Source organism: Notamacropus eugenii, chromosome 1, assembly GCF_028372415.1.
Source record: "Notamacropus eugenii isolate mMacEug1 chromosome 1, mMacEug1.pri_v2, whole genome shotgun sequence".
Classification (NCBI taxonomy): domain Eukaryota; kingdom Metazoa; phylum Chordata; class Mammalia; order Diprotodontia; family Macropodidae; genus Notamacropus; species Notamacropus eugenii.
In genome coordinates this window covers 725168906-725227720 of record NC_092872.1, presented here as the reverse complement: position 1 = coordinate 725227720, position 58815 = coordinate 725168906, and the positions used below count along the sequence as shown (strand labels likewise).

The window sequence follows — 58815 nt, the reverse complement described above, 5'->3', positions numbered from 1 at the left end:
GATATAGTAGTTGCATCAAATTTATGTAATAAATAGGTAATCAGATGATCAAAAAACTTCAAATCATTAATCTATTGTTCATATAAAATTTTTCCCTCCAATATAACCTCCCTTTTCCTAAGGGTTACTCTTGTAACAAATAATAGAAGGGAGGGTGTGGGGAAAGCAGTTTGGCAAAACTAATCAACACATCAAATGTGTCTGACAGTATATGTGATATTCCACACCCATAATCCTTCACCTCTGTACAGAAGGAAGGGAGGTACGTTTTCTCATTTCTTCTTTGGGGTTAAATTTGGTCATTATAATTACAGTGTCCTACAAACTGAAAAGATTTCTATGACCAAACTCTAGCACTTTTATAATTGTAATTTTTAATGGTTCCCTTTGCTTTGAAACTCATGTGGCTGGCTTTCTAAATGACATCATGGAAGATACTCTTGCGTCTGTGGGTTACTGCCTTTAACTCATTAAGTAAATTCAGTCATCCCCATAGGTCCACATCCTCTTTCTAAAACTGCAAATAAAACACATTTTAAATGGGTTTTTCTTTTTTCCCTCTTTCACTAGTGGCAATTAGTTGATCCTTACTGTTTTCTCCTCTCCTTCCTCCTCTTTCTTCTCTAATCCTTCTCTCTGACTCCATCTCTCTGTCTGTGTCTCTGTCTCCTGTCTCTCTCTCTCTCTCTTCTCCTCCCTTTCTCTCTCTGTCTCTCTCTGTGTGTCTGTCTCTGTCTCTCCCCCTCTCCCTTTCTCACCCTCCTCCTTTATCCCTTCTTCCTTTCTCTCTGTCTGTCTCTCTCTGTTTCTCCTCTCTTCTCCCTCTCTCTCTTCCCCTGAAGATATTTACAGACAAAGGTAACTCCTTTGTCTGATTATGTAGAATCAGAACTGAACGCTGTGTACTTCTAACGGCCATGTTTGACTTCCAAGAGGAGTCTTAAGAATGAACCTCTCTCTCCCTTCTTTGAAAGAGGTGGCTGGCTATGAAATACTGAATATATATCATCAGACTGGATTGCTATATAGGTTAGACTTGCTGAATTGTATTTTTCCTCTTAATTTTTAATTTTTGTTTTTATTTCTTGACAATAAGGATGGCCCTTCAGGAAAGGACAGGGATATATTAAGAAACAAATGAAGTTAATGTAAGAACAAAGGATAACAATAATATTTTTTAAAATACTGAAATTCAACTCTTTTTTCCCCAAAACTGCCAGGATAGAAAGGGAAACTTTGTTTTCAGACCTGCTTTACCTTTATATGCTCTTTTATTTTTTTCCAATTAACAAAAAATCTATCTTTCCATCCCAACTACAAAGAAAAAAGAAAACCAAATACTTGTAGCAAATGTATCAAGTCAATCAAATTCCCACATTGACCCTAAGAAATAAACATGCCATTCTGCATCCTGAGCCCATCTCTCTCTGTCTGCAGGTGCACTGCATGCACCTTTCAGGCCAATATATGCCGCATTGTTATTTTACAGTAAAAGTTTGATCAGACAAAATTAAACTCACACAAATGTACTTGATGTTTTGGGGGGGAAATTATTTTTTTTCTGTCTTGTAAACAGTTTCCCTGAAATAGAAACTGAAAAAAAAAAAGATGTACGCATAGAAGTACCGTTGAAATGTACATGAGACAAAAGGTGTGGGAGACAGTTCCTTCTTTATTTTGGGTTTCCTTTAAGCAGAGCAAGCTCATTTCAACCAGAAAGATTTCCATTCTGACTTAGAAACTTCTGTGGGGCTCTCAGGGATCTGGGCTCACCAGTTACCTACACCTGCTGGGGCAAATAAAGGAATGAGTGATGGTGGAAACGCTAGCTAGAGGGAAGGCGGGTTGTTTCCATGACCCAAAGGGATCCACTTGTAAACCACCATCTGTTCAATGAAAATGACTGATTGGGGAAGGGGAAGACAAACAGAATGGAAAGGATTTTGCTTCTCCTCTCTTTTCTCTACCAGCCCTGGATGTGGGCCACCTCTACCCAGAATCACAACCCTTCTCTTCAAGTCTGGGTGAAAAGATAGAAGGTAAAGGAGGAAGGATTGGTGGAGAGGAAAGAAATCACAGAGACATCTCGCACAATGTGAAGCTCACCTAAAATAGGCAACTAGGTGGTATAGTGGAAAGAGTGCCGGGCAGGGAGTCAGGAAGACCTGAGTTCAAATGCTGGCTTAGGAACTTCCTTTGACAAGTGATATTGGGTGAATCATAAAATTTCTCTCAGCCTCAGTTTCTTCATCTGTTAAAATGGGAATAACAAAAGCATTTACTTCACAGGGTTGTTATAAGGATTGTATAATATATATAAGTTGCTTTGATAACCTCATAGTGCTATATAAATGCCAAATTAAATCCTTCTATAATATCCTTAATAAACAGTCATCAAGTTTGTAGAGCATAAATTTATGTACATCATATAGTCAAAGTTGGAAGGGACCATATGGTTCATATTACAGATGAGCAAACTGAGGCTGAGAGAGGTTGATTTGAGAGGCAGGATTTGAACTCTGGTCTTCCTAACTCATCTAGCGCTGCTAGATGACACAGTATATAGAGTGCCAGATCTTAAGTCAGGAAGACTAGAGTTCAAATATGGTCTCAGACACTTTCTAGCTGTGTGACTTTGGCCAAGTCAGTTACCCCAGTTTGCCTCAGTTTCCTCATCTGTAAAATGGGTTGGAGAGGGAAATGCCAAGAAAATCTTAAATGGGGTTATGAAGGGTTGGTCATGACTGAATGACAAAAAGTTTTAAAATTGCAGTGAGATTTGATAGCCCTGTATATAATACAAATTAGTTTACTAGGTAATGAGTCCCAGAGAGCAGGACTTTGATGGAATGTGCCATACTTTGTGGGGTTGAAATATTTCAAGGGAAGAGAGGTCAGGAGCATGAGGTCCAGTGGAGGGGGCTGTTGGGAGTTGGACAAGATGGTGTTTGAGATCTCTTACAACTCTAAGATTCTGGCATCTATTACTCTGCACCCTCACCCCTTCTACCCCTTCCACCCCTAACAGTCAAAGAAATGTTCAAAGGGGAGAGCACAGCCCTCAGGTGTCAAAAGACCTGAGTTTGAGTTCTGACTGCTACTTATTAGCTGTTCATCCATGGAAAAGTCTCTGGATCTTTTAATTCTTTGTATGAATTTCCTAATCTGTAATGTGGGACTCATATTCATCATCTCTGGTCCGAGCTAGAAGAGATGTGAGAGGTCATCACTTAACGGAAGAAAGCTGAGATCCAGAGACATGGTAATGTGCCTAGGGCCACACAGCTGGCATCTTGAAGACAGATATCTGTTTCTTAAACCAAGGCTCTTGGAGGGTGGATGAGGGGGCAGACTTTACAGGGGGAGGGCAGAATGAGAGAATTCTTTAACCTGACTCATAGTTTTGTGCTGGGCCAACCCTGACAATAAATGTTTAACTGGGCTAGACTATGCAAGAGAACATGACTAAATCAGTGCAGGAGGGGGCGCTGTCTCTTTATTTTTGGATGGAAATTATTTTTATCAGTTCAATTGAGCAGAAATGAGTGTAATGGACAAAGGATGTCCCTTGGACCACTTTGGCTTTGCTCTTCAGGCTACCTCCTGACTCTCTTGTCCTTACCTGCCCTCCATTTGATCCCCATCCTTTTCCTGTCCTCAACCCTCCACTCAAATTTAATCTGTCCTCCCCCCTCCAACCAGAAGATATCCCATAAACTAAAGGTCCCTTAAGTATTAGTAGGTGATTATAAATTACACCTCTTCCAAGGAATGACTCTTTAATCTAATTTCACTAACGGTATGGGGGACATTTTAAATTAAAGAATGAATAAAAAAGTCACTTAATAATCATTTGCTACGTGCAAAGCACTATGTTATTTTGGAGTGGCATTTTCTCTATTCTGTCACTTACCTCTCTGGGCTTTCCTTCTCCGTAAAATGAGGTGGTTGGATTAGATGACCTCTAAGCTCTGTGGTTTAGGGAACTTAGTAGAAACTTATTGACTGACTGGGTGGGAATTTCCCGTACCAGAGCAGATCACTGTTGATCCATGGGCTGTCATGCTTTTTTTTTCTTTTTGTTTTGCCTTTGGTTCATGTCTTTTCCTGAATCCTTCCTAGAATGCTGTGGATTCCCGAAGGGTTGACGGGCTGTTTTATCTGTTATCCCTGCCTCTCAGTATCTGGTTTATCTCCTTTCCCAATTATACATGCCCATTATGATAAGAGCAAGCCCTACTTGGTAATGGCGGCAGCCTGCTTATATCCATCTGCACTACGTTGATCTCTGAGACACCTGCCAGTGTGGCTTGCTGTTTCTAGGATTTATGGCCTTCTATCTAATTGTATCTCCTATCAGACAACAATCAGCTGGGCACCAAAGACCTTGGCACTCTCAAATGGTTCAACATCAGAAACTATCAGGTTTTATTAGCGACATTAAAGAAGAGTCATTCCCAGGGCCATGGGATCTTTTTATCTGACTTGTCCTTGAAATCTTCCAGATCTATTGTCTCCCCTAGGAGGATATGAACTCTTTGAGAGCAGAAAATTATACAAATAATTTTTTTGTTTGTATCCCTGGTGTTCAGTACATGCTTTGTGTATTTGTTCAGTTGTGTCCAACTTTTTGTGTGACCCAGTGGACCATAGCATGCCAGTATTTGTCCATGCGGTTTTCTTGGCCATGATACTTTTCTCCTTCATACAATTTTACAGATGAGGAAACTGAGGTAAACAGGGGTAAGTGGCTTGTCCAGGATCACACAGCTTGTAAGTGTCTGAGATCAAATTTGAACTCAGATCTTCCTGACTCCAGTTTTAACACTATCCACTGAGTTATCTAGTGACCTCTTCTCTGTATGTATTAAGCATTTAATAAATGCTTTTCCACTCATTCATTCATTCTTCTTCATAGCTTTCCCTAGTTACCTGCTACCTCTGAATAAATTACTCCCTTGGGACCTGGCTCTCTTAATTGGAGATTGCCTTCTCAGACCCCTATGTCAAGAAAAGCCCCAGTTGTGCCTTGCTTCACTCAGACTATTTCCTCCATAACCTTCTTGCCCTCAGGCTGGTACCTTTCCACCCTTACATCCCACTTCTACCCCCAAGTTCTGGAACTATGATCAAATAAGTCGTCTCCTGATAGTGTCTCAATCTACTTCCCTGAGGGCTCACTTACCATCTCCGTAATTGTCAGGACCAAAATGCCCTCCTCCGGACTCCCCTTTGTGGTCTTTCCCCTTAGAACATAAGCTCCTTCAGGGTAGGGATTGCCTTTTTTTTTTTTATCTGGAGTCCCAGTTTAGCACAGTTCTTGGCATACAATAAGTGCTTAATAAATGTATCTTCAATTGTTTTCCATTCATAGTGGAAGATTATTCACAAGATTAGATATTTAGAACCCAAGGGGACCTTGAAGTTCATTTATTTCAACTCCCCATTTTACAGATGAAGAAATGGAGATTAAGGGAGGATTAATAACACCCAAGTTCACTCAGGTAGTAAAAAGCAAAGCCAGAATTTGAACCCAGATCCTTGGACCTCTGATCCTACCATCAATCAAGTGCTCCTTCCATTTTACTACTGCCTCTCAATGGATAGTAAAGAAATGGGTTTTCTGCCACTGGGAACAGCTTTGGTATCCTTCCTAATGATGGGCAATTTCCCAACGACGATCTGTCTCGATCTCCTCTGACACATTTCTGGCCTAGTCATCCTCTATGCTTATCCAAGATATATGTGTGTGTAGGTATACATATACACAATATATTTACATGTCAGTATATACTATATTTACACACACATGCATGTATATACATACATGTACACATACATATGTGTGTATGTGTAGGCATGTATGTATATATGCTGATGGATTAACTCAGAGGGTTACCCAATCAGCTGCACTATCAGAATCTGGACAATGTGTTTTCTTAATCTCCTTCCTTTTCCCCATGTGAATGATGTTGCCATTGCCCTTGATGTGCCTAGGGATCTTGGTGAGGAGGCCCTGTAAGCATTCCCAGACTTGATGTAATAGTGACAACGTCATGCTCAAGGTGGTACTCCAGGGACTCTGCTCTGTCAGGAGGGAATCCCGCTTCTATCTGGACTGTGAATGCTAGACGCTGACAAACATCTCTATTGAGCGCGTTCCCTTCTTTGATGCCTTTTTTCTCCTTTGAAGTTGATACATGTCATGTCCTTGAACAGCACAAAGTTATCTCTTTTGAAAGCTTTTTATATGAGTACAGCATACTTCGCAGGCACCTGGTTCTGAGTTCTCATCTACCAGTCAATTAAAAAAAAATCAACAGACAGGTGATAGACACTCTACACTCCTCCGTAATTGTATGATTATGTCAAAGAGTACAATTGATGGTTGCTAATGAGAAAAGAGCACCATAGAAATGCTAGTGGAAACAATTTATACAATAACAGAAGACAACTTTGAAAGACTTAGAAACCCTGATCAACACATTGACCAACCATGATGCCAAAGAACTCATGATGAAACATACTACCTGTCTCTAGATAGAGACATGATGGACTCAGAATGAAGATCAAAGCATCTTTCTTTCTCCCTTTCTCTTTTTTTCTCAATGTGGGAATTTATTTTGTTTGACTATACATATTTATAATGGATTTTGTTTTTCTTGCTTTCTCAGTGGGAGTGGGGAAGAGGGGGAAGTGAAAGGGAGATAATTTGGACCTGAAAATAAAATAAAAGTGAATTTAAAAATTTTTTAAATACTAGGAGACCCCTTCAATTTCATGGTGATTTGCTATCATGAGATAATGTACAGTGGCACCTGGCCCCCCCTTAAAGTCAAATAGGTGCTAGGTATTATTATTATTATTAGCTGGAGATCTGGTCTCCTTTCCCTATGTTCATTAAGAATATCCTGGCTGTGTATGCAAAGAACTTTCTTGTGAAGATTGTATGGAGATGAAAAAGAATGCGTAAACATAGGGAGTTGCTGCTCTATTCTCTGTCACCTGGTTTTGTGCACGTGAGACTGTCTGAGTAGCATTGTTCAGAGGACAAAGTATTGGATCTGGTGCCCAGGACCTGGGTTCAAATGCTGACTGGGCCATTTCCTACCCTTTGTGACTTTGCACAAGTTACTCACTCTCACTGCGTCTCAGTTTCCTCATTTCTAAAATAAAAGAGTTAGGCACAATGATCTATAAAGTCCTTTTCAACTTTAATTCTTTTGAAAGCTGTCTTGCTTTGAGTTATCTCAAAGACTTAATCTGTGAGATCTCTTTAGAAATTGATGCCTTGGTATAGACTTCTTCCATATGGATTTGGTCAGATCCAATTGCCTGTCTTGACTTTGGAATCCTAGGTGCTTTTGTCACAGACACAGATGGCACAGAGACAAATGGATTAGTTCCACAATGGTTGTTGATGGGGGAATATCATTCTAGAAGGGCTGGCAGACCTATTTTATTTCATGGGGATGTTGTTCATACAAATACAGACTCGGGAGGTTCAGAGTGAAAAGAGGGGGCTGAACTCAGATTAAGGAGAACCTGGATTTTGAATTCTGAGATCCAGAAGCAGCATGATTCACTGGACAGAAAAGAGAATTTGGAGTCAGAGAAGATCTGAATTTGAATGACAGCTTTGCCTCATACTACTAAGTGACCTTGGCCACCTAACTTTTCTGAGCCTGTTTCCCCATCTTTTTCATGAAGGCCAGACTTGATGACTCCTGAGGTCCTTCCAGTCCTAAATCTATGCTCCTTTTCTATTGCCAGCTCTGTCACCTTGGGCAAGTCACTTCACCTGCCTAAGTTTCCTCATCTGTAAAATGGTAAAAATAAGACCTATAGATGTGGCAGAGCTGTGAAGTAAGTGCAGAAAGCACGTGTCAGGCATTATTATTAGCGGGGCTCCACGCTATTCTCTCTTCTGTTTTCTTTTCCCCTTGTTACTTGTAATTTATCTCTCCTCTATAAAGGAACTTCTATATTCTGAGCAAATATTGCCATGGGCTGCTACGTCTCTCAGCTAGGCATGAAGATCAAGAACTTTGCTGGCTGATGTGGGTTCCGGGTTCTTTTGAGTCTCTTCATTGCGGTCGCTATTTTGCATCAGTTAAACTTTGCTAACAAATGGTGATTATCATACTCACTATCTTTACTTTTGTCTATTGCCTGTCATCGTTGTTATTTTTTTTAGTAGAAAATGTCTTTGAACCGATCAAGTTGGTGCTCCTTTTCAATCCTCATTCCTCTCCAAAGCTGCACTCCCGACTCTCCTGGCTTTCTCTCTCATGCCATAGACATCTCTTCATCTGGCAACTAACTAGGCTCCTAGACTTCTCCTATTGGAAGTAGCTCCTGTTTGAGTGGTTCCTCCTAGCATCTCCATTTGAAAGAGGATGCCAGGGTCACCATGCCTTTATTTCTCTCTGAACTGTATTCCTGACTCTCTGTACTTTTTTCCCCTTACCATATGCCCTCTTTCCCCCTCCCTTACACTGGAAATCTTCATCTGTCCCTTCCCCCCAACCTTTGCTTTTCAACCCCCTTTTGGGTGTTGTCTTTCCCCAAGACAATGTAAGCTCCTTGAGAGCAGGTACTGTCCTCTCGGCTTGTATTCCTATTCCCAGAATTTAAGCACAATGCTTGGCACACAGTAAATGCTTGTTTGCTTGACTTGATTCAAATTGTTCTATCCTGCAGTTCTGTCTTCTCATTTTGATCTTCTGAAGGCATGAGTTGCTGGATTTATCAGTCAATCAGCGCTGAAAACAATGAGCTTCCAGCAAGAGGCAGGATGACCAAGTTAACATTTGTTAAATGTTTGCTATTGGCACTTAGTGAAGTGGGAAGGTTACTGGATTGGAGAGAGTGGACCAGGGTTCAAAACCCAGCTCTGCCACTGACTGTGTGACTTGGAGCAAACCTCCAGCCCCCTTCTGACAAATCCCAGTTCCCCAAGGGAAGATCTCACAGCTTATGGGGAGATACCTCAGGGTATCAAGAACACAGGGCAAAGGCTACAACCTCCATCTGGGGGGAGGGAGGGTACATATGCCTGTGGGCAAGGTTGAATCCAGAAGGAGGCCTTGAGTTCCAGGGCAGGAAGACAGGATCTGGGATGCTACTGGAAGAAGTTGCTCTTAGGATGGTCCATCATCAAGTTAAGCCCTAACCTTCTCTCCTCCCATCATCCCATCATCACTGCCCACACTGGAGCAGCTCAGGTATCCTGGAGAGCACCAGGTGTTTACAGAGAGGAATAGGGTATCTCTCTTAGCCACAGCTAATTGGCTTCTCCCTTCTGATGTCAATCAATCAACAAGTGTTTATGAAGTGTTTCCTCTGTGCCAGGTACTGGGAGAGTGTAATGCTGCATGTCAGTGAGTGCCTAGGAGATAGAAGCTTCTAGTGCCCTAGAGTCCACAGAAAGGAGAGGGTTCTAGGCAGGAGAAAGGAGTCTCATTAGTGCTGAGGCAGTGGAAAAAGACTAGATCTATACAGAACCCTGAGTATTTTCCAGACCCAAGGGTCCTTTCTTCAGATCTGGCATTGATTCTAACCAGTCAAGGACCAGTCAGGAACCCTGATTCTAACCAGTGAAATGCCATATATATAATGAATTTCAAAGCCAGCGGGATTGTCCAAGTGGAGAAAATCTCCCCTACTCTCTGAAAAAGACTTGATTCTCTGCCCTCTGTGCCAAAGAAGGGGACAGCCTTTTCTTTCTTCTGCCCCAAATGAAAAGGAACCTACAGCTGAGATGTTGTGACATCCTGTTTCACTCAAATCTTGGTTACTGAGGTTAGTCTTTTAAATGACAGGAGTTCCTTTTAGTACAGTTTGTGTACTTAGAAACATCCCCAAGAGAGACAGAGACAGAAAGAAAGACAGAGAGCCAGAGACAGAGGAGAGAGAAACAGAGATGCACAGAAAGACAGAGACAATGAGAGACACACAGAAAGAGAGACAGAGACAGTGAGAGACAGAAAGAGGAGAGAGAGAGAGAGAGAGACAGAGACAGAGACAGACAGAGAGAGACAGAGACAGAGAGAGAGAGAGCGAGAGAGAGAGAGAGAGAGAGAGAGAGAGAGAGAGAGAGAGAGAGAGAGAGAGAGAGAGAGAGCATGCAGATTTCAACTGCAGCATTGGATACATCTGGTCCAAAAGGGAATGACTGAATTTGCTTAAAGAAATGAAGAATTCAGAGAAACCCTGAAAGACTTACATGATGTGATGCAGAGTAAAGAAAGTGGAACCAACGGACAGAGATACAAGAACCCTTGAAAGGCAGCTAAACTTAGATATTCTAATCTCAAGGGATGATCTTGGCTCCAGAGAGCAGAGGATGGAGTACACATCTCTCCACTTGGTAGAGAATCTGGTAACTATGAAGAGGGTGGTCTGTGTTTTCAGATGTGTTTACTTGGTTGTTCGAAGTTTTTTCCCTTGATACAAGGAAGGTCCCAAAGTATATACAGGGGAATAATATATTTAGAAATGATTGGATATAAAAACAAACAAACACGTCTCCAAATAAAAGGCACCATCAATAACAATTAAGAACCTTCAACTATGCGTATAAAGGCTTGTAAAACCAGCTCTTGAAGTCTAACTTTCAAGATGATCTGGCTAAATGTGGGCTAAATGTATCCTGTGTCTCAGCTTCAGATTAAGTATAAAGGGATTTGTCACTGTAGTGGCCACTGGGTGATTTGTTTGGTTTTTAGCTTCAGTCACTTATGCAACAGATAAAAACATCAGACTTTCCTGAGGCCTCTACAAAGAGAAGCAGGTGTGGTTTGAGGCATCATTTTCAGTGCACTCCTCTGGTGGTAGTGAGATAAGTAGGCCTGGAGCTGTAACAGTTGTAGCACTCGAAAGGAGCATAGCCTTGCCCCACATTTTAATTTAATTTTTTAATATAATTTTTTTGGGGTATTTCTTTCATAAATTAATTTATTTTAGTTTTCAGCATTCACTTCCATAAGTTATAAATTTTCTCCATCTCCCCCACCTCTTCCCTCCCTAAGATGGAGTGCAGTCTCTACATATACATTCTTACTAAACATATTTTCACATTAGTCATGTTATATAGAAGAATCAGAACAAATGGAAGGAACCAGGAGAAAGAAAAAAATAAAACAAGAAACATGGTCTGCTTTAATCTGCTTTCAGGCTCCATATTTCTTTCCTGGTTGTGTATGGTGTTTTCCATCATGAGTCTTTTGGAGTTGTTTTAGGTTGCTTGCATTGCTGAGAAGAGCTAAGTCTATAAAAGTCAGTAATCACACAAGGTGTCTATTACTTTGTACAATGTTCTGATTCTGCTTACTTCACTCAGTATCAGTTCATATAAGTCTTTCCAGGTTTTTCTGAAGTCCACCTGCTCATCATTTCTTACAAAACAATAGGATTTCACTACTTGTATACCACCATAGTATACTACAACTTGTTCAGCCATTCCCCAATTGATGGGCATTCCTTCAATTTCCAGTTCTTGGCCACCATAAAAAGAGATGCTATAAATATTTTTGTACATATGGGTGCTTTTCCCATGTTTATGATCTCTTTGGGATATAGCCCTAGAAGTGGTATTGCTGGGTCAAAGAATATGGTGCATTTTTATAGCCCTTTGGGCGTAGTTCCAAATTGCTCTCCAGAATGGCTGGATCAATTCACAAGTCCACCAATGAGTTAGTGTTCCATTTTTGCCACCTCTTCTCCAGCATTTATCATTTTCCGGTTTTGTCATGTTAGCCAATCCTAACAGTTGTTTTGATTTGTGTTTCTCTAGTCAATCAGTATTTTTTTCATATGGCTATAGATAATTTTAATTTCTTCCTCTGAAAATTGCCTGTTCATATCTTTTGGCCATTTATCAATTGAGGAATGACTTATATTCTTATAAATTTGACTCAAATCTCTCTATATTTTAGAAATGAGACCTTTATCAGAGACACTGGTTGTAAAAATTCTTCCCCAATTTTCTGTTTCCCTCCTAATCTTGGTTGCATTGACTTTGTTTGTGCAAAAATTTTTCAGTTTAATGTAATCAAAATTACTCGTTTTGCATTTCAGAATGCTCTCTGTCTGTTGTTTGGTCATACATTTCTCCATTCCCTGTAAATCTGACAGGTAAACTATTCCTTGCTCTCCTAATTTGCTTATAGTATCAGCCTATATACCTTAATTGTATATCCATTTGGACTTTAGTTCGGTATAAGGTATAAGATATTGGTCTATGCCCAGTTTCTGCCATACTATTTACCAGTTTTCCCAGCAGTTTTTGTCAAGTAGTGAGATCTTATACCAGAAACTGGGGACTTTGGCTTTATCAAACAGGAGATGACTATAGTCATTGAGTACTGTGTCTTGCATACCTAACCTATTCCCCTGATCCACCACTCTATTTCTTAGCCAGTACCAAGTAGTTTTGATGATTGCTGCTTTATAATACAATTTAAGATCTGGTATGGCTATTCCCTAGCATTTCTTTTCATCAATTCCCTTGATGTTCTGGACCTTTTATTTTTCCAGATATTTTTGTTACTATTTTTTCTAGCTCTATAACATAATTTTTGGTAGTTTGATTGGTATGGCACTGAACGAGTAAGTTAATTTAGGTAGAATTGTCATTTTTATTATATTAGCTTGGCCTGCCCATGAGCAAGTAATGTTTTTCCAATTATTTATATCTGACTTTATTTCTGTGAAAAATGTTTTGTAATTGTGTTCATATAGTTCCTTTGTGTGTTTTGGCAGGTTGACTCCCAAATATTTTATAATGTCCACAGTATCTTTAAATGGATTTTCTCTTTCTATCTCTTTCTACTGGGTTTTGTCAGTAATATATGAAAATGCCAGTGATTTACGTGGGTTTATTTTAAATCTTGCAACTTTGCTAAAGTTGTTTATCTTTTCAAGTAGTTTTTTACTTGATTCTCTAGGATTTTCTAAGTATATCATCATATCATCTGCAAAGAGTGATAGCTTAGTTTCTTCTTTGCCTATTCTAATTCATTCAATTTCTCTTTCTCTTCTTATCGTTAAAGCTAATGTTTCTAGTAGAATAACAGTGGTGATAATAGACACCCTTGTTTCACCCCCATCCTTACTGAAAATGCTTCTAGCTTATCCCTGTTACATACAATGCTTGCTGATGGTTTTAGGTAGATGCTACTTATCATTTTAAGGAAGACTCCATTTATTCTAGTGCTCTGTAGTGTTTTTAATAGGAATGGGTGTTGCATTTTGTCAACAGCTTTTTCTGCATCTATTGAGATAGGTGATCATATGACTTCTGTTAGTTTTGTTGTTGATATGATCAATTTTTGCAGATAGTTTTCCTAATATTGAACCAGCCCTGCATTCCTGGTATAAATCCTACCTGATCATAGTGTATTATTCTCATGATGATTTGCTGTAATCTTTTTGTTAATATTTTATTTAAATTCTATTTATCTCTATTCATTAGGGAAATTGGTCTATAATTTTCTTTCTCTGTTTTGATGCCTCTTGGTTTAGGTATTAGTACCATAGTTATATCATAAAAATAATTTGGTAGGACTCCTTCTTTGCCTATTTTCTCAAATAGTCTATATAGTATAGGAATTAATTGTTCTTTAAATGTGTGATAGAATTCACTTGTAAATCCATCTGACTCTGGAGATTTTTTCCTAGACAGTTCATTGATGGCTTGTTCAATTTCTTTTTTGAGATGGGGTTATTTCAGTATTGGTGATACCTTTTGTTTTTATACCAGAGTAATTTCTAAATGTCTCCTACTTCCCCCACCAAATGAACCCTCCCTTGTTACAAAGAAAAACAACCAAAACCAACTTACACAGCGATAATGGATGTGAGATTTTGCAGCCTTTGTCTCCTACCTCTTTCCTGGAAGGAGGGAGGAACCTCCATGTCTCTTCTCTGAGGCTGATTTTGGCCAGAACAGTTACTGTGTTTGTCAGCTTTGGCCTTTTGAGTGGTATTTTAGAAGCATCTTTTCTCAAGCTACTTGAGGGGAGCAAGGAATACTTTTACCTTTTTTTTGCCTATCCCCACAGGGGACAAATGCTTCTTAAAAATCTGGCCCCCGTTATAATAATGGTTTATATTCATCTTGTGTTTTAAAGTTTACAGAATATATTCTTTGCAACAATCCTGTGAGATAGTACAGTTTTAAAGATGGTAAAATTGAGGCTTACAAACATTGAAGCTTTGGTTTGTGGCTCTCTCAATAATGATCTTGTCTTTTAAAAGTCTACAAGGGAGGATTTCCATTTATTCCAGTTGCTAAGTATTCCTGTGACCCTGGGGATATCAGGGGAACAAAGTTCCAGGGCCAGCAGAGAACCCTAAAATGTCAGATCCAGAAGGGACCTCTGAGGTCATGGAGGACCACCCATCCATGTATCCCTATATCCCTGCTATGAGTAGTCATCCAACCTTTGAAGACCTCCCGTGAAGTGAAGTCAACTCTACCTCATGGGCATCAAGTTCAATTTTGGATAGCTTTATTCCCCTTACATCAAGCCAAAATCTGACTCTATGGAACTTCCTCTCACTGCTTCTCATTTTGCCTTCTGAGGCCACACAGAATAAGCTAATCATCCTAGAAAATGTCCTTCAAACACTTGAAGATGGCTCTCATTGTTTTCCTTCTTCCAGCTAATCACCCCCAGTTCCTTCAGCTACCCATCCTCTGATGACATGATCTATCCCTTTCCCATTCTGATTGCCCTTGTCTGATGGACACAATCACATCCCAGAATTGAAAGAGACCCAGAGGTTATTTCCAAACCACAGCGAGTAGGATTTCTCCTCAGACGTCACTGATGAGGAGTCACTTAGCCTCTACCTATACAGTAACACAAACCGGCTATATGACCTGGGGCAAGTGATTATTCTCTCTGAGTCTTAGTTTCCTTACCTATAAAATCAATGTAGGCACTCTCAAATTATCTTGTGTTTATTTTGGAGAGACATGTGTGTATAGATATACATATATGTATATTTGTGTGTTCATATATATGTGTATATATTTGCATACAGTTAAGTATGTATATATTATCTCTCTCCAATAGAATATAAGCTCTTGATGGACAGAGAGAATTTTGTTATTTTATCTTTGAATTCCCAGCACCTAAGAAAATGCCTGGCACATAGTAGGTCTATAATAAATGAATGTAGATTGATTTTTATTTCACAAGGTTTTTGGGAGGATATAGCAAAACACAGAGGATTTGTAATTTCACTAGTATGGATTCGCCTTTCACCACCAGCAGACTGCAGCTGATTTCTACTTAGGACATGAATCAGAGCCAGTGAAAAGAGTGTGGGAACCCTCTGAATTCACCTAGAATAGAACCTTAGTAGTCCTACCCCCAGGGTGGGTTTCATGGTCTTCTAGTACTTTGGGAAGATTTATATGTGATTTTTGATTAACTGAGAAGCTTTGGGGAGGGGAAAAGTGGGGGAGACAGAGACTGGGCAAGAGGAGAGAGGGCACTGACTTTCAGTTGCAAAAGGGAAGGCTCCCAGAACTATAGGCATGTGGAAAGCACCCAGGATTTCAATATGGCTTTTTGATACATCTCAGTGCTTGCATCCCTTGACCTTGGTAAGAGTGGATTACATGGGTGAGATCATTCTCTCCTTTGGCTGAGCTGAGATTTCATCTTCCTCCTGGATCACAAAGTGTCTTAACTCTCGTGGATTTTATCACCATCCTAAACTAATTTGTATGGCTTCCTTGATAAGCATTTTACTACTTTGTTTGATAAATATGTTTGCCCTCTACCCATAATTACATTTTGTGTAGTAAATATATGGTGGGGAGAGGAAGCCAAGCCAGCCAAGATTAAGTTAATGGTTACCCTCCATTCCGGGGTATGCTTACATCCTCCTCTTTCCTCTAACTGATAACCAAGGAAAGTGATTTTTGTCTCAAAGGCTAAAAAATCTGTACTCCTAGACTTCACATTATCCGATATGTAATAGGTAGGTATAATTCTGGTTCAATTAATGACCATCTAGGGGAGTAGGGGAATGAAAGTGATCACCCAGTTAAGGCCCTCCATAGTGGTGGAGTTCCAATCTCCTTGAGCCTTAGGATAGGGTATTCCAGATTTTACTAAAAATCCCTGGTCCATGGTACCTTTGTTACATAGGTCTTATATGTTACATAAGTGTTGAAGTATGTCTAAGGCTCAGTTCCCATGGCCATTGTGTTAAAGGCAGAATTGAACCCAAATCTTTCCGATTCTAAGTCCAGTGCTCTATCCAAGCAAAGGGAAACATGGGCAGGGTGAATTAACTGACTCCATTTAGTCAATAATCTACGAGGAGGGGAGGCTCAGTAGAATACCCTGATCCCTGACAACTTCAATTTTGCTGAACCAGAGTTTTCCCCCTCCCCCAATCTGGACAGTTGTTGGGGAAGCAATCTTCCTTCCTGGGAAATTGTCCTCTCTCCTTGTGTTTTGGTGCATTGGCCATGTTACTGGTCAGGGATCTTGTAACCATTGTTCCATCTGTCCTTCCCAGACAGTCTTAGACCCATAGAGGAAGCAGGGCAGGGGCTAAACCTTGTGGTTGGTTCTGATTTCATGCATATGTAGAAATGAACTCCTTTCTCATTCTCATTTTGTGTTTTTTTATTCCAACAGGGTTAAAATTTAAAAATACCTCTTTTTAAAAATGACTTTTATCTCAACCCTAAAAGACAAATATGCTTAGACTGCAAATATCATATATAAAGAGATTGATATAATTGCATCTATCTTGATAGATAGATCAATATAATAGCATCTGGTGGTATGGCTAGATCGATATAACTGTATCTGTCTATGCGGCCAGACTGACGTAACTGCATCTATTGATGTGGCCATCTCTCTTTGCAAGGATAAAGTGAGAAAAAAAGAGAGTAAGGCTCTATAGGAAATAAATATAACTTAGAGATGGAGGGAAAGTGATTTTAAATGAGCCTTGTTTCACTGGCACTTACACTTACCCTTGAAGCAAAGAGCTCCTGAGAAACCTGGTCATAGGTCATGGCTGACTTTTCCCATGGAACTCCAAACCCAAGGGTGGTTTTCAGGCTCCCTGGGACTCTCCTGGAGGTTTCATTGCAGAAGAGTGGCTCCAGTTCTCCTTTGAATTGGCATGTCCGTAGAGCTGGGGTCCCCCAGGCCTGGCTCACTCTTACTTGTTTCTTCAGAGACAATTTTCTTCTAGGGTTTTTCACACTCCTGGCCTCAAGTTCCAAGTTGTAGTTTCACCTGAAGGTTTTCCTTCTCTCTCTCCTGCCCCCAGGTTTCTGCTTTGAGTCAATTGTTCCCTTTCAGTTGAGGGCCTGGGGCTGAAGTGTGGGGAAACCTTGGGGTTTCCTCTCTCTACTAAAGCAGAGTTTATCTAGGTGTCTGAGCTGTCCTCCTGTGGCTGCTCCAGCTGGGAAACCAGATGTTTTTTTTCCTTCTGTTTGGTCTTACAGGCAGCAGAGATTCCTTTCTGAACCTGGGGTATTGCGGAGAGCTAGAATGGATGGTTCTCAAGTGACAGGAGTCATCTCAGGCTGCCTTTTCCTCCCTGTTCTCATTGAGCCATTAGTTACTGGGAAATATAGGTAAATCGAGGTTCATTTGGTCCAGTGGGATGAGCTGCAACTTGGAGGCACCTGGAGAAGGTCAAATCCAATAACTTCAGATGAGAAAGGAATCATCACTCTAGTCATGGAAGGGACCTCAGAGAATAGTTAGTCAAACCTTTTCATTTTATAGATTCAGAAAACTGAGTCTCAGGGAATCTAAGTGACTTGCCCAAGGGCACACAGGCAATAAGTGTCCAAGGTAGGATTTGAATCCAGATCCTGGGAACCCCAGAGTCAGAGTTCTTTCAACTGTACCGCACTGGGAAGGATAAGGAAGAAGGAAGACTTGGTGAGTAGTTTTAGTGTCTCTGAGGAGGTGATGGGCAGAGAGCTATCCTTTTAGTCAACAGATACCTTAGAGACCTTAGAGACTTATTTGCCTTTGAGAAGGGGAGAAAAAACAGTAAGAAAGGAACCATTAGCTCCTTGAGAATTTTCATACATACATATTTATAAATGCTATGTTCTTGTCTTATTGATGACATATTACATCGTTATTTATATTATGTTATTATATAGCATATTTTATAGGTTATGAGGATTATTTTAGTACTCCCCATCATGTTGTTTTTACATTGCATAGATTTTGTTGTATTTCTCTGTCTATATGTCATTGATTTTGTATTTAATTCTATGTTTATGTCTTTTCTCCTGTAAAATGTAAGCTTCCTGAGGTGAAAGAATGGTTTGTCTTTGTATTCTGAGCACAATGCCTGACCTATAGCAGGAACTTAACAAATGCTTGTCTTGATTGATTATATGTAGGGGTGTGTGTGTTTTACCTATTTTAACTTCAACTTGCGTTGAAATATTCTCTGACTTTGGTCTTGGACTATTAGAACCTAAAAGTAGTTTTTGAAAGTATATAATTAAATGTACTGGAAATGTATTGATTTATAGATTGGCTTTGTTTGGTTTTGTGTTTTTAGATGAGAGGAACTCAGGATTTCTGGTCATGAACCACGACATGATTTTTTTTTCTTAGTATGGAAGGTAGAAGTTTCTCACTGTTAACATTCAGTATTTCTGGGCTCCTCTAGAATACATTTATACAACATCAAAACAGTCAGGTAAAAAAATTAGAAATTCAGTCTCTTAACTGACTATTTAGGCTGTAAGACACAAGATTATTTTATGAGTTTCTTTTTTTCTTTCTCTCATGGCTTGACTGAATCAACCATTGGCTTTTGCGTCATGTATTCATGAGTTTAAAATGGTTTTTTTGGGCTGTTTACACAGGGAAGTTCAATTCAGTTACTCTAGGGAGAACTAACCAGAGGTACACTAATTAATGTTGGGGTTTTTTTTTGGGGGGGGGTATAGATTCTTTATTTAATTGATTTATTTTTAATTTTCAACATTCATTTCCACAAGATTTTGAGTTCCAGATTTCCTCCCCATCTCTCCCCTCCTCCCCAGACAGTGTGCATTCTGATTACTCCTTCTCCCAATCTGCCCTCCCTTCTATCACCCTGCCTCCCCTTCTCTTTCCCCTTCCCCTCTATTTTTTTGTAGGGTAAGATAGATTTCTATCCCCCATTGCCTGTATATTTTATTTTATTTTAAAAATAAATTAAAAAATTAAAAATTTTTAATTCTATGTTCCAGTTGCATGTAAAAACAATTTTTAACATTTGTTTTTAAGACTGTGAGTTCCAAATTCTCTTTCTTCCCTCCCCATCCACCCTCACTGAGAAGGCAAGCAATTTGATATGGGTTATACATGTGTAGTCATGCAAAACACTTCTGTGATAATTATGTTGTTGTGAAAGACTAGCTATATTTCCCTCCATCCTATCCTTCTCCCCAATTTATTCTATTCTCTCCTTTGACCCTGTCCCTCCTCAAAAGTGTTTGCTTCTGATTACCCCCTCCCCCAATCTGCCTTCCCTTCTCTATCATCCTCCGCTCTCTTATCTCCTTCCTCCCTACTTCCCTGTAAGATAAGATAGATTTCCATACCCAATTGAATGTGTATGTTATTCCCTCCTCAAGCCAAATTCAATGAGAGTAAGGTTCACTCATTCCCTCTCACCTTTCCCCTCTTCCCCTCTACTGTAAAAGCTTTTTCTTGCCTCTTTTAAGTAAGATAATTTGCCCCTGAATGTTTAATATTTTAAAAAATGTAGGAACAACACATTTGTAAGTTTAATGTGTATTAATCACTTTATTAAATGTAGACAATCAGCAAAATAACAAATAAAGCCCTAATTTATACCATTTGCTCATTTCTGAGGTGGAAATAGTCGTAGTGAAAATTTAACAGCGAGCTCTCACCAGCTGATTTGAGTTAGATCCAGTATACCCCTGGACCTAACCTCAGTCACCGAGAAGCTCAATATGCTTTTTTTATATTATGGTGCTCCATTCTTGAGATTCTCTGTACTTGTTTCTTAGTCTAAATTTGAAGAGAGTTGTACTTAATATAACTTTATTATTACTTATCTATGTACGGGAAGAAAACTTTAGCCCAGTTCCGGAAATTTTCTCAGACAGAAAATGGTAGGGTCTGATGTAATGGAATTTTTCTTGACTCTAGAAAAAAATGAGGCATATGAATGTACCTACAGGGCTGTGCCCCTATGGAATATAGATCCTTGAAGCCAGGGACTGACTCCCAAGATTGTGAGGGTTTTTTGATCTTTATCACAAATGTGTAGCATAGGATCTGGTACTAGTAAGTACTCAACTTAAGAAAGCTTTTTGAATTGATTTGAATCTTTAAGTCATGTTCTTTGGGGCAGATTGTTTGGAAAGAAATTAAAGTTTTATGTTCTAGTGATAACTTTTCTTAAAAAATATTTTTAATTTTCATACTTAAGAATAGTTAATTTTTATAGGTATTAATAACTAATTTTAAGAGTTAAGGTTATTAGACAAGAAGGGAAAATGAGGAGAGAAATGAGGATTCAGTCTCCCAATCCAGATTGGCTCTCTCAGAGTGAATACATAGGGAAGAAAGGGAAGGAAGAAGGAAAGCTTTCAAGCCTTTAATGTTGGGCAAATCATTTAACCTCTCTGAGCCTCACTTTCCCCATTCGTACAGTGAAGAGTTGGATTAGATGGCTCTTAATCTATGATTCTATGATTTTCTTTGTTTTGGATTGACTGGATGGCCATGGGCAATAGGGAAATGCACATCTATGGCCAGACCTCAATAATTCAGACCTGCCTACAGCAGAGAGGCAGGAATGAAGACCAACTCTGAATCAGCGAAAAGTCTGGAAAGTGGTTTTTAATTGGTTGAAGGTATAAAATATTTTCTCAGAAGCATAGGTTGCAGAGTAGGTGCTGACCCAAATTGATAGAGACAATTTTCTCCCATGAGAGCTCCCCAAAGCATTGCAATCTCAGATCCAGTCTTTATCCCTACATCAATGATTAGGTATGAAAAGTACTTATAACATTAAGCTGTTGAAAGGGAATTTTTCTCACCAGTATGCAATCCATTCTCTCTATCTTGTTACTCATTTACCCAACATCATTCCCCCCCATAAATAGATGAAAGAAAAGCTTAACTCAGGCCTGGATATGTTTTCAACTCAAATTCTAAAATGGTGGGTTTTGATGTAATGAGATTTGACTTGATTATGGAGAGAAATGAATGATATAAATGTGCTCACGGACCTGAGATACTGCAGAGCAACGAAAGAATGTAAAAAGATGCTATGGATTCCTTCATTTATTAATAAGTATTTATTGTTGGGGGTTCGAAGACAAAATTGATAGAGTCCTTATCAGAAAAGAACTTATATTTTTTGAGGTGATCAACACGAGCACAGTAAATATACAAACATACACCACTCGATCAACAAGCATTTAAAAAAAAAATTATAGATATTTTTTGTTTTTACATCCAATGTAACTTTCCTTCCAAAGTGGCATTCCTTAAAACAAGAATAAACAAGAGCTATTTTGTACTCCTGATACAGTGATCGTGTTCTCCTCCACATCCAAGTTACTTGGGTACCTGTCTTCCTTGGTCAGTGCTTGTGACTAATGGGTCGATGAGGAGGTACTTAATCTAGGGTCCATAAACTTGTGCTTAAAAATATCTTGAGAACTGTATTTCTCTATGATTGGTTTCTTTTGTAATACTTCGTGTTTTATTTTATCCCTTTACAATCGTTATTCTGAGAAAGGGCCCATAGGTTTTGCCACACAGCCAAAGGAATCCAGAGCATAAAAACAGGAAACTCTGGTCTAGAATGTTAAGCTTTCTGAGGGTAGGGGGGGAGGGAAGAAGGAAGAAAAGAAAAAGTAATTTTCATGATAACTTTGTTATATATTTAAAAGGAATAGTAAGTTATACATACTAGATTTATAGTTTCACGTGCAATGATCTTTTTTAAAATTATTATTATACCATGTTATAGAAATGCTTGTTTTATTGTTGAAGTACAATTTTATTCCATAATTAAATTTATTCTGTAAATTAAAAATAAAATAAATTTAATTTTTAAAAAGATATGTAAATGCTAACTTTGCAGATTAAATCATAAGTGGCTCAGTAACTTTGTCCTCAGTTTCCTTTTTATTTTAGATAATCAATTTGAAAATTGTGTATCTCAGCATCATCACTAATGTCCTGAAAAGCACATCCTACCATATCCTTTTGAAGAAGCCAATCCTTTGAATTTTCTACTGAACCTCTCCCCAGTTATTCCATATAACTGAAGCTCAGTGGTCCCTGCAGTGGTTTCTGGGTGACTTGGAGAGAAGGAAATTCCTGGTTTTCTTGGATGGGTGGTGCTGATTGTAATTCTAGTTGGGTTTTTTTTTTTTCAGTTAAATTTTTGGGGCCAGATCGGTGTCATAGAACTGGATGAAGAGATTCCTTCTCCTGGGGCTAGTCACCCTGCCCTGAATCTTAGTGTCTCAGAGAGTGGCCAGAGATCAAGGAGAATTGAACCAACTTGCCCAGAATCACATAGTAAGTTCAGTTCTGGTTATTTTTGTTGGTGACATTGTCAGGATCCTTCAACTTGCTGACTCTGGGGACCCATCTCTTTGATCTCTATGTTTATTCCCATCGCCTCTATTAGGAAGTAATTCCTTCAGAGTAAGGATTGTTTCTCCCTTTTTTTTGTATTTGTAACCTGAAGTGTTTCCCAAACAATGTTTTGAATTTATTCATTCATTCACCCTAATGCAGGCCCTCTCTATTATGTACCCAGAATACCACCACAATCTCACTGAGTCCCTGAGTTATAGAATTGGAAGGAAGCTCCAAAATCATCTAGGGCCTCCCCCCAAGCAGCACTGTGGCACAGTAGAAAGAGCCCAGGATCTGTATTCAGAGGACCTGTTTTTCATTCCAGGCTATCCCTTCTTCTCTCTGGGGATTGGTTTACTTATTTTTAAAATGGGAGGTTGAACAAGATGATTTCCAAGGTCTCTTCTAGCTCTAAATGTGATATTGATCCTTTTAAACCATATTTCCACTGCCCCTACCACTCCATTCAACAAATTCCAGTATCTCTGTTGCCTTCAGGATCAAGTACAAAATCCTCTGTCTGGCTTTTGAAATCCTTCATGACCTGAATGATTCCTACTTTTCCAGGTTTCTTACACCTAACTTCCCTTGCCCCCCACTACCCCACTCTGCCTTGTACTCTGAGATCCAGTGACACTGGCTTCCTTGATGTCCTTTAAATAGGACATTTCATCTTCTAACTCTCTCTGGACATCCCCCATGTCTAGAATGCTACCTCCTCATTTCCCTTCTGGCTTCTCTGGCTTTCTTCAAGTCTCAGCTGAAACCCTCCTAGATCTTACTGCTTTTTCTTTAAGATTACCTCAAACTGCCCTGCCCATATTTTTTTTATATGTCAAGCTGTTTGTTTGTTGTTTTCTCCATTAGACTGTGAGTTCCTTGAGGCCTTGAGGGCCTGTCTTTTGTCTTTTTTTCTTTTTGTGTGTCTTCAGTGCTTAGCACAGTGGCTGGTACATAGTAGGTACTTAATAAATGCTTTCTCATGCTTTCATTCACTTCTGTATTTTACGTATTATAATTTTTAATATTTCCATCATGTCCCCTTAAGAGACTATAAGCTTCATGAGGGCAGGGACCTAGTCATTTTGGCAACTTTGTATCTCTCCTGATCCCCAGCATATAGCAGGTGTTTGTAAATATCAGTCAAAAAAATGAACACATAATAACAATGAATACTGTATCATTATAATGACCAAGCTTTCCCTCAAAGAACAAAAAGGAGACAATGTACCTCCTTCCCTTCTTTGCAGAGATGGAAGACTAAGGTTTGAAAGAATGCAAGCACAGCCTATCAGACTTGGTTGATTTGTTGGTTGGTTTTCCTGAACTGCTTCCTCCCTTCCCCTTTTATTTTTGGTAATAGTGGGTGGCTCTCTGGGAAAAGGGGGCAGGAGAGAGACATTTAAGAATGAAGATAATATAAAAAATACATTGATGAAAATTTTATAAGTCTATTGACTTTCTGAATTGATTCAGCTATTTGGCTGAAAGAGTGGCTGTTTGCTCAGTAAGAACATGGCACTAGATACTGAAACAGATGAGGATGTTATTTTCAAACTGCATGTAGACCCCCAAATGGAACATCTTTTCCAATGCAACCCCTTCTAAAACCCACTCAACAAATTGAGTTTCACTTTTAGCAAGCTCCTGGCCCTGACAGGTGACAGCAGAAGCCAGCAGTCATTTAGGCCCCCTCAGTACAGATCCTGCTCAAAGATAAAATTATTTGTTGTCTCTATTTCTTCTCCTTCCTTCCTCCCCCAACTTCCATGATTACTTGACAGCTTTTTTCTCCCTTTGTTTCCCTTCTCTTCTTTTTCCATGATCCATCTTTCCCTTTCTCCCCTTCTCCTATGTCCTTCCTTTCTTCATCTAAACATCTGTTAAGGACCTACTATGTGCCCGATGTTGTGGTGTGCACTGAAATACCAAGGCAAAGATAACACAACCTTTGATCTCTTGAAGTTGACATTCTACTGAAGCTTAGACGCAAAATTCTTAAGGGTTAGGTCTTTTTTTTGCATATAATCTATGTGGTATCCTGTAAGCATTCAATATATGTGGTGATGGGAATTTGGTATCTCCTGGATACCAAATTTGGCCCAGGAGGACTGATTTCCCTTTTTCATTTGCCTCAGAGGTCCCTTGGCCTCATTTCAGCGTCAACAAAATGGTTTGGACTAAATGCCTTCTAAGGTGCTTTTCAAATCAAGAGCCATAATCCTAGGACTCGCCTAGAGCCCTTCAGTCCTTCCCCATCAGGCCACACTCCTCTGGACTTCTCCATCTTTGCCTTCTCTCCCCACTCCCTCCCCTCCCCCCCACATACTTTCTGCTTCCTTTTACATGTTGTTTTCCCCATTAGAGCGTGAACTTCTTCAAGGCAGGGCCTGTACTTCTTTGTGCTCATATTTATATTGCCAGCACTTAGCACAGTGCCTGGCACATAGGAAGCATTCATAAATATTTGTTGATTGACTAATAAGTGTCAGAGTCGAGTTTGAATCTAGGTCTCCTGATTCCAAACTCAATGTCCCTTCCACATCACTGTGATGACCTCCCCTTGCTATTAGTAACTACTAGTAACTTAGTAGTATATAACTAGTAACATAGTTATTCTCATATATGGCTGGTAACATAGTTGTGCTAATATATAACTAGTAACATAGTTACTCTAGCATAGGACTAATAACATAGTTAATTTCATATATAACTAGTAACATAGTTACTCTAATATATAACTAGTAACATAGTTCCTCTAGTTTAGAACTAGAAACATAGTTACTCTACAAACCTCTGCGTAAAGTCAGGCGACATCTCATGCACGGGGAACCCAGGGGGGTTGCAAAGGCTGACAACCGGTTTGCTCACCACCCTGAAGAACACTCACCACAAGAAGATATCAAAGAGGCAGGTGTAGAGGAGGGAAGGGGGCACCAAGTGCAGTGGAAGTCAAGCAGTCTGTTCTGACTTCTCACCCTCACCCTGGCTGCAGGGTCTGCCTCCTGAGGGCCCATCTTCACCACTCGGGGGATCTCCAAGTTCCCTCACTGTCCTTAGAAAAGACTCAAATCTCCACTCACCCTTACTGTGCCAATGCCTTAGCCACCCCTTAGCCAGGCTCATTCCGGGTGGCATTTTTACCCAATTCTGGCTTAAAGAGCAACTCAAGCATGCCCTGGCAGAGCCCCTCAGTCAGTGTGGTTGCTTTGTGATCACTTGACATCAAGTGCCAACAGATCTCTTTGAAGATGGAAACCTGGAAGACCCAGCATTGAAGTACAGATTGAAGCTCTGGCTCATGCTAATGCTAGTTCTAAGGCATCAGTGGAGGAAGGGGAGGGGGAAAGTCAACACAGTCACTCAAGTAGCTTGGCTGGAGTGCCAGACCTTTGGAGAGGAGCCATGTAGGATGATGGAAAGAGCATGGGATTTGTAGTCCAAAGACCAGACAATCTTGTGTCTAGACCTCAAGGGGAGCTTAGAGGTTACCTTGTCCAACCCCCTTGTTTTGCAGATAGAGAAACTGAGAACCAGAGAGATCAAACGATTTGCCTAGGTAGTAAGCCATAGGGTCAGGGTTTGAATTCAGATTCTGATGCTCAACTTCAGATGCATCACGTTTCCATTGTACCACAATTAGGGATTAAATTCCAGCTCTGCCATTTGATATGTAAGTCGTTAGGCAAGCACTTATTAATTGTCTACTATGTATTAGGCATTATGCTAGGTGCTGAGGATACACAAAAGAAACTGTTCCTCTAAGAGCATAAAGCAAGAGACCTTAACTCTGCAAGGTTCAGTTTCCTACTCTCAAAAGTATGGTTGGCTGGATTGAAGGGTCTTCATTTTTTTGGGGTCCTGAATCCCTTTGGCATGGGCCAAAGCCATGGGCCCCTTCTCATAGTAAAGGTGCTAAAGGTACAAAATAAAATGTATTGGATTATAATGAAAGCTGATTATATTGACTATTCAATATACAAGTATATAAACATGGTGGGCTGCTAGGGGATGCAGTGGATAGACAGCCAGGCCTGGAATCAGGAAGACATCTTCATGAGTTCCAATCTAGCCTTAGATACTTACTAGCTTTGTGACCCTGGGCAAGTCCCTTAATTCTGTTTACCTCAGTTTTCTTATCTGTAAAATGAACCCAAGAAGGAAATGACAAACTACTTCAGTACTTCTGCCAAGAAAACCCCAAATAAGGTCACAAAGAGTCAGACACAGCTGAAAACAATTGAACAACAACATATCAACATGAGGTTAAGAATCCCTAGACTAGAACCTCTCTATGGATCCTTCTAGCCCCAAATCCTGTGATAATATAACTTTATGGAATAGTAGAAAGAATACCAAACAAGGAATCAAGAGACCTTAGCTCCTTGTCCAGCTACTAACTTTCTGTGACATTGGACAAGTCACCTGCAAAAGGAGATTAATTATACTTAATTCCCAGGGAGCCAAAAGAGATAATGTGTGAAGAAAGCACCTTGAGAAATAAAAGGAGTTATGACCCTTCTTGGCTGCCATTTTGGATTCCTCCATACTCTCCTCTCTTCCTCATCTGTAAAATCAGAAGGTGGCACTTGATGACCTCCAAGATATTCCAGTTTCCATCCCTCAATCTATCATCCTACAATCCACAAGTCACTTCCCACTTCCTGGAGTGGGTTAAATAGAAGCTGCCTAATTTAAATATTTATAGGGCAGTCCCAAGTCTGGGAAATTTGTTAATTATCTGGAGCCTAATTTTCCAGGCTTGGGCATTCCTCCTCTTACTGTCTCTATATTACAGCCAGACTGACTTACTTGCTTTTGGAGCTTTATGACATTCATTCCATCTCCTGCCTCCCTGGACCTGGAATGCACTCCCTCCTCACTGCCACTTCTAAGAACCCCTACCTTCTTTCAGGGCAGAGCTCAAACTAGGTCTGCTTCCTCCACTTACTAATGTTCTTCTTAGCTCGAGCCCTAGAAATTGTTGTGGTTTTTTTACTTAGTATATGTTTGATGTGCTCCTGTTGTAATATAGAATGTAAATTCCTTGAAGACAGGGACCATTGATCTTGCCAGCAAAAGTGAACTCTTCAATTTTTCCCCACTTAATAGTATTTTATTTTTTCCAATTACATGTAAAGATATTTTTCAACATTCACTTTTATAAGCATTTACTTATATAAGTTCATATAAGAATAAGTTTATATAACATTCACTTGATTAAGTTCCAAAAGTTTTTCTTCCTCCCTTCTTCCCTTCTCCTCTCTCCAAGATGGCAAGCAATGTGATAGAGGTTATACATGTACAATTATATTAAATAGATTCCCACATTAGTCACATTATGAAAGAAGAATTAGAACAAAAGGGGAAAACCATAAAAAAGAAAAAACAAAAAAAGACAAAACAGTTTGCCTCAATCTGCATTCAGACTCCACAGTTCTTTCTCTGGATGAGGATGGCATTTTCCATCATGAGTCTTTTGGAATTGTCTTAGATCGTTGTATGACTGAGAAGAGCTAAGTCTATCATAGCTGATTATCGAACAATGTTGCTGTTACTGTGTACAATCTTCTCCCGGTTTTGCTCATTTCATTCAGCATCTGTTCATGAATATTTTCCCAGGTTTTTCTAAAATCTGCCAGCTCATCATTTCTTATAGCACAATAGCATTCCATTCATATACCGCAACTTGCTCAGTCATTCCCCAGTTGATGGGCCTCACTTTGATTTCCAGTTCTTGCCCACCACAAAAAGAGCTGCTATAAATATCTTTTGTATATGTGGATCCTTTTCCCTTTTTGATGATCTCTTTGGGATACAGACCTAGTAGTGGTATTGCTGGATCAAAGGGTACCCACAGTTTATAGCCCTTTGGGCATAGTGAACTCTTCAGCCTTAATCCTGGGTACTTCTGCCTGGCTTTGAATAGGGAGTCCTACCTATCCATGGTAATTACTGTTGTTGTTACTGTTGTTTATCATTGTCCTGGTAGGTGGGAGCAGAGACAGCTGACAGGTGTCCCGCGGAGATGAAATCCAGAATCTGGTAGCAAAGAGAAGCTTGGAGACGACCACGAGACAGCAGAGCTGTTGCCGAACCATTTTCAGGAAATCTTCTTTGAAAGGAGTTTTCTTTGAGTCTATATTGGGAAATTATCTCTTATAACAATGGAAAATTTATCAATAAAAATTTTTAAAAATACTTTAACTTCATGGAGGAATGAGTGGATTCTCAAGAAATGTCAGCTTTAGGAATTGATTAAAATCTGATGTAACAGGGAGGGGGGTCATGATTCACACGGACATGGAGGAGCATGTGGCAGGTATGAATAAGTGGCAGCCATGAAAAATTGCACAAGAGAATTGATGTAACAGATATCAGGAAAGAGATGTATGTTGGGAAAAGAAGATGGGCCAGTTATGAGTGTGGGATAACCAACCAGCAGCCTTTGTGCTTCATTAGTATTCATACAATGTCAGGAGATCTAAGGGAAGACTTCTAGCATGAGGTACTCCCATGGAGGATTTGTGGGAGATCATGGACAAGAGTCCTCCCAGATAAGGAGACTTGGATAGATTCAACTGAGTTCAATTCAACTGATCATTTATTAAGTAGTTACTATGTGCCCAGCTCTGTGCAACACATTAGGGATATAAAGAATGAATTGATCCTTATCCAAAAAGAGTTTACATTCTTATGGGAAAGACTATAAGTACAAACAGAATGAATATAAAGAGAATAAATACAAATTAATTTAAATGCGAGAGAGGGAGGGCACTAGTAACCAAGGTTGGGGCAACTTGTCAAGGTTTCACATAGAAGATGGTATTTGAGCTGCATCTTGAAGGAAAAGGAGGTGAGGCAAGGGTGAATTCCAGGCATGGGAGATAAAGTCAGGAGGTAGGAAATGTCCTGAGTGAAGACCAAAGAGAAGCATTTGTGATCTGCAGAGTTGAGAGGGAGACCCCACAGGGATGAGATCATAGATCTATGGAAATATTGAAGTGACAAACCTGGAAACTTATGAAAAGACCAGGATGTGGGTGGAGGTGTGATCTTGTGGTTGGGACGCTGATGGCAGGTAGGGCTATTGTGTTTTATCCTGGCTTTATCACTAGACTTCCCTGCAAAACTGTGTTCAACTGGTCAGAATCAGACACTTGTCTGGCAAGGTCTTGGGGAATCAAGTGAAAGGGAGTGTCCAGTATGATACAGGAACTATTGGGAGGCCAATCATTATGGGTTTTTTTTTTTCTTTTCTTTTTTTTTTTAATTTTTAATTTTTTAATGTTTAACAATCACTGCCATACAATTGAGATTTTACCCCCCCCACACCTACCCCCCACTACTCCCCTCCCTCCCCACGACTGCATACAATTCTGTATAGGTTCTACATATACTTTCCTATTGAGTACATTTTCACTATAGTCATGCTATGTAGTTGGACTAAAATAAATGGAAGAAATCATATAACAAATCAAAACATGATACACAAAAACATACACATACACAAACATGATCTGCTACATTCTGCGAATGACTTCCATATTTCTTTCTCTGAGTGTGGAAGGCATTTTGCCTTAGAAAACCACCATTGGTATTTTTTTTTTTTTAAGACGTTCTTGTGTTATTACAAAATTCCAAGTCTACCAGAAAAAACTCTCGCACACTGTGGTCGTTGCTGTGCACAAAGTTCTCCTGGTTCTACTCCTTTCACTCAGCATCAGGTCATATAAGTCCTTCCAGGCCTCTCTGAAGTCTTCTTGTTCATCATTTCTTATGGCACAATAGTACTCCATTACATTCATATACCATAATTTATTCAGCCATTCCTCAGTTGATGGGCATCCCCTTGACTTCCAGTTTTTGGCAACTACAAAGAGTGCTGCTATAAATATTTTTGTACATGTGGGACCCTTTCCCATTTTTATAATCTCTTGGGGATACAGTCCTAGTAGCGATATTGCTGGGTCAAAGGGTATGCACATTTTTGTAGCCCTTTGGGCATAGTTCCAAATTGCTGGGGTTTTTTTTTTCTTTAAACAAAACAAAAAGCTTTCCTGGAAGAGTAAAGGATCTTATAAGTACCTTACAGATGGAGAATGGAATAAACTGAGTCGCTGTGATATTTGTGGGTTTGTGAAATGCACCAGAGTCATTGATCAATCAAGGTGATGTTACCCTGAAAGCAGCAAGAGGAAATTGTAGAGTCACGATGGGAAATTCCACCTCCCTGTTGGACAGTGGGGGAGGGGAGTGAATCATGGGAACTTGGGAGGCTTCTCTGGTAGACTTTGCCCCTCCACCTACAATAAAGAGCACTGACCCATCCTTCCATTTAAAAACTTTTTATTTTTAAAAATGTATTATAAACTTGGCAGATATTGATAAATGTGAATATTTCAATGTACAAAAAGGATTATATATGAAATATATATGAAACCATGAATTTCTATGATAGATAGCTTTTCTAAAAAGCATATATTAAACAACACAGTAGCACCCATATCACCTTGCTTGTCTGTGTTCCCTTTGGACTTCTTTCTGATCTGTTCTATGTATTTTAAAGCTGTGATAGATTACTGCATTGATCAGAATCCCCAGAATTAATTATTCCAAGTAGGTGGCAATCAGGAAAAAAAGTTTCAGGACCTAATTGCTTGATGTTTACTCTTGATGCTGCCACAATTGAGGCAAGAGTCATTAACACTAGCGTCTGTGCGTGCATGCAAAAATCAGGGATTCTAATCTCTGGGATCACAGGGAACTTTGATAAAATTGCCATCTATTGAATGAACCAGTGCAAGAACCAGGAAAAACCTGGGGCATCTTGTGTCCCTGGCTGAGGATTGGCTGGGAGGCAGGCAGGAGAGAGGGCATCTCCCCTCTAATTCCATTAGATTGTAAACTATTAGATTGGAAGCTCCTTGAGGACAGGAACTGTCTTTTGCCTCTTTTTGTATCTCCAACACTTAGTACAGTGTCTGGCACATAGTAGGCACTTCATACATGTTTACTGATTGATTGATAATCAATTGGCAGGATAAAAGAGTGAAGGCTCTTAGGAAAGCCCTTATGTGGAGCCATAGTGAGTGTCCAAAGAGGAAAAAAATGGTAGAGTAACAACCAACATTTATGGAAGAATCTTAACATCTGAAAAGCTTTTTCCATCCATTAAATTAAAGCAGGAGAAGTGGATGAGGAAGTATCCCTAGAAGGGCGAAAATATAATGAGCAGATGAGAGAGTAATTTTCAGTTTCCTGACACATTCAGTTTCCTGACACATCATGGACTTGGAGACAGAAGGAGGCTTGGGGTCTTCTAGTCCCACTGTCTTATTTTACAAATGAGGAAACTGAGGCCCACGGGAATGAAGTGATTGTTCATGGTCACAAAAGATGTCCTGCTTATTTCCCTCTGCTTTAAGTTCAGACACATCTTCCTATATTTCTCCAAATTCCTCCAACTTATAATTCTCATGGGGACATAATACTCTATTATATTCATAGAACATAATTGGTTCAGCTGCCCTTCCATCTAAAAGGTCCATCTTTTAAAATACCCTCTTAAATCTTTTCTGGAGATGTTATATGACTGTAAGTGATGAAATGCCACCATTTTGAGGGAATCAAAGTTGCAGGTTGCCCTAAAGCCAATGGAGAGAAGAATGACAGGGTTGTCTGAGCTATAGGATTTTAGTATCTATGTAAATGAGATCATCAAAGAGGTGAGGTGAGGCCATCCAAGTCATGAGCCTCAGTTTTCTCATCTGTATAATGAGGCTTCTGTACTAGGTGACATCTGAGATCCCTTTCAGCTCTGAATCTACCACCCTATGTTGAAATCAAAAAGGAAATCCCAATGCTAATGAAGTCTTCATTACTGAAGCTGTCCTCTAAGTTTCCAAATGAAGCTTGGTTCTCTAGTTTCCTAAACCAATTTGCAATGACTAATTGATGTTTTCTCTTGGGCTGCCACCAACGCACAAGCAAGAGTGAGCTCTTTCTTCTCCTACTACTAGGAAAGGGATCCGAAGAGGTGACTCTCTGTTTGAGTAGTGACAGGTTCGGAATGTTAGATCTTCCTTCTCCACTGGGCCCCTGGGGATTACTTTCTGAAAACAAACCACCCACTTCCTATGAACAGTCAGCAAGCATTTATTAAATACCTATTATGTGCTGGGAACAGGATACATTTAGTCTATTAACTAGCACTTATTAAGCACCTACTATGTGTGGGGCACCATGATGAATTCTGATGAAAGAAATAAAGGGAGAAGATAGCCCCTAACGGGGAAGACAACATGCAAATAGCTATGTATAAACAAGCTATATGCAAAATAAATTGGAGATAATAGAGAAAAGGACCTAGAATTTAAAGGGGATCTGGAAAGGTTCTACCTTTCGGAGTTGACCAAGTTTGAAAAACAAAAGGAGAGAAAGTGGAGATGGGGTGTCTTCTTCCTCCACCCATATCGCTGATAGCTTACAAGCCTTGACTTCCTGACCAGGGAGTCTAGGTCACATAAGTTCTAAGAGGCAAAACTAGTATTTGAACCAAGATCAAGGGATACGGGGCTTGAGTAGGAAGTCACGTCAGAAAATCTTTAGTTCAACTTTCTCTTTATAGTTAAGGAGACTGAGGCCCAGGAGATTTACATGATTTGCCTATGATCACACAGGTAATAAGTTTCAGAAGTGGGATTTGAATCCAGAGCTTTTGGTTCCAAATCTAGCATCTATCAGAATTTCATAGAGATGGCAGTTAAATGAAAAAACACCCTTGGCCCAGAAACCTACAATTATTCAATGGCGTTTAGTTAAAATTGTCAGGTATTGAGGTGACCTGTAAAACAAAAGACAATAAAATCCTTTGCTGCGTGTGATGTTTTTTCTCTGGCTTCCTGGGTCAGCTCTGGGCCCTAGGAAGTCACCACAGAGCCCTTGAGTTTCTTCTTGAAAGTGAAAGGAAGAGAAAGGAAACCTGAATTAATGAAGAGCGAAGGAGAGGCTGGAGTGGGTGAACCCTTAAATCGCACATCAACCTGAAGAGGAGAGAAGGGAAGGCTTTGAAACATATGTTGAGGGAGTCATTGGGGTGTGTACATGTAGGATGGTAGGGATGGCTTGTCTCTGTGCAGCGTGTAAGTTGGCAGAAGTTGTGTGTGTGTGTGTGTGTGTGTGTGTGTGTGTGTGTGTGTGTGTGTGTGTAAAACACTTGTGATTTCATCGGTTCTCTGTATGGGACCTCCCTTTGCCAATGCTGAGGTAAATCTGTAACTCATCTGTAACTAATAGTTTTAATAAGTTGCCTGAGCATAATGAGAGACTCGCTGACTTGCCCAGTCAGATTTTGTATGATTACAAAGCCAGTATATGTCAGAGGGTATAGTGGAGAGGAAAAGCAAACTGAATAATGTATATACCAGCAAGTTTAAAGAAAAAGGATGAATTTTTACAAAAATATAATCAAATTGACAAAACTAGAAATAAATTATCTAGACAAACTCATGTTGAAAAAAAGAAAGTGAATAGGCCATAAGTGAACAGCCACAGAAAAGAACATCAGAACCAGGTGAGTTCACAAATCAATAAATAAACATTTATTAAGTACGTACCATGTGCCAGGCACTATGCCAGGTGCCTGTTCTGTTAAGCATTTAAAGAATAAATAATCTCTACGTTTCTGTAAACTACCTTCAAAATTAGAGAAAGAAGGTACTCTATCAAACTTTTTATATGAAACAAACAGGATCTTGATAAAACCAGGGAAGGATAGTACAGATAAAGAGAGCTAGAGATCAATAACACTAGTGAATATTGATGCACAATATTGGTACATTGTCAATATATATTTATATATTTACATATAAAATGAAAGGCAGGAAGGATTTCAAACTACTCAAAAGTCCTCTTTAGCAAAACCCACCAGCCTGCCTTAGGCAGATGGCAACTACCCACATCAATACCACCCATCTCATCTCTACCTCTTGCTCCAAGCCCTACCCCCAACCTCTTTATAGTATCTTAAAGCCAGCCAGTTCTGCCACAGGTGTTTATATTCTCCATAGAAAAAAATTACAAGCAAAGAAACCCAGACCCCCAAAAGTCAAAGTGAGTTTGCAAACCAGCAAATGACACCAGTATTAGCAACACATTTTGGAAGGGATAGACAATAGATATTTGAGGCAGTGGTGGAGGGAGAGAGTTCTCAGGCTTTTCTGGTACCTACCACTATTTTGGTGCAAGGACTCTAACATCCTTACCTGTAAATGTCAGTTTCCCAAATTGTAGTATCCACCAGCTCAACAATCCTTCATTATACATTTTTTTTCCATGGCACTTGCCAACAAACTCATCATCCAAAGACAAAGAAGATAGTCTTCTTCATAGAATGTGGGTCCCTTGCAGGTCAGGGGCATGCCCACCTATGGCACTCCCTATTTTGCACCTCTACATTCAGTAAAAACGTGGGGACCATGAGATGGCCATGTGGCATTCAGGTACGTAAGGTCATGTTGATTTCTTTGCTTTTTTTTTTTTTTTCCTCCAACTCCACTCCTTGAGATCTTGGAGGGAAATCTCTGGGCTCATCTTCCTTGAGCTCCAAAATTGGAGACCCTAATATTTTACATGCAGGGGTGTGGTTGGTTTGTTTTTATCTAGACCTGCGAATGTATCCATGTAGGTAATACCCCATCTAGACCATATTGAATAGTCTTAGAAAGTTGCCACTGAGAATGGAATAATCTCCATTGTCACTCATCCAGTACATGTTAAAGGCAGCACTTGACCAGAGGTCTTTTTGCCTCCAAGACCAGCCTTCTATTCACTTTGGGAAGAGTTTTAGCCTTTTTTGTGTCCCGGATCCCTTTGGCTGTCTAATGAGACCTATAGACCCTTTCTTAGAAAAAAGGTTTTTAAATGCATAGGATTACAAAGAAAATCAATTAAACTGAAACAGTTATAAAAATATATTTTGTGAAAAGTTCATGGACCTGAGGTTAAGAACGCCTGTTCTACAGCACGCTGTCCCTTCTCCTTGCATATCACTTAATAAACGCTTGTTGAATTAGATTTTTGCCAACCATCAGGCTGGGGGCCAGGCTTCATGTGCACTCACTAGTGACTGCCACTTACCAAGTCTCTGCTGCCACCATATACCACCTCTGAGTCTTCAGAAGAAGACCTCGGTTATGTGAAGTATCCTCCTTGTTAGGAACCCTTTAAGATATAAAAATTGTGTTGCATTTGGGACATTTCTTTTTTAAATCACCTTTGATTGTTCTCAGTGAACAAAGGAGCCCAGATATCAAGACCAGGCTTCTACAGCAATTTATATCAGACTTTATTTGAAAATAAACAAAAAACCCAGGACACTTTTGTTCAGAGATGAGAAAAGAGAAGAAAACAAAGACAAGACTTAGAACAGCAGACCAGAAGGGTGGCACCACCTTCTAACATGCAATGTAACCCTTGTTGACACCAGAAAGCAAAGTCAGTTGTATCATGCAGACTCTAGCCCTTAGAAGCCAATGCAACCAGCCACGGTCATCTGTTTCTTTTTACAAATGAGACAATCTGCAGTCTTTGCTCCTGCTGAAATTTCTCTGCTTTCTCTTCCACTTAAGTGAACTTATTTTTGTTAGACAGTCATCAGGGAAACACTTCAGAATCGTGGTAGCAGCTCCAGTGCTGAGAAACTACAAACATGGCGGCCAACTGGTGACTTTCAAAGGCCCTGGGCCAGAGCATGTCTGAATCTCTCCACAAGTAACAGGAAATGGTATTTTTATCCCATGTTGTCACATAATCTGTCAACACTCAGCAAATTACAGAAAGTGCTTGAGGTTTTAGAGAATGCTGTGCTACTGATGACCGCCAAACATACTTATCCTCCGAACCCAGCTCACAAAAAGTGCAGGCAATGGCGCAAAGCGGGTGACCCCAGTGGCTTAGGAAAATTTCAAAGGTTCATTGCTATTCTGATGTCTCAGTTTCTCCAATTCTGCTTATGTAAAACCCAGTGCATTTCTTTAACAGGTTATTTGGAGAACTTTATTTTGGGAGTAGGGTGGAGAGGGATACTCATCTCTGAAGCCTGAAAAAGAAGTCAGAAAATTATTCACCTTTTGAAACTGGCAGGCTGAATTTTTGTTATTGTGAACTATAACATATAAGGGACAACACTATAGAGTGGTTAGAGCTCTGGATGTGGAATCAGGAAGGCTGTAGTTCAGATCCTAGCTGTGTGGCTGAACTGACTGTTTATATTTTGAATTTATTTAACTATCCACATGTTGTTACTCAGAATAGAAAATAAACTCCTTGAGGTCAGGAACTACTTTTGCCTTTCTGTCACCAGGCAGCATCGTGCTTGAAAACCACTAGTCTAATTGAATCAAATCAACCAAAGGCATGCAAAGTCACCAACTTATAGGATCAAAGATCTATAGATAAAGGACTTCAGAGTTCCATCTAGTCCAACCCAATCATTTTACAGTTGAGGAAACTGAGGCAGAGACTGGTCAAGTGACTTGCCCCAGGTCAATGGAAGCTGGCTAAAGAAATATCTCTGAGCATCAGTTATAACATCTGTTATAACTACCTAATAGGGATATTATGTAAACCTTACAATTCCATTAAAATGGTTATTATTATTAGTAAGAAAGCAAATAATCTCTTTCCAAGCACTGAGAGTACCTAAATTTTATAGGATCATTATAGGGAAGATGGTGGCCAGCTCTCTGCTGAAGCCCAGAACATGCTAAAGGGTCAAAAGGCAGATGAGAGAGGGTCAAATGAGCAGAGGGCCTTAGAGGATACCCACAATTTGAGAAGCAGGAAAATAAGCAGAAAAAGGAGGAGGGAGCAGAGAGGTGGGGAGTTAGAGTCATGCAGGCCCATGAAAGGCAAGGAAAGAAGCAGGTCATCACAGGATCACAGCTTTGGAGCCAGATCAGACCTTCAATATTAGCTGGTCCACATACACACACACACACACACACACACACACACACACACACATCTTGAATGTACAGAGAGATTTGTGTCTCCTTGATTAGATGGTAAATGCCCTGAAGGCAGTGACTACAACCCTCCAGTGACGTGAATATTTTAATGTTTAAACAGGATCTTAGACAAACATCAGGTTTTCACAGCTGACCCATAAGTGTTTAGCACCTACCCTAGATACTGTTGCTTTTAAGGTATTAGAAACTCCCTTTTCCTGCTTACAGTCAAACACTGGTATTCTCTGGTTTAGGAACCATGGAAAGTCAAGGCCCTAGAAGCTGAGAGAATCCCCAGTACCTGTTTGTAGTAACCTAGGACACTAATTCAATCTGTGGACCTCCAATCAGTTAAACAAGCAAGAAGGTATTTGGGGCTCATCGTGTACCAGGCACAACAGAGGGAGCCCCAGAAATGGTTGCCACAGAATTGTATATGACACACCTGGGAAATCAGAATGACACCCATTTGTTGTATGTCTTTATAAAAACATGGCAGCACACTTGTGCAGACCATAGTTCTTCAATCTCTGTTTTTGGTGTAAAACATTCCTGTTTATTTGCCTAGCCCTTGGCAACCTATGGGAGGGAGACAATGCACACCCCAAAAATCTAATCAATACCTAATATACACAGATTCTGCGGAAGTCTCTCTTTGGGGAAAAAAAGCTAATATCACACTTAAATTCATTAGCACTATTTTTGTTTGTCCATTAATTATTTTGTTGTTATTGTTGATGAAGAGTGGTTTGAGAGGGGAAAGGACTTGTCCAGGGTCACATAGACAATATGTGTCAGAGCAGGATTTGAATTCAGGTCTTTCTCACTCCAAGTCTGGCACACATAGCTATAGGGAGCTGACCTGTGATTTCACTGGAATAAGGACCTCCCAGGTCAGGGAACTCCCTCTGCCAATGCAACTCAGGACCTCCTCTGCAACTCTGAAAGAGATGCCTGGGGCACTAAGAGATTTAAGTGCTTTGCCATGGTTAGCTCTTACTGACTCCAAGTCTGGCTCTCTGCAATTTATACGTGATCATTTAATCCAGAACTTCCAGGCTTTGGGTTCAATTCAGTGACTACTAGAAGGCAACAACTGCATGAGGAGGGGGCCATTACTAAGAGTACTGAAAACCCAGAATGTCCCAACTCATGCAGAGAGTTTTAACCAGGCAGTAAGCATCAGCAACCCTTTGGGGGATTCATATTACTTACTATTTCACGACGTGGTGCCGAGCTACATTCCACAAGTCTGCGGGGAGAGAGGGAGAGGCATGAGTGTTAACTTCATCTATTAGACTCTCATGTCCACTAATCAGCTGACAAGACCTCCTTAGGCTCCCTTTACTGTTACAGTTGGTTATTGAGATTCTCATGCATGGCCTCATGATCCCCAACCTTAGGAGCTTAGGAGCTCACCAGGGAGAGACTGGTCCATGGAAAACCACAGGACAGTAATAAAACAGAATAAGACGAAAAGTTTCCCAAGTGCACCAAATTACAACTGGAGTATCATACTGAGTTCTGGGCATCATGTTTGAGGAGGGACACTAACATGGAAAGTGTCAAAAGGAGGGCATGGTGAAGGATTTTGGGTCAGTATATGAGAATTGCCTGAAGAAATTGGGGATATGCAGTCTGGGAAAGAGACTCAGGCAAGATAAAATAACTATCTTTGCCTATTTTAAGGGCTGTTATATGCAAGGGGCAATCGGTCAAAAAACATCTGTTAAGCATTTACTATGCGCCAGGCACCATGCTAAGTGATGAATTAGGAAGCTATTGCAATGGTCAGGTAAGAGATGAAGAGGGACTGAAATACAGAAGTGACTGTGAGTGAGAGAAAGAGACACATGAGAGATGGTCTGAAGGTAGAAATGGCAAAACTTGGTGATAGATTGGACGTATGGGGAGAGTAGAGATGAGGAGCTGAGGATGACACCAATGTTGTGAGCCTGAGTGACTGGGAGGATGGTCATTCCATCAATAGGAAGAGGGAAATTTACAAAAGGGGAGAATCCAGGGTGGATAGAAATAATGGTTTCTGTTTGGGAGATATGTTGAGTTTGAGATGACTACATGGTCTCTAGTTTATGATATCCAAAAGGCATTTGGTGATACAGAATGATAGTTTTCAAGAGACCAGGGCTGGATATATGGATCTGGAAATCATCTGCTCTAAGATGGTAACTGAACTTATGGGAAGTGATAAGATCAAATGAGAGAGGATAGAGAGAGAGACGAGAAGAGAGGCTAGCATAGAACCTCGAGTTATTGTTCAGTTGTTTCAGTCATGCCCAACTCTTTGTAACCCCATTTGAGTTTTCTTGGCAAAAATACTGGAGTGGTTTGCCATTTCCTTGTCCAGTTCATTTTAGAGATGAGGAAACTGAGGCAAACAGGGTGAAGTAACTTACCCAGGGTCAAAGAACTAGGATGGGTCTGAAGTCATATTTGAACTCAGAAAAATGAGTCTTACTGACTCCAATCCACACTGTGCTCTCAAGAGACTTGAAAGACCCCTGAAATTATTTGATTTGATAAGAATGAAGAGCCAGCAAATAAGACTGAGAAGTTATGACCAGAGAGAAGAAAGGAGAACCCCAAAAACATAGAAAAGAGAGAATCCAAGAGGAAAACGTGATTAACAGTGTTGATTGCAGCCAAGATTTGGAGGAGGATGTGACTGAGAAGAGGCCATTAGATTCGGCAGTGATGAGATCATGGGTAACTTTGGAGAGTGCAGTTCCATTACAAAGATAAAGCCAGAAGTGTAGGTGTAAAAAGAGGGTGAGAGAAATGGAGATGTACGTAGACAGTCTTCTCAAGGAGTTTAGCCTTGAAGGAAAAGAGTGATAGAGCATGATAGTTGCCTTGGAAAGCTGGATCAAGTGAGAGTTTTTTGAATCTGACAGAGACCTGGGCATGTTGTAGGCAGCAGGCAAGCAAGCAGGAGATAGAGAATGATGGAAGAAAGAGGACAGATTATAAAGAAGACAATCTGCTGGAGAAGATGGGAGGGGAGGGGATCAAAGATGTGTGTACAGGAGTTGGCCTTGACACGTCTTTATCTGAGGTTGTCACAAGGGAGAAGATAATGGGAAAAATTGTATGAGTGAGGGGAGATGAGGACAGAGGGAGAAGGGGCAGTTTTGGTCCAATAGTCTCAACTTTTGGGGGAGGGTCAAATGTGAGGCAAAGGTGAGGGAAGGGATGTAATGAGAGGCTTGGGGATAGAAGAGAAGATTTGGAACAGCTGCCATTGAGATCAGGACAGCAAGTCTAGGAGAGAAGAACAGAAGGTTTGAATTGAGGCAGTGAGGGCACAGCTGAGATCAATTTTTAGTGGTCAAGTCACCATGGTTTTATGATTTTCATTCAGAAGCATGTGAATACGAATGAAAGAGACAGAAGGTGGAAGCACACCAGGATCGGGGTTTCGTGAGGTGTGAGCAAGGCACAAGGGATCCCAGAGTACAGGAGGGTATAGAGTCAAGATGGGGAAGGGAGAGAGAAGAACCAGCACAGGCATGATGGTTTGGGAAACAACTGAGGGAGAGGGACGAGAGGTCACAGTGAAGATGAAGAACAAGGGCTGGATTATAAGGCACTGAGAAAGATGAGATGATAAAAGATTAAGACCAGAAAAGGGAATTTCAGAGTTCATGACCATGTAAGCCACCAAGCTTTCTATCACTTCGTGGGTGACAACAAGCTCAAAGGTATGAACATCTCAGTGTGGAGGTGAATTGGGGAACTGAGTAGATTAGGGAACTGGAAAATTGGGGTACTTGAGGAGCATCAATATGCATGTTGAAGTCCCCATGTATGAGGAGAAGAGGTGAGAAGGAAAGAAAAACTGTGAGCCAGGCACTGAACTCATCGAGGAAAGGAGCGTGTCCTGAGGGCTCCATGGATAACAGCCACTAAGACCTGGATTAGGTGATAAATTGGACAGCTGTAATGTCAAAGGAGGACAGGCTGCTTAGTGGATGTGGTACAGGGAGACAATGAAAGAGGCAATGGGGATCAGTGAATATTTATCCTTCCCCACAGTGACCAGGGAGACTGGTGGTATGAAACAGGGTGTAGCTGGTACTGGAAAGGGTGACCAGGGTAGCAATAGCGAGAGGGAGCCACGTCTATCTCAGTGAGCAGATGGAAGGAGCAAGAAAGGAAGAGATTTAAGATAAAAGGAAGTTTCATGGGGGTTCTATTTATTCTGTTTGGACCCAGAGAACAGAAACACGCTCGATGGGTGAAAGTTACAAAGACACAAACTGAGGCTTGATTAAGGCAGGAAAAAACCCCTGACTTCCTAACAATATGAGCTCTGCAAAGTGGACTGTCTTCAGAGAAAGAGGAGACAGAGAGCTCTCTCTCAGTGGAGGACTTCTGTGCAAGCTAAATGACCACTTGACAGGTAAGTCATTTCTTGGTCAGGTGTGGTCCAGACTAGATGACTGGAGGTCCCTTCTAACTCTGCAGTTCTGTGAAGAGGCACTGGTCATACAAGAAAAGTAAAGTAATATACTGTTATTGGATCAAAGATTTAGGTTCAGAAGAGGACATATTTTACAGCTGAGGAAACTGAGGTCCATGCAAGTTAAGTGATTAGGCAAAAGCCACACAGGTAGTAGCAGAACCAGGGTTTGGACCTCTGACTCTAACCTTCCATGGTACCATGCTGTCTCTCATTTTCACTTGTCCTGACCATGACCCTAATCTTGTCTCTTTATCTTTCAGTCTAATTATTCCTTCTCCCATTTCTCAGCTCTGAGAGGTAAAATGGACCACAATGGATTCTAGACTTCACTGGGGCAGGCTTCTCCCTGGTCCTTCTTGGTCCCACTCAATTCCAATCCATTTGATCTCATAAACATTTATTAAGTGCTTGCTGTATAAAAGTAGGGAGCATTCTTCAAACAAAGAGTCCTCAGGATGCAATCCAACATTTCCCTTCTTTCCCACCTTTTCCCCAGATCTACAATGGACTGTGGAAAAATGGTGATCTCTTGATCTCTTTCTCCATTTGTGATGATGCACAACTTACAATTCATTCGGATGATCACAATTAGGGGAATGAGCAGAACCACAGCACATCCCACCAGCAGGCTTAGGGGGAGGGCACTGCAGAAGAAACCTGAGGCACATACAAAAAATGAGTGTTTTTTTTTAAGGCATGAATTCAATAGCTTTTTATATTGAAAGGCATTGCATAAAACTTAACTAGTAACTATATTAACATACATGGCATTTATAGGATTTTTATCATGTCAGCTGTAGTACTGCACCCCTCTCTTTTAAGATTCATACATCCTTGCATTTAGATTGGGCACTGTACAAAGCAATCCCTGCAGACAGTTCTGGAGCTGCTTGAGGAAAAGTTTAGGACTAGTTTGAAGGACAATGGAAAGAGTGCTGGATTTGAAGGCAGAAAGACTTGGGTTCGGATCCTCCCTCAGATGCTCACCAACTCTCTGACTTTCCTCATCTATAAAATGAGAGGGGTGAACTTAGTGGCCTTTGAAGTCCCTTCTACCTCTAAATCTATAATCCTATGATTAATGAATGGAAATAATAGGGAGGTACATTTCAGTTTAATATGAGGAATTGAACGGAATGAATTTAATGCTAAGGACCCCTGAGCCTTGTCATCTCCCACACTGATGATCCCTACGACTTCTAGCCTTTTCCATCTGCCCTCCAGCTGAGCCCTCTTAGCAATTAGAGTGTGAGAGCCATGAGTGTCTTTACTGAACTTCCAAAGTTCCATCCCTTTCTTAAGTCCAGACAATCAACAAAATGATAAATCAAGTCCTGATTTGTAGTGATTGTAGATGTCTACAATTGGCCCTGGTCTGAGTTGGCTCCAGTGCACTCATGCCAAGGCCTTTAATACTGGCTTTCATAATCATTTTATGTGTCATGGGTCCTTTGGACAGTCTGGTGAAGGCTACATACCCCTTTCTCAGAATAATGCTTTTAAATATATAAAATAAAGCATGCTGGTTTACAAAAGAAACCAATTATGTGGAAATACAGTTTATGAAATATTGTTTAAAAAGTTCATGGATGCTGGGTTATGAACTCCTGCCTTAATAAATGATCATTGTGGCAAAAATAAAAAATGATAATCATCTGGTGGCCAGTCTTCTGGTGACGAAATCCTCCATTTCACAGATGAGAAAACTGAGGACGAGACATTAAGTGACTCCTCAAAAGCCACTGAGTCTAGCGTTCACCACCACACCCTCCTAATCTATGCAATGTCCCAGACTGCTTCTCTTAAGTAGTTGAAAATCAACATCATCAAAAGAACCCAAGAATGTTAAATAACATTTAATAATCTATACAAGTTCATAACAAAGACGATTGAGAGGGGAACAATGAGAAAAGAAGAATGGGCAGAGAACTACTTATAATAGGCCAGTCTCAAGGATGGAAAATCCAAGAGAATCCAGCAAGTGCTTGTTAAACACCTGCCAGATGAAGAACAGTGCACAAGGTGTTGAGGGAGATGTGAACTTTAGATAAGAACCAGTCTCTGTCTGAAGTATTGCTCTGAAGACCCAGGCTCCCTGTCTGCAGGTGTTTTAGCATGGATGGGACCTTGGTGAGAGCATGCTGGTCTTTTCAGCTTCCCCAAGCACTGAGAGAAGTATAGTAGCATTGCCTCTGACTACAAATATCTCCCTTCAGATCACCCCTGGAAGGGACCGTAAAGAAGAGTTTACTGCAGTCTTCTTATTTTACAGGAGAGGAAATTGAGGTCAGGGAAGTTAAGTGATTTGTTCAAGGTTACAAGCCAATAAATGGCAGAGGTGGGATTTGAACCCAGGCCTTTTGGCTCCAGCATTTTCCCCATTGTATCATGGAAGCTCTTTTCCTTAATGGGGGACACAGCTGCATGTGCAGATGAATCAGGGAAAAACTTTCTAACAATCTCTTTCACTCTGCAAACACTTAAAGGCATCCCACACAACTGAAGCCAGAATCCTTCCCTTCCACTGATGATACCCAGTCAATGTGGGCTGAAGGAACCAGCAAGGTATGAGGCAGCAGTAGGACAGCTATAAGACACCAACAAGAATACACTGTCTTCCCCTTGCATGAAATCATGCTGCCACCATGTCTGGCAGAATCTCTGAGCACAGTTTGGTTCATCATCTCAGTGGATGTCAAGGAGCAGGAGAAAGTCTGGAAAACAGCAATTAGTTCAAGGGGTCTTAATAATTTGTTGTGTTCCAGATCTCTTTGGAGGTCCAGTAAAGCCTATGGACAATCTCTCAGGAAAGTTTTGCATTGCCTACATTCATAATTGAAGGAGATGCTAAATTACAGTCAGAGGTTAGTGAAAATAAAGATGTAATCCACTCCCCAACCCATCCAAATTCACAAACCCCTTGAGATCTATCCATGGACACCAAGTTAAGAACCTGTAAGCTAGAGTGAACAAGGAGGCTGTGAAATTGGAAAAGGAGGTTTACTAGATAAAGAGAGACTAAAGAAAAACAATGAAAACTCTTCAAACTAGAAAGACAAATGGATTAAAACAAGGAAGGGGTTATTAGAGGAAGAAGTCTGGGTCATTGTATACATTAGGAGGGTATAGTGGAATGAATCGTAGACTTGGCTTTTGGGAAACCACTTAATCTCTCCAATCTTCCATTTTCTCATCTGTGAAATGGAGGAATTCATCACCAGAAGGCTGACCACCGGATGATGAAAAGGAATTATAATCAAGGTCTATAAAAATCATATATATATACCAATTAAAATTTGTTTAATTTTATAAAGTAATTGAAACTTATTTTTTAAAAAAAGCATGTTAAATCTCTCATTCTCTTCGAGGTCTTAACTGGAATACCCCACAAACCAAAAGGTTTGAATTCAGACAGCTTTCCTGGTGAAGCTACATAGAGCTGCGAGTGACACTGACTGATGCCTCCTCTTTTCTGCATGGATAAGAATGATTTCAGTTCTAACAAGTATTCGTTAAGTGCTTACTATATGCAGAGATTTTTTGATAAGCGCTAGGAGCAACATAATGTTAAATAAAACATGCTTCTTGTCTTCTTAGGACCCTTCCTCTATTTGGGAGATACAATATACACAGGATATTTGTGTGTCTCCAGCTTTAATAAACTCTAATAACTGACTTTGATTTTTTTTTAAAAGAAATCTAAGGTGGAGGTAAAAATAGCTGGATCACATAAGGACGTATGCATACCATTCAGAGACTTATATTCCAACTTACCATTTGGAAAATTCCAACTGGTTAAAAAAAAAGCATTTAAATGAAGTTAATTCTAGATTCGTGCTAGAGGATGGTGGCCTGGGAAATCCAAAATAGCAGATACTAGAAAAAGTAATTTATTTGTGTTTATACTCCATTATGTGCCTCAGGCTCCTTTTAGGAGCTCTTACTAAAATCAAGCAGGCATATTGCTGAGGGGGTCAGAGGAATGGGAAGGAGGCCTTACCATTCTGTTGAGTGACTTCTGAGTGTTTCGTATTGCACGGTCTCTTCCTGGGGGTGGTCTTTTTGGTGGGTATAGGGGAGGTAGGCAAAACATCAACTGCAACAAGGAGAGGGATATTTTTTACAAGAGAACTTGGGGCTCCCATGCATATATAGTCTAGCTGAACTGACCTATTTGCTACTCCCCATATACTACATTCTGTCTCCCACCTCCACAGAAACTGTTTCCCGTATCTGGAATGCTCCTTCTTCTCTTTCCTTCTTAGACTCCCTTACTCCCTCCAAGGCTCAGCTCAAATGCCATACTTTCCATGAAAGCTCTCTAATTCATCCAGTCATCCCCTTCCCACCTCTAAAGTTCTTTTAATTTACTTAGTATGTATTTTGTGATTACTTATACGTGTACATGTTTTCTCTCAATAGAATGTAAGCACTTTGAATGCAAGGGCTGTTTCATTTTAAAAATATTTCTAGATTTAGAAGCTTGCACAGTGCCTGGCATCTAGTAGGTACTTCATAAATGTTTGTTTAATGCAATTAAATTGAGTTGAAGCACATTTAAGCAGTAGCCATGCTATACACCCAGGAGACTTCTTTTTTAACTTTTCCTGTACTATAAAGATGATACCTAGCGTTTATATAGTGACTGAAGGTTTGCAAAGAGCTTTACAAAGCTGTAAGGAAGAAACAGTTTTTTCTCAGTGGTATAAATGCATTTGAGGGTCTGAGTCTCCTAAACCTAAATAAAACCCGCTCACAACCTTCCCCGTAACTCCAAACATCACCAGAGCCGAAGGATCACTAGGAGACCTATTCCTTCGCTTCATAACCCTCAGGTTCTACACTTTGTGCCTCCCCACCAGACCTTTCAAGATTACTCTTAATTAAATTAAAATTAAAGAATTAAAAAATCATTAGACTTGCCACTAGACCGCACTGCCACTCATTATATAACCCAATGCCTTTGGAGGTGTCCAAGTCTTTCTCCCTAACACCCTGTTCCTGAACTGTGGACTAACATCTTCATGACCATATCAATTTGACTCAGTTTATTTTCTCCTGAATTGCTGGTTTCTTTAGGACAAGTCAGCATTGACTGGCTTTACTTCCTAGCTCCCCAGAGACCACCTACCTGTTGTTGAATTTTTATGTAACAACCTAAGCTAAACTAAGGATGTGGGGGATAGGAAGAGGAGAAAGAGAGACACAGATAGAGAGACAGACAGAGGGAGGGAGGGAAAGGGACAGAAGGAGATGAAGGGATAGAGACATGCAGAGATAGAAACACAGAGACAGAGGATAGAGGCAGTGAGAGAAAGATAGAGACACAGAAAGAGAGAGAGAAAGAGAGAGGGAGGGAAAGAGGGAGGGAGAGAGAGAGAAAGAGAGAAAGAGAGAGAGAGAGAGAGAGAGGATAAGCAGTGACTATAGTCTAAGTTGGTTTTCTCTTTGTGTTCTCAGCATCTAGCACACAAGTAGTCACTTAATAATCTCCCTTTAAATGGATTTGAATCAGATTCTAAGAGGCTGAACCTACCTGGGCGACAGGATTTTAGAATGGACCCAGTGATCTGTTTTACAATCTCTATTACTAGATTCAAGTGAGTTTGAATCCTGAATTCCTGAACAAAATGTACAGAAAGCCCCCCACCCATCTCCGAAGTGTCCCTTAGAATCTTAGAAGAATCTTAGCCATGAACAGGGAGGGAGGAAGGCCCTCCTTTTGTGGATCCCCAAACACTGAAAGACGGATTCCTGAACTATATCTTTAAAGGGTTAGAGATTTTGAGCTGGTGGGTCATCTTATCCAACTCCTTCATTTTACAGATGAAGAAAAGAACCTAGTGGAATTAAGAAGTTTGTCTAAGGTCACCTAGCTAGAAAATGGGAAAGGCATAATTTGAAATGAGGTCCTTTGACTAAAATAAAACACCCTCCATAAAAACTCTTTATGAGATCCTCTAACTTCTTATAACCGGGCCACAGCTAACACACAGAAAGAATAGGAAGGGAGAACCCTTGGGCCCAGTGCTCGGTGGAAAGCTTTTCTGACTGAGACTCTATGGGTGAAGGCTGATGTTGCGGAGACATGAAGACCCAGTTCTGACGTCCATGGGGTACATCCCCTCTGTCTCCCCATCAGAGGCAGTGCTTTTGTGAGATCAATAGAGCCCTTACCCACATTTAGCCGGGTTCCGCTTCCAAAGACCAGTTGATAGCTTTCAAAAATGCCACAGATATAGATGCCACTGTCTGAAGGCTTCACATTCAGCATCCTGAGTGTGGATCTGTGTGACTCTTTGGATATAAGGACATGTTTTTGATCAATGCCTTCCCCATAAGTGGCCTTGGAGTCCAAATGGACCAGAAACTGATAGTGACTGTCAGGGCTGGGAGGCGCTACCTGACGAAACCAGTAGATTCTGTAAATACTTGAGGATGACCTCATGTCACAGAGGAACTTTGCCTCTTGGTCAGTCTGAACCAGGAGGGTTTCTGGGCTCTGCATGACAGAAGGGACTCCAGAGATTCCTAGAGAGGACAAGAAAGGAGAGAGAACACATCAGCCCATCAGGTACCTGTTCTCAACGTGTGAACGGACTTTGAGCTTTTGAGATAACAGCTTCTTTCCAGGCTCAGCTTAAATCCTAGCTTTTGCAGGATGCCTTTCTCAGGACCTGCCACTGCTGATGCCATCCCTGATAGTACTTCGAAGCATACTGTACATATCTAGTACATACATAGTTATGTCCAAAATGTCTCTGCCATTCAAATGTAAGCTCCCTCAGGGCAGGGATTGTAATGTTTTCCTTTTTCTGTCCCTCTAGTCGTTAACACAGTTGATTGGCACATAGTAAGCTTTTTTAAAATGTTCATTCCTTTTACCCAACAATACCACTTCCAGGGCTGTATCCCAAAGAGATCACACAAATGGGAGAAGGACCCACATGTACAAAAATATTTATAGCAACTCTTTTTGTGGTGCAAAGAATTGGAAATTGAGGGGATGCCCCTCAGTTGGGGAGTGGCTGAACAAGTCATAGTATATGAATGTAATGAAATACTAATGTGTTATAAGAAATGATGAGCAGGTGGACCTCAGAAAAATCTGGAAAGACTTTTATGAACTGATGCTGAGTGAAACGAGCAGAATCAGGAGAACATTGGATATAGCAACAGTCACATTACATAATTTTGTTAGACTTATCTCTCCTTAGCAATGCAAAGATCTAAGACAACTCCAAAAGACTCATGATAGAAAATGCTGTCCACACCCAGTAGCAGAACTATGGAATCTGAATGCGAATTATGTGCTCTCTCTCTCTCCCTCCCTCTTTCTGCTTCTTCTTTCTTTCATTGGTTAGAATGTGAAAATAGGTTTAATATCAATGAATGTACACGTTGAGCCTATATCAATTTGCACGCTGTCTTGGGGTGGCGGAGAGGGGAGAGATGGGGAGAAAATTTGGAACTCAAAATCTTATGGAAGTGAACATTGAAAACTAAAAATAGATCAATTAAATTTAAAAAAATGTTCATTGACTGGCTGACTGAGCTCTCTATGTTTGTGTCCTTTAGTCAAAGTGTTTAATCTCTCTGGCCTTACTTCCCTTGTCCAAAACAGGGCAGGGTTGCAGTATATGACCTCTGGGGTCCCTTCCAACTTAAAATCCATAAAACAAGGAAACATTTATTAGCAGCAGGCAGGAGATCTTTACAATGCTTTGTTGTTTCATGACCCCATTTTCTTGGCAAAGGTACTGGAGTGATTTGTATGTGTCCAAAACCATGGATCTTATGTGTCTAAAGCTGGAAGGAACCTCAAAGGAAATGTTATTCCAGCTCTCTCATTTTACAAATGAGAAATTTCAGGTTGACTGACTTGTCCAAGGTCACACAGGTAGTTAAGTGGCAGTCATGCGTTGAACCTATGTCATCTGCCTTCAGATCCAATGTTCTTTTCATTCTACTTTCTAAAACATTTGGCCTCAGTTTTCTCATCTGTAAAATGTATAATGCCTGCTCAGCCAACTTCACTAGGTTGTCATAAGAAAGAAATGAAGTAGCATTATTAATAAGGATAGCTGTATACAAGGTTCACCATAACCCTTAGAGGTTTCTACTCCCCACTGAATCCATACACTACATTCTTTAGCTTGACTTTCAGGATGATCAGAACCCCATTCAATCCACTGTCTATCTGCAGGCATCACAGACCACCTGGGCTAAGACTTTGTACAAGGTAGGCACTTAATGTCTGTAGAAAGGAGCTGGTCTTGAAATGCATCTCAGTTACATAAACATCCATCACTTGTCTGCCCTGTGTTAGTGTCCGTTCAGACTGTGATGGGAGTTTGTCTTCTCCTAGGACTGAGGTGCATTCTGTTGCCTATTCTCACATGAAAGAAGAGCTTCAAGTACCTTTAACATACTTAACTGTAGTCTGATGAACAGAGTCCTGGCTTTGGAGGTAGCACACCTAGGTTCTGGTTTTCCTTCTATCATTAAATATTAAATAAAGTGACCATATCTCTGAACCAAAAGGTCCACAAAATGGGTCTGCTTTGCCCACCTGACTCAAAAGGTTGTTGTGAGGGCGTGTAGAACCAAGGAATGGATGGCACCTTAGGCATAAGGTGTCATCATGGAATGCCCTACGGTCAGATCAGGGGTCTGGACCTGCTATTCCACTAACTAAGCATGCAATGTGAGTCGTCAGCCATGTTCTCTGAACCTCAGTTTCCTCATCTTTAAAATGGGGACAATTACATCTACCTTACCCACCTCCTAGGGTTAGTGTGAGGATCAAATGAGGCAGTGGATAGGGAGAGCTTTGAAACTCAGTAAGCCACTAGCAAAGTGCAAGACATCTGTATTAAACAACAATGAAAACCCAGAAAACAAAGAAAACATTTAAATAAGTACTGGGAGGCACAGCACAGGTGAGAAAAAAGAATTCTGGGGGGCAGAGAAAGAAATGATGCTTAATTACAATTATTAGTAGCTATGGAAGCAATGTGAGCTGCACAGTTACTAATTTTGAAAGTCAGATATTTGGTCGATCTCTTGAGTTGCTCTACAATCATACTCATTTTTTCCTTTAGCTCCTAAATCTTCAATGGCTCCCTAGGATCTCTAGGAAAAAATAGAAGCTTGTTGGCCTGCCATTTAACAGCCTTTTCCAATTTGGCTCCAGCCTCGGTTTTCAGACTGTGAACCCTCAGGCATCAGAAGTACCTGACAAATGCTCTGATTAACTGGTATTACTTCCCCTGCATCCTCTCTACAGCTAGGTCCTGTAGGCCCAGGAGTCCCTGGGACCTGGCTGCTTATTTGAATCCTCACTGCATGTTTCTACTGGACTGGAGACAAATCTACATAACTGTAACTTCCAATAGGGCAAATTCAAATTCATGTGACCACTTCAGGGAATTTATTGTGTGTATGGATCAGGACCAAACTGTGCATTTCAGCCAATCTGTCCTATTTTTTGTTCCTCACATTTGGAGAGTCATCTCCTGCCTCTGTGATCTTGCATAGGCTGTGACCCCTGTACCTGCAATGCCCTCCCTCCCTGGCTGCCCCATCTTGGAATCCCTAACTCCCTTGAGGATTCAGTTCCAGTGCTGATCTTCCTGTTTATTTCTTATTATTCCTGCTTATTATTTCTAGAGAAAGTCTCAAATTACTTCGTGTTTATTTACTAATGTATACTTTGTATTTCCCACTCCCCCAAGCCATTTTTGTTTTCAAATTTCCCTTGCCTAGAACAGTGGTAGGTGCTTAAGACATGCGCTGGATGGAATTAATTATGTATCTTTGGCTTAAAAAAAGTTCCCTGGTCTCTCTCTTTCTGCTGCTCAAGCTTTCATCTTCTAGTCTCTTCTTCCCAAGCCTGAGTCCTGGCCCCAAGGTTATTTTACTTGACCTTAGCCCAGTGGTGCAGAATAGTTTTCTGCTCTGATAAGATAATGTTGATAAAAATGCCTGTTGACTCAAATCGATTCAAGTATCTCAACATCATTTCATGTGCACATTAGACCTTCTATCCCTCAAATCCCATCTTAGAGATGGGCAAAATGAGGCTTTGGGAGGGAAAGTGACTGACCATCCTCAAGTTGAAGAGCAATTCTGCTCCTCTTAGTAAATCCTGGCCATGGCGGAGAGTCTGTGGAGTGATCCCCAGAGATGTAAACTGGATTTGGTTGTTTAACCCTCCTGCTAGGAAAGGTGATTTCAGGAGATCTCTCAGCAAAACAAAAAAAAATTTTAAATATAGTACCAAGCCTCACTGGTTTGACAGTTCTCTTTTCTATCCCCATTGTTAGCAAGAGGGAAGACTTTTCCACTTTTCCAGCTATGGATTTTCTAGGAGGTGAAAGTAAGGAGAGTCTTTCCTCAAAATAAGTCCATGCACTAGTTCGATGGAATAAAATCTCAACGTAAATGACAAAGCTGTCATTCTCTCCTATCTCCTCATTCCAAATCCAGTGCTCCACCACCAGCTGCTTTGTTAGTTCATCCCTAAGGAGAACATGTCTGGAAATATTTAACTACATTTTTTCTCTCTCTCTCCTTCCCCTTTCTTTTTTCCTTTCTTCTTTTCTTTCATTTTCTCTCTTTCTCTCTCTCCTTCTTATAACTTTTTTTTTTTAGTGGCAGTGAGAACAGGAGAGGCAACAAGTTCCCCACTCCTAGATAGAAGATAAAGAACTTCGAGCCAGGAAGATCTGGTTCAAGTCCCACCTTTGGCACATAGTGGTCACATGACTCTGGGTAGGGCACTAAACTCTCCCAGACTCAGTTTCTTCTTCTGTAAAATGAGGCAGGTTGAACTCAATGGCTCATGAAATCCTTTCCCATTCTAATTTATGACCCTATGATGTCAGAAGATGAACCAGTCTGAACACCTGCTGTGTTCTCCCTCAGCGACCATCTAGTCCAGTTTCGCAAAAGGAACACCTATTACAAAATATCCCTCATGCAGTCCTCCTCCTCTTCTTGAAGACCTCCACTCCCTTCCCACTTTTGGATAGTTCTAGCTGAGGCAATGAATGGAGAGATGGCCTATTAGATGTGGGTTCAAGGTCTGCTTCTGATGAAGATTTCCGGGTGACCCTGGGCCAGCCACTTAATCTCTAGCAGTGCAGAAGGTGCAGATCTGCATTGGTAGAGGGATTTTCCTCATCTGGGAGTTCCCTGTACCAAAGAAATCACACATCCGGTTCCTACTCTTTTCTTTCTATATCACCTGTATTCCTCTCTCTTCCCCCTCCCAGAAGGTCATGCCTAATAAAAAAAGAGGAAGGAAAAAAGTTCAACAAAACTAACCAACATATGGAAACAGTCTTTCATTATATGCAATGATCTACAGTCACCCACAGGCCTCCCTCCATCTTTGCAAAGACCATTGGCTAAGTTTTAACCCTTGGGTACCAAAACCTGTGGAGCCTAGAGAAAGTCTAGGGGTATTCCGAAGGTAGCAACAGAGCCCAAACTCCAGAATGGTGCTCCTATGCCTAGCCTCTTCTCTCTAAAACACTCCAGATTCCATGTAGCAGAATGGTGCTCCTTACAGTTCTCACCCTACGTTCTCTTTCTTCACCAGTGTCTACTCCTACAACGCCCTCCTGGCTTGTCCTCTCCACCATTCTCGCTACCTGTTGAAATCCTACTCATAGTTTAAAATGCCAAACATAAAGCCTTCCTTTACAATCTCCTCTTTACCCAAATGTAAATAGCAGCTTCATTTTCTGTAGTCGCTTTAAGCTTGTTTCATTCAAGACACACAATGTCCCCCTGGGGTAGGTGCCGTGGTTATCCCCATTTTACAGATAGGAAAATGGAATCTCAGAAAGAAATGACTTCACGCAACTTGTAAGTGTTGGCAGAGAAGGATCTTTTCTTGCTGAATTTGCCTAGTTCCTTGTTGGTAGCTCTCTTAAAATAATAATAATAATGATTAACAATAATAACAGCTGGTATTTTTGTAAGGTCACTTAGCTTACAAGTCATGAGGCCAGTCATATAACTATCATGTGCTCCTACCATTCATATGTATGTGTGTGTGTAGATATATATATACATATATATACATATACGTATGTATGTATGTATGCATGTATATGGGTACGGGAATCAGAAAAACCCAAGTTCTAAGTTTGAATCAGTCACTAACAAAGGGTAAAGTCATTTAACATCCGGAGTCTCAGTTTTCCTCATCTGCAAAATGGGGATAATACCTGCCGGTCAACTTTATCTGTTTCCAAGAAAGCACGATGCCTTCTATTAACAGAGTATTAGTATTATCACAATTACCTTAAATGCCAATAACTATTAATATCACTCATAAGAACAACTTGAGGTTCACAACAACCCTATGAAGAAAGGCTCTTGCCCAAGCCTAGGGCCTAATATAGTGCTTGGCATCTAGTAGGTGTTTTAATAAATACTTGTAAACTGACTGATCCCCACCTGGAGATTACAGAGTTGGGGAGGGGAGCATGCCTCCATAGGCGCTCTATAACAGCTTAAAGATGGAGTGCATCTTCTTCCCATTGTACAGATTCAGAAACTGAGGTTCAGAGCAGGGTGTAACAGGTTTGGAATGGGAGGATCTGGGTTCTGATCCAACCTTGGCTGCTACTTATTCCTTTTGACTGTGGGCAAATCCCATCACTGCTCCTGGCCCCATTGGTTTCCCCATCTCCAAAACAAGGGGTTTGTTTTTGACGATCTTCAAAGTCTTTTTCTCCCACATCTGTATTCTCAGAGAGGGACAGTTATTTTCTCAAAGTAGCACTGTCAGATCCTGAACTCAGATCTGTCTCCATCAGGCAATGAGCATTTATTAAGCACCTAATGTGTGCCAGGCTGTGGGGATACAAAAAAAAAAAAAGACAAAAGACAATTCCTACCTTCAAGGAATTATTATGGTCTAATAAATAATTATGGTCTAATGACTCCCTGACCGTGGCTTGACCACTGTCCTACATTGTTTTTATTGTACTGCCCAGCAACTTAAACTGCCAACGCAAGTTGTAAAAGCCCCATGTCCTCTACCCCTGAAAATTCCAGCACCCCAGACCTGTCAATAGTAGGCTTTTGGCAGTCAATTAATGAGCATTTATGAAGTGTTTACTATATACTAGGCACTGGACAAAAGGAAGGCAAAAACAGTTTCTGTTTTAATAAATGCCTTTTGCATGAATGCAGGATCGCCCAGGCGGAAAGGCGGATGCTTGAGTTTTTCTTTTAGGCCCAGATCAGAGAACCACAAAGCCACAGCCTGAGGATGAGACCAGTCCAGAAAAGGGGTGAAGTGTCCTAGTCCTAGCTGTCAGTGAATCAGCTCCCTCCTCCCTGACTCTGGGATTCCCTACCTCTGTTGGAGAGTCATCCCCAGAAGAAGTCCTTCCCTGGCCCATGAAGGCAGGGACTGTTTCATTTTGATTCCTGTTTCCCCAGGACCTTGCACAGTGCTTGGCATGCTTGGTCAATTGAATGGAATCAGCCTCCCAACTGAGAACCACCTGGATAGGAGGTTACGAGGAATATGGGCCGGGACTTTGCCAAAAAACTTAGTGGTGTAAAAACTCTAGAGCAGATGACCCTTTAGGACAACACGAGATTTTACACTCGGACTGTGTCACAGATCATTCTGACTCTCTTCTGTCTCTAGGCCAGGCTGGACAATGGATGGAAGTAGCTCACCACCCTTGTCTCGGAGAAGTGCTGGCTGGTCTGGTGAGCTAACTCTGGCCAAGTTTCTCCTCTTGGAGTCCAAGGGGGCTTCTGGCTTGACCTGAATTTCTATGCTTGCTCTCCTTTCGCTCCCCGAGCTTCAGTTCCCAGAGCATGGTAAAGACCTGAGTAGATTCTTAGAGGCAATACACTATTTCTGGAAGGATCCATATTTGCTAAGCCTCCGGGCAACTTCAACTAATTTCCTTCGGTGATATTGTCCAAATAAGGTTGGCAGGTGGTGACTGAATGTGTGAGTGTGTGTGTGTATTTTCTGGCAGTCCCTGACAATTCTCAGAACTGGATGACCACCACTCTGTTATTTTCCATGCACGAGACAGTCAAGGCTGGTTTCTCTCTAGCTCTAGGCCTACCAAGTAAGTGTGCACTAAGTACAGTTTCTATCCTCAAGGAGTTCTCATTGTTTGTTAAAATACATACACCTGCCCTATGCTCCTCTCAAGGTTATGAAATTTGTGGTGGGAGATGGCCCCTTCATATTCACTCCACAATAGCAAAGGTGTGGGGTACAGTTGTTTGCGGTGCTCATCCTACCTGCATACTGTAAGAAGTCTGAATTGAAGGAAAAAGAGGTGCCCAGGACTCCTGTCTAGGCTCTGAGGAGTCCCTAGGATTGAGGCTAGCATGCCTTCCACCACCATGGGCACCTTTCTCCTGCTCCAGCTTGGTTCAGGCGAATGTACACTTGGTGCCAAGTCAGAGGCCTTAAGTTCAAAGTGGGACTCTGTCACCTGGCATCGTCTCTGAGCCACACTCATCTCCTCCTCTGTAGAATGAGTGGAGTCGGACTAGGTGGATCCCCAAAGTCTCAGCTTTAAAATCCCCTAATTCATTCCCTTGCTTTTTTTCTCTCCTTGTCTTCTTTCTCCCTATCGATCTATTGGACTTGCTGGCTGGTCACAGGATGGGGAGGTGAGGGGGAGAGGCTCCTGATCCCTGGACGAGAGAAGAGGAATTGTCCCCTGGGCTGGGACAGATCCCAAACCCGACTCAGAGAGTCTGAATGCACGTCTGGAATCATCATCCCTCCTTGGAGGAGGAGGTTAGGGTCTCCGCAGTCCCAATGAGTGAGCTGAGGATTTCAGAGCGCTGACCACTCCCGCATCCTCCCCCAACCCCGCACTCTCGCAGTCCTTGGACCCCCACCAAGCCCTGGACGACCCCTTCCCCCATCTAGAAGGTCCAGTATCTCACCTGAGATCTGAATGGGCAAGAAGAGGCTGAGCCATAGTAGCTGCATCGTGATGAGCTTCAGGGGGTGAAGGCCACTCGGTGGCCCAGGTCTTGCCGGCTCCTCCGGGGCTAGGCTGGAGGGCGGGGCTGTGGGGGAGGGGTGAGAGGGAGAACTGCACCCTTTTCCCCCTTTTCCCCCGCCCACTGCCCTCAATGGGCGGGGAAGCTGTAGGGGAGGAAGACTTCGGGCACGCGCTTGACCTGGAGAGGCTTGCCCCCACCAGCCCCATCCTCAGTCTGCCCATGGGGGCGGTGGGGCTGATCCAACCGTGTCTCAGTCTCACTGGGGGCCCCGGGACATTTCACTTTCTTACCCTTTAGACCCTGGGGACCTCTCACCTTCCCGGCATTGCCAAAGAACTCACGAGGTCCCGCCCAGGCTGCTTCCGACAGCTGCCCCTCAGCCTCAGTCAGAGGAGGGGGGGATCCCTGTGTGGGTCGGGGGTCGTACAGAATCATATGGGATGGCGTCTGTGCCCTGTTCCTCCCTGATTCTCGCCTCCAACAGGAAGGGAAAAGCGGGGTTTGGGATCCTTCTAAAGTCTTGGGCAGGGGTTCTATTTTTCCTTTCAGATTGTGAGCAGAGAGGAGCAGGGTGCAAGACAAGAGACCATGAAGACAGAGCATCTTCAAGAAAAGAGAGATGATCCCTTTTCAGGTACATAGTAGAGGCCCTTCCCATTCAGGGACAGGTGTCACTATGACCGCTGAGGTCTCTTCCAACTAAATCATTAAATACAATGTTCACTAAAGACCATAGAATCGGAGATTTAGACCTGTAAGGGATCTGAGAGGCCATGAACTTCAACTCTGCCTTTTTAATGGGGAAAACTGATTGACGTGCCTGGGGTCACACAGATCACCATTTGAACTCAGGCTCTGACTCCAAATCCAGAACTCCAGAAATTTCAAATATTCTGTCTCTGCACTCTTACACACTTAATGAAAGATATAAGCTTTATAAACAGTTAGGCATTAGCGATAAGCACCTAACTAAGCGATGCACAACCATTTTTTTCCAGTTTCTGAGAAATTTTTCTCTTTTCACGTTATTCTCCAGTCTCTATAATTCTGCGAAAATATCTCCAGTATCCTGTAGACTCTCATTCTCATGTCTCCACATACAGATAATTATATGTTAAAATTTAATAATCTGTTCAAAGATTTTTCCGAGCAGCTTTATATGTAATTGCTAAAAACTGAAAGCAACCTAAATGTTCAACTGTAGGGGAGATAATTAAATTAATGATCATAATCCATGATCGTAACGGAATGCTGTAATATGGTTGAGACCGACAAGTGTATTACAGAGAAATCTGGAAAGATCTTTATGAAACCATGCAAAGGAAGGTGGAAAAAAAGCCCTCCAGAGAGTAGGTACCAACTAGGTTCATATGAGGAAAACTGAATGAGAATGAATGACAAGAATTCTGACAGGGACAGAAAAGTGGAATGATTGTTAGGTCTTGGACTTCATTAAAGAATTAATGTTGTGCTTTTGAGAAGCAGCTCTTTGGTGATGGCAGAAGAGCCAGATCTCCACGTGAGGAGAGCCGGGTTTTTAAAGCCCCAGCTTGGCTTGTGTAGCTTGTGCCCTCCTAGGCAAGTCCCTTCACTTTTCAGGACCTCAGCGGGTGACTCTTAGAGTTCTCTGCCCAAGAAAGTGAGCAAAGAT

At 41.0% G+C, this 58815-nt stretch overlaps 1 protein-coding gene and 2 long non-coding RNA genes across 3 annotated transcripts; 2 read left to right on the top strand and 1 right to left on the bottom strand.

The window, feature by feature from the left end:
- The first annotated feature begins 22438 nt into the window (after positions 1-22438).
- On the top strand, positions 22439-28847 carry LOC140528597 (uncharacterized). Its single transcript, XR_011975218.1, has 2 exons — positions 22439-22583; positions 28639-28847. It is a non-coding gene; the product is annotated as an uncharacterized lncRNA (long non-coding RNA).
- Positions 28848-35958: 7111 nt separating this feature from the next.
- CD8B (CD8 subunit beta) lies at positions 35959-57501 on the bottom strand. The gene is made up of 6 exons (XM_072636926.1): positions 57102-57501; positions 48321-48674; positions 46144-46239; positions 42711-42800; positions 38873-38909; positions 35959-36747 (listed from the first exon to the last, which is right to left on the bottom strand). Coding segments are annotated over exons 1-6 (624 nt in total). The 5' UTR covers positions 57148-57501; the 3' UTR covers positions 35959-36746.
- LOC140521669 (uncharacterized) lies at positions 41025-45818 on the top strand. The gene is made up of 3 exons (XR_011973022.1): positions 41025-41103; positions 41894-42080; positions 45512-45818. It is a non-coding gene; the product is annotated as an uncharacterized lncRNA (long non-coding RNA).
- Positions 57502-58815: the final 1314 nt, after the last annotated feature.

Coding starts and splice junctions, on each gene's coding strand:
- CD8B (XM_072636926.1), bottom strand. CDS start 57,147: ATGCAGCTACTATGGCTCAGCCTCTTCTTGCCCATTCAGATCTCAG. Junction 46,240..48,320: donor CGGAACCCGGCTAAATGTGG/GTAAGGGCTCTA, acceptor TCCTTGTTGCAG/TTGATGTTTTGCCTACCTCC. Junction 38,910..42,710: donor TGTGATCATCCGAATGAATT/GTAAGTTGTGCA, acceptor CTCTCCCCGCAG/ACTTGTGGAATGTAGCTCGG.